This window comes from Phyllobates terribilis, unplaced genomic scaffold (genome assembly GCF_046119375.1).
Source record: "Phyllobates terribilis strain yellow unplaced genomic scaffold, ASM4611937v1 Scaffold_7__3_contigs__length_470593459, whole genome shotgun sequence".
NCBI classification, from domain to species: Eukaryota; Metazoa; Chordata; class Amphibia; order Anura; family Dendrobatidae; genus Phyllobates; species Phyllobates terribilis.
In genome coordinates, this window is record NW_027362767.1 from 298,726,205 (window position 1) to 298,798,293 (window position 72,089).

The 72,089-nt window shown below is 44.6% G+C and overlaps 1 pseudogene; it reads right to left on the minus strand.

Moving 5' to 3' along the window:
• Positions 1-18,082: 18,082 nt before the first annotated feature.
• On the minus strand, positions 18,083-58,490 carry LOC141155506 (homeobox protein CHOX-CAD-like; annotated as a pseudogene).
• Between the last annotated feature and the right edge of the window lie 13,599 nt (positions 58,491-72,089).

A 72,089-nucleotide genomic window follows, 5' to 3' on the forward strand; every position in this document is an offset into this window, starting at 1 on the left:
TCCTTGCCTCTGACATGCCAGGTCCCGTTCTGTTTCTCCTGCCTGTTCGCCTTCCTGGAGGCTGTATTCCCAGGCCTGTCTGAACACGCTCCTAGCCTGTTCGTCCTGCCTTCTGGGGCTGCATACCCAGACCTGTTATCTGTGTCTTCTAGCCTGTTTGTCCGACATTCTGGGGGCTGCATTCCCAGACTCACTCCTGTATCTCACTGCAGTGTCAGTTCCTGTCTTAACACTCAGTTCCTGTCTGAACACTCTCCTAGCCTGTTACCTGTTTTCTTTATGTCTGTACTTTCCCTTTTTCTGCGGAGTCTGAACCTGCACCCAACTCCTACTCGTTGTCGCTGTACTTCCGTTTGTAAGTTTGGAGTCCACTCGCTACTTCTTTGCAAGTACCTCGTGTGTATCTGGTTCTGCCTTTCCCTTCCAGTCTGTTCTGTGTGAACAGAGTCCTGTCCCCTCTGCTCTGTCTTTGCTCACCGCTTTGGCGGTTTCCCCCTTGCTCTGCCTTGCTTACTGCCCTGTCACCGCACCTGTGGTTTCGCTCTGCTCAGCCCTGTCCACCACACCTGCGGTTTCGCTCTGCTCAGCCCTGTCCATCGCACCTGCGGTTTCGCTCTGCTCAGCCTTGTCCACCGCTCCTGCGGTTTCGCTCTGCTCAGCCTTGTCCACCGCACCTGCGGTTTCGCTCTGCTCAGCCTTGTCCACCGCACCTGCGGTTTCGCTTTAATCTGCTTGATTACCGCATCTGCGGCTCTGAACCCGTCTCCCAGTCTGTACTGGACCCTACCCAGCCTGTGCTCTAACCTGCCTGTTCCTGTATTCCCCGGTGTGGGTCAACAGCCGTGTCCGGGGTCTGGCCTGGAGTGGCACCTGGTCCCTCTGCTCGGTTCCTCCCTGGTGCCCGGCGTCGTAGCCGTCGTGCGACCTGGGTCGGATCGGGTTGATACTTAGTTACTCCCCTCCAGGCACTCTCTGGTTCATGGCACAGTGGGATCACTAATCACGCACACGCCAGTCAGTCCGGGCGTGTGCATAACAACCTGCACTCAACACTACACTACTCCAGGCCGGCTGGAAGGGCATTATGCACTTCTTTTGCTGCCCCGTCCCTGGCTGGAGTGGGGGGAACCAAAAGTGAGGGGGAACCAAGTAGTGGGTGTGGGTGGAGGACGCAGACAGGGGAGCACTTGAATATATATATATATATATATATATGTATATATATATATAGGGAAGACTCAGCTAGAAGACCGGAGGCTTCTGCACTTTCAAGGTGCAGTTGCCACATCCGCACCTAAGCCGCCGAAAAGGGCACCAAGTAAGGTCCGGGAACTCCAAGTTGCCCAGAGGGATCTCAAGGTACCTGATCGGGACTTTGTGTGGCGGAGCGCAGGGCAGGAGGGAGACACCCAGCGCGGGAAGACGGCTAAGAAAGGAACATACAGAGAGGGGTCCCGTTAAGTGCTCTTGAGAAACTTGAGGGAGTGCTGAACCCCTGCCTGGTAAACGCAGCTCGACGTGGGAGGCTATCACCTGTACTGTGCAACCTGAGGAACCTAAACAACTGTGAGTGAACTCGGTTGACTGCACCCCACCGCTTCTGTCAGTTATTTCTACCACGCTATCGCGCCTGCACTGCAACGCCCAGCATCACTACCTACACTGCCCTGGAGCTGTGCTCTGCCTGTGGAGAGCCGCACCAACTCAGTTGCCCTATCATCTGCCCCAGAGGTCTGCAGCAGCGCCGGTACCCATTACCGGGAACCACAGGTGGCGTCACGAGACAAAACTGTTATTCGTCCCTTCAAGTAACAAACCCCTTTTAAGAGTGACCCCAGGGCACGGGCCCGGGAGCTGACCGCTGTGATATCCCAAGAAGGTAAAGGCCCGGGTACCGAGTTTCCCTCATATCCCCCCTGGTCGAGTTATCTCTTCCTGGCGTCACAAACAGGATTCGAACAAACCCCTTATCACCGGGTATTGTGCGCCTAGAGACTGTTTTTCTTCACTGAATGTGGCACCTGCCCCAGAAGAACGGGCGCCATTATGTGCGTACTCAAAGACAACAAGGAAACACCTCCCATCGTGGGCCGAGTCCCAGAATGGCACCAAAAGCGAGGCCCGCCCCAAACAACAGTGACCATGTATGTAGATGTGTCTATCAAAGTAGGGGGGCCGCCCCTAGGAGTGACCGACAACAGTCTGCCATGGAACCGCCCCCGAAAGGGGAGAGGAGGAGGAGAGAAGCAGTGGAGAGAGGTTGTGGTCTTAACCAGTCTAGACAGACCGCACCCGGCAGCCAGCATGGACGGAAGCCAGGACCAAGCCTCCGCCTCTGGCCTGCAGCAACAAGCGACCCCCCTCACCCTGGGGGGAGCGATATCCAAATTGCCCCCGGAGGATGCCGAGTTCCTCCAAACTGAAGTACAGGAGCTGAGCCAGCAAGTGGAGAAGACCCAGCAAGCAGCAGTCGCAAAGTGGAAAGTGGAGCTGCTGGGGAAGATCGCAGCCCGGCGGCAGCCAGCGCTCCATATCACCAACGGCATCCCAGCCCCGGCGGAGCCTGATGAATGCCAGGAGGCCTCGTGCAGCACAGGAGCAGGTAGGAGAAGTTCCCCTATCCCGGGCACTGACAGCGCTGAGCTGCTCCTAGGCCTCCTGCAGAACCCTCCGTCCCCGGGCGCGTACGCCCTAGAGCAGCTTCTGAGCCCGGAACCTCTAACTCCAGGCGCCGACTCCGCGGACCTTCTGCTCGGCTCCCTCCCAGAACCGCCAGCCCCGACACCCGAGTGTGCGTACGGAGCCCCCTCCTTCGACTGCTCCACCAAATACGAGGACCAGCAAGAACCCCCTCTAACCGCTGCACCAGCACACCCGGCTGCCCGCCAAGTAGGAGAAGGATTTAGGTGGGACAACCGGGGGGGGGGGACCTGATGGGGTTCCCGTAGGAGACTCAGGCCTAAGCTCTTCAGAGGGAGGAATTCTGAAAACAAGAACTCTTGCAGCTGGTGAAGGAATGGCGCACCCGGCGGGTGCACTGGGAGCAAATGGAGGCCCGGAACAGGGCCGCCAAAGCTAAAGTCCGCCAGGCTAAAGTCCGCCAGACAGAATCCGTCCGGCCTAGTCCCCATGCGGAGGGACTAATAGCGAAATTTGACCTGGAAGCCGGATGGGGCTTTATCCGGGATCCACAATTTGATCGGGATATTTTCGTTAATTGGCGGGATATCGAGCCCCACCTTGAACAGGGCCATCCCGATAGGAACCTTTACCCCAGTGACCGTGTCACCTACACCAGGCACCACGGGGAGCGCGAGTGGTATGCCCTCCAAGTACATCGTGTGGTCGAGGAGGAAGAGGACATGCCCCTGCAGCCAGAGGCAGCTGACCCGGCTGGGTCAGCCTGCAAAAACCAAGGATACCCCCGGCGGGGACCCCACTACTAAGCAAAAGTAGGTGGAACTGAACTGTGTAAGTAGTTACCCGTAAGGGTACAAAAGAAAATTTGTTTGTGTGAACTGGAAAATAATGTGTGCCTTAGTTACCCGTAAGGGTATAGAGACTTGCAGGCTGAGGACTGTGAGCAGCCGAGAACTGTCCGTTGTAAATAGTTGCACTTAGTAAAGTGCCCACTATTGGTTTTATATTAAGAGACCACTGAATAAAAACCCGTTTGGCGTGGCCGAAGACGTGGTCCAACACCTGGATCACTTATGCCCTGTAGCCCCGCCCAGGGCCTACGTTGAGGGTTTTCAGACTGGTCCCTCATGTTACTCATGTTGCACCTACACCAGTGAGATGGACACCTGGTTATGGGACTCACTGTAACTTTAAGAAGAATGTCTTATCTGAAAAACTGTTTTATATACTTGAAGAAAGTTTTATAATGTTTTTGATAAAAGTAACCAGCAACGTTTAAGAAAAAGTGCCTCCCATAAAGGGAAGAAAGCGTTTGTTTATAATCTTATATGTGATGCATCTAAAAACCGCATGTCTGTAATATACCGTGGTTTGCTCTGTTCCAGCCCGCGGACGTGCTGTGTTTTACTGGGGGGGAATGTGGCGCCCCTGAGGGTTCTGTCGCCACAGAGGTACTGCACCGAACCCAGAGGTGTGGCATCTCCTTCTCTCAGGTAAGGATGGAGTACTGCCCGGGACCCCAACACCTGCACTCAACACTACACTACTCCAGGCCGGCTGGAAGGGCATTATGCACTCCTTTTGCTGCCCCGTCCCTGGCTGGAGTGGGGGGAACCAAAAGTGAGGGGGAACCAAGTAGTGGGTGTGGGTGGAGGACGCAAAACAGGGGAGCACTTGAATATATATATATATATATATATATATATATATATATATATATAGGGAAGCCATCTTAGAGCAGAAGTGAGTAAGAAAGGAGGCAAAGTGGAGGGAACAGAGGCTCTTCAGGAGCTCTGCTCGGGAGGCAGGCTCGGCCTGTCATGCCCAAGGCTGAGAGAGAAGTGGGAGCAAGGGAGGAAGGCTCCAGTAACAAGGGATCCCAGGGGGTATGGTGAGTGCAGGACGGCACCCGTATGCCCGAATCTGGCAGGTGTCAGAGGGATCAGGCCGCAAGAAGGGAACCGGTCCCTGGACTAGCCGAGTTACTTTACGTCTCAGTTAGAAAACCGGAGGCTTCTGCACTTTCAAGGTGCAGTTGCCACATCCGCACCTAAGCCGCCGAAAAGGGCACAAAGTAAGGTCCGGGAACTCCAAGTTGCCCAGAGGGATCTCAAGGTACCTGATCGGGACTTTGTGTGGCGGGGCGCAGGGCAGGAGGGAGAGACCCAGCGCGGGAAGACGGCTAAGAAAGGAACATACAGAGAGGGGTCCCGTTAAGTGCTCTTGAGAAACTTGAGGGAGTGCTGAACCCCTGCCTGGTAAACGCAGCGCGACGTGGGAGGTTGTCACCTGTACTGTGCAACCTGAGGAACCTAAACAACTGTGAGTAAACTCGGATGACTGCACCCTACCGCTTCTGTCAGTTATTTCTACCACGCTATCGCGCCTGCACTGCAACGCCCAGCATCACCACCTACACCTACACTGCCTTGGAGCTGTGCTCTGCCTGTGGATAGCCCACCAACTCAGCTGCCCTAACATCTGCCCCAGAGGTCTGCAGCAGCGCCGGTACCCATTACCAGGAACCACAGGTGGCGTCACAAGACAAAACTGTTATTCGTCCCTTCAAGTAACAAACCCCTTTTTAAGAGTGACCCCAGGGCACGGGCCCGGGAGCTGACCGCCGTGACGTCCCAAGAAGGTAAAGGCCCGGGTACTGAGTTTCCCCCATATCCCCCACCTGGGCGAGACAGATAGGTTCAGTAAAATGGCTCACTTCACCGCATTACCTGCACTTCCCAATGCCAAGACACTTGCTCAGGTGTTCATAAATGAGATTGTGAAACTTCACGGGGTTCCCTCCGATGTGGTGTCCGATAGGGGGATACAGTTTGTTTCCAAGTTCTGGAAGGCATTCTGTTCTCGATTGGGGGTGCAGCTGTCCTTTTCCTCTGCCTTACACCCTCAGTCGAATGTTCAGACTGAGTGTGTCATTCAGAACTTGGAGACATACCTCAGATGTTTCGTCTCCCAAAATCAGGAGGATTGGGCATTCTACTTACCGCTGGCAGAATTTGCCATTAATAATCATCGGCAAGAATCCACTGGCAGGTCACCGTTCTTTGGTGCATACGATTATCATCCACAGTTTAGTACCTTCAGTGTGGGTGGAGCTTCAGGAGTTCCTTAGGAGGAATGGTTTGCTTCGTCGCTCTCCTCAGTATGGCAGGGTGTTCTGTGTAATTTAAAGACCATGGGAGACAGGTATAAACGCATGGCTGACAGAAAACGCTTGCCAGGTCTGGACCTGAATGTGGTTGTCTACCAGGAATATAAGATTGAAAGTTCCTTCTTGGAAGCTGGGTCCTAGGTTTATTGGTCCCTATAAAATAACTGCCATCAATAACCCAGCAGCGTTTCGTGTTGAACTTCCTCAGGCCCTTAAGGTCCACAATGTGTTCCACAGGTCCTTACTCAAAAGGTATGTGGAACCTCTTGAGCCCTCACCTCTACCACTGCCCCCAGTAATGGTTGATGGTAATCTGGAGATCCAGATTTCAAGGATTGTAGATTCTCTTCTCCAACGTCGTTCTCTACAATACTTGGTGCACTGGAAAGGCAATGGTCCAGAGGAGGGGATGTGGGTTTCAGCATCAGAGGTGAACGCTCCCAGATTGGTTCGCTCATTCCACACCTCTTTTCCTGAGAAACAAAGTCCGGAGGCCACTCGTAGACAGGGGTATACTGTTACGAGTGTGTTGGAGGTGACGGACAGTCGCCCTGCAGTGGGTTGCAGGAGATCTCTACGTTTGGCATTGCAGACAGCTTCTTAGATAGATGCTGTTTTTAGGACCGAGCGGCTACCTCTCTCTTGCTAATTAGCTCTCTGGCCTGGGTGTACATATACCTGGTGTGTCTGAAAGGGAGTCGCCGGTTATACTCATCTCTACTTGTGAAGCTTAGCAGGAGCAGTACTTCGTCCTCTCTGGAACTTGAGGCCGTGTGCTTATTTGGAGTTCATCTAAGGCTAAGCCGTTTTTCTCCTGTTTTGTCTACCCTTGTTGTCTATAGAGTTTAGTGGAGGTTGACTAGTGCTCACCTCCTCCCATCACTAGCCGTAGCCATACGTCAGGGAGAGTAGGGCGAGGCACTTGTGCGGCGATTGCTGAAGAGGCAATATAGGGACGATAGTTAAGACAGGGTGACGCTAGACCAGACTAGGGGGTCTCCACTTCCCCCTTTCCCTAGTGTCTGGGCTCCCTTTCCCCTTTTCCCTCTGTGTTGCACTAGTCTTTCCTACACCTGGCGTGAAGTTTGCAATGTGACAAACAATAGTTCAATATTCAAACCACCTACAAATAGGAGCAGAAACCTTTGTTTCTTGTCCTTATTTTAAGGATTTGAATAATGTTAGGATTTTAAAAAAACAAACAAAAAAAACATTTATTTGAATAATAGATTTAGGAAACTAAAATGGAATAAATGTAATTATTTACTTCCTTATCTTGATTAACAAGTAGCCTGAATTGTCTCATGCTTCTATGGAATTATGTATGTAGATATAGTCATATGTGGCTAAATAAGACAGGTTCAGTTTGTTGAAAGAAACTTCTCCATTGAGGATATTTATTGAGCAGGCATCGTCATTCAGTCCAATATGTAATAGCTCCATATTAGATAAAGATCATTAAATCATAGATCTCACTATATGCTCTGCAGTTTAAAAGTACCTGCACACAGAACAGAAACCATGTGCATTTTCAGCTGCATTTTCACTGTGTTTCTGCTTCAAAATGTACAACAATTTATGCACAAAAAATTGAGAGAACGTGCAGATGAGCTTGCAGAGTCCTCACAGTATGGCTTTATTTGGCTCTGTATGCCAATTCAAGCGATCCAGCAATTTGCATGCACTATAGTTTCAGCCGTGTCTTGCGATGTTCTATTGAGAGACACAAATGAATGTTAGGAGAAAATGGGGCACTCACCACTGTGCATTAAAATAAGCTTTATTTACAGTTCCAAGCAGAGATTGCGGAGACAATGTGGCCGACAGCCGTTTTGCATGTAAGTCACGCTACCTCTGAGCCCTATAGCATTAGGAAGGTGCCCGGCCACTGTACTGAAAGTGCAAAACCTGTTAGAAAAAGAACTTTATTTCTCCCGGGAGCCGCCAGCTTTCAGGCATACAGGCGTGCCCGGAGCAATCACAGTCATCACTCACAACACTGAGAGCAGCGGCTGTAAGCACACCCCGACACTGACTAACAGCTGGCTCAGAAGTGTATTAGCACAGAACAAGGTGTCAGTCAGTGCCTGAGAGTTGACAGCTTGATGCTCTCAGTGCTGTGCACGGGTAACTGTAGCCATACTGGCACGCCTGCATGACTGATAACCGGCGGCTCCCGGTAGAGATAAATTTCATTTCCTCCCTGGTGCTGCATCTTCAGCCTTGCTGCCGAGCACCTTCATAACACTGTAAACCTGCAGATTAACCCTATATTTGCAAGTTAATTGCATTATCGGACATGACAGGTTCCCTTTACATTAACTTTTTTTCAGGAGTATTTTTAAAATTGTCAAGGACAGAAGCTCATCTATCTTTCTAAAAATAATATTACTGTTTTTCTAACGTTTAAGTTTTAATAAAAATATTATTTTTGTTAGACTAAATTTACAGCAATTATATTTTACAAGTTGTTTAGCTTTTACATTTTTTCTATATTAGCACCCCCTGCTGGCCAATACTGGTAAATATGAAAAATTATTAAAGGGGTTGTCCAGTACTTTATATTGATGGCATATTCTTAGGTTAGGTAATCAATATCAGATTGGTGGGGGTGCGACACCTGGCATACCCACCAATCAGCTGTTCCTGGTACCAGTGGCGGCTGGATGTGCAGATTCATGCCTATTCATGTGAAAAGTGATGTATCAGCTGTACCCCATTGTGGCCACTATACAGTTGACGAAGCTGTGTAGTTCCGCATCGCAACAGATCCCTTCCGGCTGCCAACAGCACCAAGTACAGCTCATCGGCGGGGTACCAGTGTTACACCTTCACCGATCTGAGATTGATGACCAGTGCTAAGGATAGGCCTGTAACCCCTTCACCCCGAAGCCTGTTTTTCACCTTCCTGACCAGGCCAATTTTTTTAATTCTGACCAGTGTCACTTTATGATGTAATAACTCTGAAACGCTTCAACAAATCCCAGTGATTCTGAGAATGTTTTTTGTGACATATAGTACTTCATGATAGTGGTAAAATTTCTTTGATATGACTTGCGTTTATTTATTTATTTAAATCGGAAATTTGGCAAAAATTGTGAAAGTTTTGCAATGTTCAAACTTTTAATCTTTATGCCCTTAAATCAGAGAGATATGTCACACAAAATAGTTCTTAAATAACTTTTCCCACATGTCTACTTTACATCAGCACAATTTTGGAAACATAATTTTTTTTTGTTAGGAAGTTATAAGGGTTGAAAGTTGACCAGCGATTTCAAATTTTTACAGCAAAATTTACAAAACCATTTTTTCATTAGGAACCACATCACATTTGAAGTGACTTTAAGGGGTCTATATGACAGAAAATACCCCAAAGTGGCACCATTCTAAAAATTGCTAACCTCAAGTTGCTCAAAACCACATTCAAGAAGTTTATTAACCCTTCAGGTGCTTCACAGGAATTAATGGAATGTGGAAGGAAAAATAAACATTTGACTTTTTTTCACAAGCATTTTACTTTAGACCCAATTTATTTTACTTTCACAAGGGTAACCGGAGAAAATGGATCCCAAAATTTGTCGTGCAACTTCTCCTGAGCACACCGATACCGAATATGTGAGGAAAAACCACTGTTTGGGCGCACGGCAGGTCTTGGAAGGGAATGAGCGCTATTTGACTTTTTGAATGTAAGATTTGCTGGAATAATTAGTGGACGCTATGTCGCGTTTGAAGAGCCCCTGATGTGCCTAAACAGTGCAAACTCCCCACAAGTGACACCATTTTGGAAACTAGACCCCTCAAGGAACTTATCTAGATGTGTAGTGAACACCTTGAACCCCCAGGTGCTTCACAGAAGTTTATAACGTTGAGCCGTGAAAATAAAGAAATACCATTTTTCCACAAAAATGTTTTTTTTAAGCCCCAAATTTGGCATTTTTTACTAGGATAACAGGAAAGATTGCACCATACAATTTGTTGTGCAATTTCTCCTGAGTACGCAGATACACAATATGTGGGGGAAAACTACTGTTTAGGTGCACGACAGTGCTTGCAAGTGAAAGCGCGCCATTTGACTTTTTGAATGCAAAATTTGCTGGAATAATTAGCAGATGCAATGTCGCGTTTGGAGTGCCTCTGACGTGCCTAAAAAGTGAAAAAAAACACCATTTTGGAAACCAGACCCCTCAGGAAACTTATCTAGATGTGTGGTGAGCACTTTGAACCCCGAGGTGCTTCTCAGAAGTTTATAACATTGAGCTGTGAAAATTAAAAAAATAAAAAAAATTCCCGCAAGAATGTTTTTAGCACAAAATTTTGCATTTTCACAAGGGTAACAGGAGAAGATGGACTCTAAAAAATGTTGTGCAATTTCTCCTGAGTACGCAGATATCCCTATATGTGGTTAAAAACTACTTTTGAGGCATAGTGCAAAGCTCAGAAGGGAAGAAGCACCATATTGGAGTTCAGATTTTGCTGGAATGGTTTGAGGGTGCCATGTCAGATTGTCAGAGCCCCTGAGGTACCAGATCAGCTGAACCCCCATAAGTACAGAAAAAACTGACCGGCACTTCCAAAACAAGAAATAGGTGTGAACAGGTGCTTATTAGGAGTAGCCATCTCCATATACAACTAACAAACAAAATAGCACTCTGTAACGCTAAGTATGCGAACATGAAATATATGAAATATGACTAGCATTACTGCTGTGGAAAATAGAAATAAATGAGAAATCTTAGCGCTTAAATTGGCCAATCCATGTGTACCTGGTAGCCGCGATAAGGCGTTTCTCAAAATACCAGGACCCTATCAATGTGAATACCTCTCCAAGAGACATCCGTCTGCTTATGTGTGGGATAATAAGATCCTGTTGTAATTAAAATCGCCTGTGGCATAGAGGCGGAGTGCTCAGTCAAAGCTGGCTGGTAGGCAGGCAGACAGTGCTGGTAGGCGGACAGGCACGACTGGCCGGCAGACAGGCAGGCACGGCTGGTAGACAGGCTGGCGGGCATGGCTGATAGACAGACTGGTGGGCACGGCTGATAGACAGGCTGGCGGACACGGCTGATAGGCTGGTGGGCACTAGTGATAGACAGGCTGGCGGGCACGGCTGATAGACAGGCTGACGGGCACTGCTGATAGACGGACTGGCGGGCACGGCTGATAGACAGACTGGCATGCACGGCTCATAGACAGGCTGGCGGGCAGCACTGGGACCTGAAAGCTGGAGAGAGTGTTAGCACACTAACTAATACATTGCACAGGCACCTCCATTTTGGGGGAGGTACCTTAAATAGCAGATGTCCTCCGGCCATTGACCGGGGACATTTTAGGATGGCGCACGCGGCCCCTTTAAGAAGCAGGGAGTGCGTGCAGCACAGTGCCCAGGGATCTGCAGGCAGGCACAGAGTGGGAGTGGGGAGGAGAAGCGGTGGACGCTAGACCAGGGCTGCAGCGATAAGGGGATCGGCGTCGCTGCCGGCGGCGCCAGCGTTACAATTGCGCTTACCTCTGCACATGAACTTTACTTTGTCATTGACATTGTCAATAAAATTAATTTATATATTATTTGCCACTTTACCTATTCACAGGTACAATCTCTTTCATGTATCTACTTTCTATGTATTTATATTTACTGTGGTCTTCCAATCGTTACTTATTTTTCATTAAATACCGTCCACGTGCTCTTTCTTTGGTTCTTTTTGATGGCTTCTTATTCACTGTGGCTGTTTTAATGACCATTTTGTTATCATATTATGATTAATAGAGGTTTATATTTTAAATATTGGAGGTTATGAACGCAAGTCATTTACTGGTATAACGCTTACACTGCACATGTACATATAGTGCAAGTTGAGAGAAGCTGTATGGATGGAGGTGAAATGGCCATAGGATAAATGTTGATTGCTTTTACTTAACCCCTTCACGACCTTGGACATATCCATACATCCAGGTTCGTAAGTACTTACAGACCTTGGCCGTATGGATACGTCCTGGCGATTTTGGCGCGCAGGGGCTGTGTGTACGCAATCGCCACCGGGTGTTCAGCTGATATGACAGCTGAAACCCGGCACTTCCTGCCAGAAGTGGTGACCGAACCGCTGCCTGCAGTTTAACCCGCTGAATGCTACGATCAACATTGATCGCAGCATTTAGAAGGCAGGCAGAGAGAGGGGACCCCCTCTGCCCTCCGATCAGCGCCCCCGTGACGCCATCGCGGGGACTGATCATTGCCATGGTGACCCGATGTCGTCATGACAACATCTGGGTCACCAGAGCTAGCAAGCTTGTTACACCATGCTCAGAGCATGGTGTATCAAGCGTGTATGTCAGTGCAGCACTGAAACTTTATAAAGCATTGTAATGCTTTATAAGCAATCAAAGTGGAAAAATGTGGAAGTGCCATAAAGGGACTAAGTAAAAAAGTAAAAACAGTTGTAAAAATATTTTTGTTTTTTAAAAATCACTAAATAGTAAAGAAATAAATAAAAATATATTGTACCCATAAATAAATATTTTTATAAAAAAAAAAAAAAAGTACACACATTTAGTATTGCCGCACTCAGAATGACCCGACTGTCCCACTGGTTAACCCCTTCAGTGAACGCCGTGAAAAAAAACACAAAAAAACAAGGAAAACAAGGCAAAAAACGATGCCTTATCATCATACCGTCGACCATAAAGTGGAATAAAAAGAGGTCAAAAAGACGAATGTAAATAAAAATGATCTCTATAAATGTCATTTTGTCCCACAAAAAAAACAAGCCTCCATACAGCTCCATCAGCAAAAAAATAAAAAAGTTATAGCTCTCAAAATAAAGCAATACAAAAATAATTATTTTTTCTATAAAATGTTTTTTATTGTGTAAAAGTGGCAAAACATGAAAAAAATATATAAATGTAGTATCTCTGTAATCGTATTGACCCGAACAATAAAGCTACCTTATCAATTTTACCATACACAGAACGGCATAAAAAAAAAAAAAACTGAATTGCAGGTTTTTGTTCATTCTGCCTCCCAAAAATCAGAATAGAAAGCGACCAAAAAATGTTATATGTCCAAAAATGGCAACAATAAAAACGTCAACTCGTCCCGCAAAAAACAAGCTCTCACATGACTCTATGGGCCGAAATATGGAAAAATTATAGCTATCAAAATAGACTGATACAAAAACTTGTTTTTGCAATAAAAAGCATCTTTTAGTGGGTGCCAGCAAACATAAAAAACAATATAAATCCGGTATTGCTGTAATTGCACCGAATAAAGCTATCTAATAGCTTATACCGCACAAGGAACGGTGTAAAAAATAAATGAAATCAATTCTTTACCTGCTGTTGATTTGCGTCCCAAAAATCGCAGTTTGGCTCTACTCACATTTATCCTGCGCTCTGCGCTGAGCGCTTACACCTGGGTTTCCATGTAAATCTCTCAAATACGTGATTCAGGCGGAACTCCCGGCAGAAGTTTCCCTATAATGAGGCAGATGGAAGCACTGTGGACGCCGTCTGACCTATGATACGGTGTCCGTTTAGGCGTGCATAAAAGCGTGGTCTGCCACAGTTTTGTGCACTTATGAAAAGAAGGACAATGCTGAACAGAGGCCAGATGGAGTTCAGAGTAATCCTGCTGCCTCATTATAGGGAATGGATCCCTCGGGGGTTTCAGCTGAATTACGTCACTTGGAGATTTAGATGGACACCCCAAAGTAAGCGCTCAGCATAGTGCGGAGCATAAATGTGATCCCAAATGTTATGTAAAATGTTCCCAATAAAAGCTTCAACTCAGTCCACAAAAAAAGCCAATCCCCTCTCTGGTCCATCATCTGTTAACGGAAATATAGGGGGCTTCCACGTTACTGGTAGTACAAAGTCTCTGGGAAAGTGAAAATGCTCCTTGCCCTCCAAAAGAATGTCAGCAAATTCTGTGCTCCCAAATCCAAATGCCCTCCTCCCTTCTGAGCTCCAGTGTGCCTAACCCGCAGTTAGCGTCCACATGTTTGGCATTTTTATAGCGATGAGAGCCCGCCTAATTTACGGGTGCGTGTCTCCAGAAGCATGAGCTGGGTACTAGCACGTACTGGGCACTGCAACAAACTGGTGACTACAACATACTGGGCACTACGACGTACTGGTCACTACAACATACTGGCCATTACAATTGCAGTTTGCAATTTTCGCTCAGCAACATCCACTGCTGCTTGTTTCTAGAAAACACCCATGGAGTCAAAATCATCACTAAACCTGAAGATAAATTCCCAAAGTGTTATAATTTCTAATATGGGGTCACTTGAGGGGGGATTCTGCTGTTCTAGCACTTAGGGGCTCTGACTATGGAGTCCGCAAACTATTCTAGGAAAATCTGCACTCCAGGAGGCAAATAACGCTCCGTCCCTCCCGAATCTCGCCATATGACTAAGCAGTGCTGTACAGCCACATATGGGGTATTTATACATTCAGCAGAAATTGTGGGACAAATTTTAATGCCATTATTACCCATTTCCCAGTGTAAAAATGTAAAATCTGGGGCTAAAACAAAATTTAGGTGGTAAAAATTTAATTATTTTTTCTTCATTGACTCATGGTATAACATACTGTGACCCTGTGGTGTCAATATGATCATGGTACCCCTAGATGAATTCATTGAGAGGTGTAGTTTGTAAATGTGGTTACTTATGGTGGGTTCCGCTGTTCTGGTACCTCAGTGGGTCTGTCAATTTGACATGGCACCCTCAAACCAGTCCAGCAATATCTGAACTTCAATATGGTGCTTCTTCCCTTCTGAGCTTTGCAGTGTGCCTCAAAAGTAGTTTTTCGACCACATATGGGGAATCGGCGTACTCAGGAGAAATTGCACAATAAATTTTGGGGTCCATTTTCTCCTGCTATTTTTGTGAAAATTAAAAAAATTGGAGCTAAAACAATGTTTTTGTAGGAATTTTTTTTTTTTTCATTTTCACAGATGAGCGTTGTAAAATTTTGTAAAGCACATATGGGTTTAAAATGATCACCATGCATCTAGATAGATTCCTTGAGGGGTCTAGTTTCCAAAATGGGGTCACTTGTGGGGGGTTTCCACTGTTTAGACAAATCGGGGGCTCTCCAAACACAACATGACAGCCGTAGACCATTCCATCAAAGTCTGCGTTCCAAAACATCACTCCTTCCTTTCTGAGCCCTGCCGTGTGCCCAAACGGTAGTTTTCCCCACATATGGGGTATCTGCACTCAGGAGAAATTGCATAACAAATATTGGGTTCCATTTTCTTCTGTTACCCTTGTCATAATAAAAAATTTGGGGCTAAAATAATGTTTTTGTGGGAAAAATATGATTTTTTATTTTCACGGCTCAACGTTATAAATTTTTGTGAAGCACCTTGGGGTTCAAGGTGCTCACCACACATCTAGATAAGTTCCTTGAGGGGTCTAGTTTCCACAGTGGGGTCACTTATGGGGGGTTTCCACTGTTTAGTCACATCAGGGGCTCTCCAAACACGACATGGCGTCCACTAATGATTTCTACAAATTTTGCATTCAAAAAGTCAAATGTCACTCTTTCCCTTCCGAGCATTGCCGTGCGCCCAAACAGTAGTTTTCCTTCACATATTGGGTATTAGTGTACTCAGGGGAAATTGCACAACAAATTGCATGGTGCATTTTCTCCTGTTACCCTTGTGAAAATAAAAAAAATTGGGGCTAAAAGAACATTTTTGTGGAAAAAAAGTTTTTTTTTTTATATTTACGGCTCAACGTTATAAACTTCTGTGAAGCACCTGGGGGTTCAAGGTCCTCACCACACATCTAGATAAGTTCCTTGAGGGGTCTAGTTTTCAAAATGGGGTTACATGTTGGGGGGTCAACTCTTTTTAGGCACATCAGGGGCTCCCCAATTGTGACATGGTGTCCGCTAATTATTCCAGCAAATTTTGCATTCAAAAAGTCAAATGGTGCTCCTTCCCTTCCGAGCCCTGCTGTGCGCCCAAACAGTTTTCCCCCACATATTGGGTATCGGTGAACTCAGGACAAATTGCACAACAAATTGTATGATGCAATTTCTCATGTTACCCTTATGAAAATGTAAAATTTGGGGCTTAAACAATGTATAGGGTATCGGCGTGCTCAGGAGAAATTGCACAACAAATTTTTTGGGTCCATTTTCTCCTGTTATCCTTGTGAAAATAGAAAAATTTGTAAAGTAAAATTTTTGTGAAAAAAGTAAATGTTCATCGTTTCCTTCTGCATTGCTTCAGCTCCTGTGAAGCGCCTGAAGGGTTAATAAACTTATTGAATGTGGTTTTGAGCACCATGAGGGGTGCAGTTTTTTTGAATGGTGTCACTTTTGGGTATTTTCTGTTATATAGGCCTCTCAAAGTCACTTCAAATATGATGTGGTCCCTAAAGAAAAAATGTTTTTGTAAATTTTGTTGTAAAAATGAGAAATCGCTGGTCAACTTTTAACCCTTCTAACTCCCTAACAAAAAAATTATGCTTTAAAAATTGTGCTGATGTAAAGTAGACATGTAGAAAATGTTATGTATTAACTATTTTGTGTGACATATCTCTCTAGTTTAAGGGCATAAGGATTCAAAGTTTGAAAATTGCAAAATTTTCTACATTTTCGCCAAATTTCTGTTTTTTTTTCACAAATAATCACAAGTCATATCGAAAAAAAATTTACCACCATCTTGAAGTACAATATGTCACGAAAAAACAGTCTCATCACTCGAATCCGTTGAAGTGTTCCAGAGTTATTACCTCATAAAGTGGCACTAGTCAGAATTGTAAAATTTGGCCTGGTCATGAAGGTAAAAACTGGCTTGGGGGTGAAGGGGTTAATACACCGCATATGCAACAATAAAGAAAATTTGTTTTACCTGGGGAGTGCAGCAGTTTCAATCTTCTTACTCAAACAGATTATATATAATTTTGTGCTTAAAGATGCAGTATAATTTGTATTTTATTTATTTGTTCATAACTCCCTGCTCATTCTGGGTGGAGGAGTCCAGTATCCAGTAGGATGTCAATAACTTTATTTTGCCATACAGTATGCATACAAAGATAGCTGTCAATTACTGCTTAGAACCGCCTACTTGACTGCTAAACTCAGAATTTACTGGGTTTCAAATAAATAGAATACAAATTATATTAAATCTTTTCCTGAAAACTTTTTTTCTTATAAGGATTGGACAATCTAGAACATAGCTGCTGGGATATCAAACAGCATAATTAACACAAGTGCCCTTTAAACCAACAATGCACTTGAGAGGACTATCAGCCAAACAAGGAAAATAAGCTGTTACCAGACACCTCTGTCACTTCCAAGCACTTTCTCCCAGGACAATAAAAGATTTAAGCATGCTGAAATTCAACAGTCCTAATTCTTCATTCTTTTACTATATGGCTGACACAATAGATATTAGTTTATTGCACCCCATACACATTACATACCACCAAAAGCATCAGGTTTGGGCGAGGGCACATTCAAAGGTTTGTGCTTAGTTCACATCTGATAGGGGTAGATCTAGTTGAGGAGAAGAAGTGTTTCCATACGTATATAAAGGGAGTAAACAACATGGAATAATTTGATATTGACTTATAATGGGTTCTCCAATATGATTGGAGAAACCTTAAATGCAGATGTGAATAAAGTCTAGAATTGAATTCTATGGATACCATTGGGGCAACTTCATAAATCAGCTTAGGAAATGAATCAGGAGAAGAAAAATAAGAGTTACAGGCCTTACCATCCAAGATTGCTGATGGATTCACTGTTGACTCATTCTGAAGCCAGCTATGTGCTGTGATACATAGAAGCTTTAGAAGCCAAATAGTCTAAAATGTTTAATTAAACGATATTCCAAAAATGACACCCAAAAATATGTACATTTAAGTCAAAAAATGCTCCAAAAGTGTCTATAACTTATAATTAAACAGCCTCAATATGTAGAATATATACGTGAAAGTGAAAATACAAACACATTTAATCTGTATCCTAACTGAAGTCTTACCTGTGACAGTGCTCTTGCATGATGACCATACTTGCTCAACAATGAAGGGAAGCTATTATCAGAAAATGACCTATTGTTTAAATCAGGTTTTTGTGTTAAATGTATTTTGTTTATTTTTGCAATGTTTTATTTTCTATATCACTATTTGTATTAAAAAAATAAAAATTAGAAATCTTGCAATTTTCACACTGGCTATTACGGCTTTTTTTAGAATCTTTCTTCCAAACTTGAATGTAGTTTATTAATAAAAAATATTTCCATTAACCCTTTGATCACCGGATCATCTTTTCAAATGGAGGAGCGCGGATATCTATACACCTTTCTTCTGCCATATCCACCTGTTGATGTTCCTGAAACTTTAGGAAACAAAACATGTACATTAGCAGCAATGAACAGACTCTGATCCTATATTTTGTATTGAAGTGTCTAATGCGCGTGTATGCAAAGGTTACCGTGAAGGTAAGAAGCGGGGTCAGCTATGACATCCCCTATTGTGATTGGTGGATCCTTTATTATCAGATGTGTATAGAAGTGTTACCTGTCATTGTAACCCGGCCTCTGCTGATATGGAGCCTGCTGAAAACGCTTCCTGATGGGACAGGAAGTAAGAGTCTCAAAAAGCCCCAGTGGCCAGTGTGAAAATTGCAAGATTATTTATTTTTTTTAAATAAAGATATATGGAAAAAAAAATCCTTTACAAAAAAAATATTGAAAATATACATGAAGCACAAAAACTTGTATTAAACTATAGGTCATTTTCTGATTAAATATTCCCTTTAATAGCTACTCAGGAAGCTATTTGACCTAATTTTCCTTTCAACATGGACCCCTACATATGTAATTTTACATACTTTCACATGAAATTAGGCTTTAATAATTATGAGAATTTAAGTAAACTAACAAACCTATTAGAGAAATATTTAAAACTATTCTTTGTCCATGTGCAAAGTCTTTCATTCCAGTTGCTGGGATAAGTAGAAAAAAATATGCAGGGGACTGGATCATTTAGGTGTTTGGAACACAATATTTCTGTAGTAAACTGGCTTAAAACATTTTGAAAAGACGCAAAATTTTTTGCCCAGTGCAAAGTTGCACATAAAGTTTTTGGTCTTTTGCCATTTTCATGCCAGTTTTGGGCTGCTCTGGCAAATGGGCAGAGCTAGGGATGAGCCAGGAGGGATGAGGCATATCTACACCCGCCCAAATGCTTCAAAATTGACTATGAGGTGCACGCCACTGATAAGATGCGCCAAATTTATTAAGTGGCAAGCACCTTTTGCTGAATTTGGTGGATCTTTTTCCTGCACGCCCCGCCTTAAAGGGACACTTACACTGCAATATAGTCATGAATGAGTGGTCGCCCGAAGAACGAGCAAAACACTTGTTGATCGGGTGAAATGATATTTTGTGTAGCAAAACAGTGCATCCTTCTGTGTAAAAAGGATTCACACTACGAGAACTATGGCAGCCTATGCACACTGAGCGATCATCTTTTAATTTGGTCTACCTGTGTAAACAGGCATTTAAATGACCACCGATCAGTAAAAGTTTACAGATCAGTGGTCATATTGCGTGACTGCTTGGTCCATGTAAACAGAAAAAAAATTCAAAAATTAGAATAAGTTAAATCATCAGCTCACCATATTAGGAGGAATGCCAGATAGGGCGCGGTGCACTGATAGCACCAGGTCATTTCCTGGGTTAAATAAACAGGAGAAAGACTTGTTCATCCAGCAGCCGCTATGTCAAGAGGAAAAATTTTAAACTTCATATTTAATTAGTCCTGCAATAAAAACTGATAAAAGGTAAAATTTTGACAGTACATGTCCAGACATTGGGTCTACGCTTTTCGAGCGTCTGCTGGAAACGCATAGGCCTGATGCCTGGACATGTACTGTCATGAGTTCACTTTTCTCTCAGTTTTTAATGCAAGACTAAATAACTACAAAGTTATACAATTTTCCTCTTTCTCGTCTTTTTAATACATGTAAATGGACCTTTAGTCTGGCGTACGAAATTCCAGTCTTAATGAATCAGGACCCAAGAATTTTACATTATCTATTAAAACACGTGTGCCGTATAGTTGTGACATCCAGTGTCATGTTTGCAGCAGTTAGAATGTCCAAAGTTACATGTACAAGGTCTTCAAATTGAGGAACATTTCACTGGCAAAGAAGGCATGGCTTGTACATTGTCTGGTCTTTTCTGTAGTAGCATGTGGATGTGAAACCTGAGCGATAAAGAAACAAGACAGAAGAAGAATCAACAGCTTTGAAATGTGGTGCTGGAGGAGGATGCTATCAATACCATGGATCGCAAGAAGATCAAACAAATCAATTTTGAAACAAATCAAACCAGACATGTCAGTCGAAGCAAGGATCACCAAGTTACATCTTGCCTACTTTGGACACATCATGCGAAGAGAGTCATCACTGGAGATGAACATCATGGTCAGAAGAATACAAGGAACAAGGCAAAGAGGAAGACCAGCAACCCGATGGCTTCATACTATCAAGATAACGGTGGAGAAGACCCAGGTGGACCTATCTAGGCTTGCACAAGATCGATCTTCCTACATCAAGTAGCCATGTACATACATCGAGTAGCCATGGCTCGATATTGAGCTGAAGGCCATTAATAATGATGATAATTAATACATATATGAAGATGTAGTAGTCATTGTACCAGTGGATCTTTTTCTTGTTCATTGAATTAGTTTATTTACAAACCAGTTCAGGAGCAAGAAAATATATATAAAGTCATTGGAGGTGGTAGTGCTGTGGGGTAAAGGGAAACACATTTTTCACAGTCAATGATTTACTATTTGGTTAGTACGTCAGGGAAGTCACTAAGTAAGAAGAGCGGATAAGTAGTCGATGATACATAAAGACAATACTCAATGGAACCACTAATGTCTTTATCAATCCTCAGTGGTTGTGAATGGCTGTGTATTTCCGACCCCTTTATACAGTGACTTGCTGGATTATGCCGTTAGGCTGTAGACCATTGTTCAAGTTGTGTGCAATTTGTGGTGGTTGGTACAAAGAGCTTGACATTTCTGCATGTGACAGAGAATCACAAAGTGTGTTAGGACTGGCTGAACTGGAATCACTTTGCAAAGAGCTTGTTCCATCAAATTGATTCATTTTCTTCTTGATGATTTTCCTTTCCTTGGCTCTGCGGTTCTGGAACCAAATTTTTATCTGCAAGAATTAAAAGAAAAATAATGTTGATTAAGCAATGAATGTTCTAAAGAATCATGTATCATTGATTTATCATTGATCACAACCATTTGTTCATACATAAATTATATACTGTGGCATGTAAGAATTTGGGCACCCCTGGTCAAAATTACTGTTATTGTGAACAGTTCAGCAAGTAAAAGATGAAATGATCCCTAAAAAGACCTAAAGTTAAAGATGACACATTTCTTTTGTATTCCTTTATATATATTTTAATCTTTTGCATTTTAAAAATTACTAAAAGGAAAATTGGCTGATGCAAAAGTTTGAGCACCCCACATGGTTAGTACCTAGTAGCATCCCCTTTTGAAAGTATCACAGCTTATAAACACCTTTTGTAACCAGACAAGAGTCTTTCAATTCTTGTTTGAGGGATTTTCATCCAGTCTTGCTTGGAAAATTCTTCCGGTTCTGTGAGATTCCTGGGTCATCTTGCACGCACTGCTATTTTGAGGTCTAGCCACAGATTTTCAATGATGTTCAGATCAGGGACTGTGAGGGCCATTGTAAAACCTACAGCTTTTGCCTTTTGAGGTAGTCTATTGCGGGTTGTGACGTGTGTTTAGGATCATTATTCATTTGTAGAAGCTATCCTCTTTTCAACTTCAGCTTTTTTACAGATGGCATTATGTTTCCATCAAGAATTTGCTTAAATTTCCTTGAATCCATTCTTCCCTCTACTCGTGAAATATTCCCCATGCCATTGGCTGCAACACAACCCCAAAGCATGATTGATCCAACCACATGCTTAATGGTTGGTGAGATGTTCTTTTCCTGAAATTCTGTGCCCTTTTTTCTCCACACATACCTTTGATCATTGTGGCCAAAGAGTTCTATTTTTACCTCATCTGTCCACAGGACTTGTTTCCAAAATGCATCAGGCTTGTTTAGATGTTCATTTGCATACTTATAATGCTGAATTTTATTGTGAGGACACAGGAGAGGTTTTCTTCTGATGACTCTTCCATGAAGGTCACATTTGTGCAGGTGTCTCTGAACAGTAGAACAATGTACAACAACTCCAGAGTCTGCTAAATCTTTCTGATGGTCTTTTGCAGTTAAGCAGGGGTTCTGATTTGCTTGACTAGCAATCCTATGAGCAGCTCTCACTGAAATTTTGGTTGGTCTTCCAGAGCTTATCTTGACCTCCACTGTTCCAGTTAACTATCATTTTTTAATTACATTTCGAACTGAGGAAAGGGCAACTTGAAAACGCTTTGCTATCTTCTTATAACTTTCTCCTGCTTTGTGTACCTCCACCATTTTCAGAGTGCTAGGCAGCTGCTTAGAAGAACCCATGGCTGCTGTTTTTTTAGCACAAGGTTAGAGGAGGTTGGGTTTTTATGAAGCTGGGAAATTTGCATCACCTGGCCTTTCCTAATGATGATAGTGAACAAGCCATAACCCTAACAGGCTAATTAAGGTCTGAAACCTTGGTCAAAAGTTATCTAAGCACACAAACCTCCAAGGGTGCCCAAACTTTAGCATGGGCCCATTTTCCTTTTTGTAAGCTTTAAAATGTACAAGATGAAAATATATATATTTTTGCTTAAAATACAAAGGAAATGTGTCGTCTTTAACTTTAGGCCGTTTTGAGATAATTTCTACTTCAACTTGCTTAACTGTTCACAATAACAGTAATTTTGATCAGGGGTGCCCAAACATTTACATGCCACTGTTGTAATGGCAGTGCTATTGTAGCTTGCAAATAGTTTTCCTCTGCCGTATAATTGCTTAGTCCTTAGTACTGTATTTAATGCTCTTGGTGCTTTTAGTGTAGTTAAATATGTACAGGGCATGATGAATAACGCACAGTTTGTTTTATTAAACAAACTGCAGTCAGAGAACGGAGGATCTCCTAGAGCAGGAAAAGCCCTTTAAGGTGGCCATAAACATTAGAGAGATGTTGGCTGAATGCTTGTTCTGCTGACAGGTATCTCTCCCAACCTTCCCTATTTGCAGACAGAACATAAGGTAAGATCCTTGTCTCCTAGAAGTTATTTGTTAAGGGAAAAAGTTGGGTGGACCCCATAGATATTACATAGTTACATAGTGATTTAGGTTGAAAAAAAGACTCAGGTCCACCAAGTTCAACGTTTCTCCACCAGTTATACATTCTCTATCACTAAATTATTTATAACCCACTATGCCGTTTCTTGTGAGAAAAGCATCCAGCTCTTTTTTAAATGCTGTTATAATATTTGCCATTACTACCTCTTGCGGTCGGGAATCCCACAGTCTCACTGCTCTAACTGTAAAGAACCCTTTCCTATTTAGCTGCCGGAATCGCTCCACCCATAATGAAGGTCTTTTTAAGGAATAAGTCATGTGCCAGTCCTTTGCATTGACCACACATGTATTTATACATATAAATAATCTATCAGATGGTTGGCATTTCCAGCCGAAATAGTCAGGTTCGGCTTACCTAATTTTAATGTGTATAGGGGTGTTAATATGCAAAGACAGTATAAAAAGCGTCTTTCCAGGCTTCGATACACGTTAGAGAAAAAATATCCAAATCCGCTGATTTTAATGTGACTTGCTGACTCCCCCGCCGCTCCTGACATATGATATTCAGGGAAAAGAATGATCCAACATGTTGAATTTCAACTCCCAATCCTTTTGTTAAGCCATTATTAGACATGTCTGGCAAAGGCTCACTCCCCTCTTTACCATTTACATGCAAACCAAGTGTGCATGGGGAGCAAGGATCCAGAGAAATGGCTGTCGAATGAACAAGCGTTTGGCCAACAGTAATGCAAATGGACACCTTCCCTCTGCAGGACTCAACGAGTCCAAGCATAAGGCTGTGTGCCCACAATGCGTTTTTGGTGCGGATTTGCAGCGTGTAAACGCTCCAGAAACGCATTGCATACGTTATCCCATGACTTCCTATGACATTCTGTAAGTTCTGTGCACATGGTCAGGATTTTTTCTGTGCTGATTTTACTTGCAGAAAAAATCCGGACATGACCAATTCTTGTGCGTTTCTGCATGCGGATTTGCCTATACAATGCATTGGAAAAACGCATCGCAAATCCGCATGCAAAAACGCATGAAAAAAGCGTCAAAAACGCATGTAAAAACCGCATGCGTTTTTCTACCAAAGAGATGCAGAAACGCTCAGGAAAATTTCTGCTTCATTTCTGCATCGTGGGCACATAGCCTTAGACCAACAGACTCCAGTCAAAGTGTTCATGCAAACACTTGCTGCCAGGTTTCCTACCAGGTTACAGGTGATCACTGAGCCAATAGCTGATCGCTAAGGTGTATACAAATCTGTAAATCTATTTAAGGCCACATTCACATGTTCAGTATCCGATCAGTATTTCATAAGTATTTATAAGCCAAAATCAGGAGAGGAACAATCAGAGGAAAAGTATAAGGCTGAGTTCACACGATGCGTTTTTCATGCGTTTCCGCGGCGTTTTTGCAGTTGCGTAAACGCCGCGGAAACGCATGAAAAACGCATGGTAGAAGGGCAGCAATGTTCCCCAATGGAAATCCGCATGTGCTGTGCCCATGATGCGGATTTTTCCGCAGCGTAAACGCTGCGGTCAAAAATCCGCAGCATGTCAATTAATTTTGCGGAAACGCTGCTCTTTTGCCGCCATTGACTTGCATTAGACCGCATGGAATCCGCATCACTGTATATGTTGATGCGCTTTTCATGCGGTCTAATGTGCGGATGGTACCCGGGTGTGGAGGAGAGGAAAGTCTCATCCAGACCCAGGTACCATTAAAAAAAAAAGAATAAAATAAAAAATATATATATATACTTACCTTCTGACGGCCCGCGCTGCGTCCTGCCGGCTTCCCGCGCACTTCGCGGTTGAATGAAGGACCTTCGCTGACGTCAGAGTCATGTGACGGGTCACGTGACGCTGACGTCGGAAGGTCCTACAGTCTTCACTGCCGGCAGCCGGGACCGATGAAGCAGGACACCGGGGGCCATCAGAGGGTAACGTATAGATTTATTTTTTATTTTTTGACATCACACACTATATAAATCCATGCCGGTTGCATGGATTTATATAGTGTGAAGTTGACAAGCACTTTCCAAGTGATGCTAAAATCGCTTGGGAAGCGCTTGTCAACCCGCATGCGGAAATGAAAGTGAAGACCGCTTCATTTCCGCATGTCCCTGGCAGGAAACCGCATGTACAATCCGCATGCGTTTTTTCCTGCCAGAGAGATGCAGAAACGCTCAGGAAAAAATCCTGAGCATTTCTGCATCGTGTGCACATACCCTAATAGAAACATATCACTACTTCTGCATTTTTCACCCCCTTCTGTTTTTCGCTTACAAATACTGATGTAAAACACTGACCAAATACTGAACGTCTGAACGTGGCCTAATGGGTATTTTTACCTGTCGCTCAGAAAGACTTAGGTTTGCAGCTAGTTCAGTTTTCCGTCTGATTGTGATGTATCTACTGTAATGAAACTCTTTCTCCAGTTCCAGTCTCTGATGATCAGTGTAAACAACACGATATTTTTCTTTGGTTCTTGTCTTTCCTACAAAAATAAAAAAAGAGTTGCAAAATAACCAAATCATATTCTGATTTTATTGTCAGGAATCTGAAAGCAACACATAAACTTTACAAAACTTCTGCCCAGCAAATTTGGGAATGTCTATACTGTATATATATTTTTGTGGTTGTTTCCTGAGGAAGATGCATGTCACTTCAAAACGCATTGAATAAAAAACGCTTGTTTAATAAATTCCTGAGATCTGATGTGTTCAATAAACCGCAGCTCGGAATGTATCTACAAATTCTCCATATCTTCATTATATAGATATATATATATATATATATATATATATATATATATAGACATCCCTGAATATATATATGCTGGGCATTCCAAGAATGAGCAGTAGCAAAACCAGATTATCAACCTAATGCAGCCTAGAGTATATGCATTATATGAATGGTGCCAGACTACATTGGTTTCCACTCTGAAGGACGCATTATGTCTTGGATGGAACTTGCCTCCAGGTGAGTTGTACATTACCGAGAGACAGGATGTGAACAAGTCAAGGGGGGAAAAGGCAAAGGAACAAAAGCAAAACACAACTGTGAAGATAACAAACAAATACAACACAACTTAAGTGTGCTACAGCCTTTGATCCTTCCTAATTTTCTTTGAAGTTAGCTTGGAATCATACAGAGGAACAAAGATGTTCTAAATTGGTTCTCTAAATGCTATTGAGGTGCTAATTCTAAACTGATAGCAGACAAAGAGCTACAAGGTGATCTTATCCTTTCTGACAAGCCAGAGCAGTAAACTGGTGGTCAGACTCCCTTTCATGTCAGAGAAAGTACAGTGAGATTAATACTTGTGAAGAAAAAGTGAACTAAAGATATTTTCCTCAAACCTGCCTGTGGTAATAGATTCAGCCATAATCAGATAAATCGTAACTATAATCTCTAAACCAAAGACATGCAAAGATTTTAGGCTGTGATTTCTTGATTCACACTAAACGATCGCGGCCATTAGATGATCACTGATCGGACAGGCTAACCCCATTTTTATGCGCACAGAATGATCATTAACATGATTGTTCTGTGCAAGTACAGTATCATCCTCGGCAGCACATATCCTGTTTATACAGGGCATTGCTCTTTATTGCATTGCATTGGATGATGATTGGCAGCCTGTTTAGAAAGGCCATATATCGGGAAACGAGTTTTCCTAGAAATGCCTGTTCCTGATAATCACCCAGCATAAATGCAGCCATAATCAGGTAATTTTCGCCCCTTCTCAAAAGACTACTTGAATTTGTATTATATGTGGATGCGAAAATATACTTTTAGATGATGCAAGTGAGGTTAGCACTGACAGGCCGCTATTTTATTTATGTTTTGCTGTACAACTCCTGCCTATTCTAATAAGAGCAATACAGCAGGGCCGCTATACTTAAAGATGTGGCCTGAAGCTAATGTGATGAGTTAGCAAAAGAGTGCACTGTCAGTGTGCATTGTAAGGAGAGATTGAGCAAGCAGAGGCCACCCCCGCCCCTGTAAGTGATGTCACTTGCTGGGGCAGCGCTGATCTCTGCTTTCTGTTTTTTTTCTTACAGTGCACAATGACTGTGCGCTCACTTGCCAGCTTGTCACTTCTCAACAGAACCGGCAAGGGAGCGCATTGTCACTGTGCACATTGCACTGTGACAAAAATCTTATGAGCGTATGTCAAAACTGACAACCGACGTATGCTCAGTAGAGCAAAGCTCCTGAAACGGATATCACTGATGACCCTTTGTTTCAGGGCAGGGGCAGAGGCTGCAGCAGTGACCTCACAGCCCCGGCCCCCTGATGATGACTCATTTGAGTATCCCAGCATGCATCAAACAGGAAGTAGTAAAAAAATAAATAAAGCAGTTAGATAGCATAGTGAGGGAACGTAGGGACTTTTTAATTAAAGTGTATTAGAAAAGAGATTAGTACATTAAATGGATGGGGATTTAGGTTTAAGATAAATAGTTTTTGACCACCCCTGTAATATGGGGACACCTTATGCTTTTGGCCCAATGCTCATCTGGCGGGCAGCTCTTACCCCTGTCTCCACTTTATACATGGCTGCTTGGCTGAGCTGATGTGTTTCCAGTGGTAATAGATCTCTAGTGCCACATAAAGGAAGTAGCAATCCTAAAAGTCAATATCGACTCTCTAACGAGCCTTGTCATATGACTTAGGATAAAAGCCAAAACCAGAATCTCAATTTGCAGACGCTGTGTTTCAGGCTACTGCCAGTCATCAGTGCAAAGTGTGAGAACTGGTGACATAGAGTTCTAGTTCTCTTCCTCTCTGAGGAGACAATTTTCATATTTCCTATAGGAGAATTGCAGCTTAAATGTCTCCTCATCTTGGCATGTCAGGCTTGACATGTCACTCTCCGCAAGGAGAAACGTTACCCCTTGGATCCCAGTAGAGATAGAGGAGTCATCAGCTGCCATACTACACTGGCAGTGGCTTATTTTTTCAGAGCCCCATCTTGAATGATGTGGAAGTGCACATGTTCGACCTGCTCTCCAGTCATTGTCTATGGGACTGCTGGAAATAGTCAAGCACTGTACTTGGCTTACTTTGGCAGTGTTATAGACAATGAATGGAGAGGAGATCGAAAATGCTCACTGCTCCTCCATTCAAGATTTCTACAGAGCCCCATTTTCAGATCCCTTGGTGTCGGTCTCAGTCGAATCCCTAATGATTAGTAAATTATAATCTATTTTAGGGATAATAGATTTCTTTCACTTCTGAGAATATCGATAAGATTCTTTGTTAGTGTTACATAATTGTGTATTTTTGCAGTAGTCTGTCTGTTGAATTTAAAAGGGTTGTCTGGATTGGACAAGCCATGTAATGATCAGCTGGTACCAGCTGGTACCAAAAGGAAGACTGCTTACTGATTGTACATGCCACAACATTCATTGTCTCCATTGGATAACCATGATTCTGCAGAGAGGCTCTGTTCTAATGGAGGATGGTCCAAACTTATAAACTATCTCCCATGGCTTCAACATGTCTCAACAACAGATATAAAAAGTGGTTGTCAATACTAGAGAATCTCTTTATTGTAAAAATATGGATCCATAAGAATAAAGAATATCGTTTTTTTATGTTAAAAAAATAAGAAATTAAATTCAAACCGACAGCATGAATTAAATGTATTACGCAATTAGCATTTTTAGTTTATAGTCTAATACACATACACACATGTATATATATATATTGAAAAATCATAAATGCTAATTATTATATATTTAACTATATATTATGTATTACCCAATTAGCATCTTTAGTTTATAGTCTAATACACACACATGTAAATATATATATTGAAAAATCATTATATATTTTACTATATATTATTATGTATTACCCAACTAGCATTTTTAGTTTATAGTCTAATACACACACACATATATATATATATATATATATATATATATTATATATATATATATATATATTTATTTATTTATTACAAAATCATAAATGCAAATTTCTTAGGAATTTGCAAGAAAAGTATAGGTACATATCCTTTGTTTATTTTTCTAAATTGCCTCTTTCCTGTGCACACTATTTTTACAGAACGCCCAATTTACTCTGTTGTTTATTTATTGCACCTTCACAAAAATTCCTTTTGTATCATACACAAAAAGAAGGGACTTTTGGTGCACTCTTTGTATAGTAGTGTTCATTGTAGAGTAAAAGCCAATGTATTTATGTCCAGTTCTTCCCATGCTCAACCCCCAACTTTATGACTTTGCCAGCTGTATTTATCTATAGGTAACATCTGATGCTCACAATGTACCCAGAGTATTCTTCAAAAATAATTCAACAGAAAGAATGAGAAGATGTAGCAAAATCATATCTATCTATCTAGCTATTAATATTATAGTATAATATTTTGCCATAAAGTGTCTACATGGGTAAAAAAAGCCAGTGGTCTTTTATTTGCTGTGAAAATCATCACTCTTTCCGGCTGTATAACCTCAGGAGAAAGGGGGATATGGGAAGACAAAATTGCATATCAAAGCTAAAAGGGGAAGAAGTGTGAAAAGGGTCTTGCTACCTCAATATGACCGATAGTCCTTAAACCATGGACAAAGTGACCAAAACCCAGGGACCTCACAATGAGTTTACAAAACACCATCATTAGCATGTAAAGAAGAGGCAGCCTTAAGTCTGCTCTCTGGTCCAGCATATGCAGAAGTCTTCATACCCCTAGAATCACTTCTATAATATGGTAATTTGCTCATTGAGTTATCATTGTATTTATCACACATTGTTAAACAATACCTGTCATTACATATTTTACATCTTTTCTATGGGCTGTCTCTTAAGAAAGAGGGCTTGAATTTCCATTAAAATCCAATTTACATGGGGCATTTACATGGGGCAATTATAGCTACTATACAGAGTGGTCGTAAGGATAATTAATTGTCTTCATAGCAAATAAAATCCCCTGCATCTGAATGCAGAGACACCACCAGTTTTCTGTTAGTGTTGTCTTATCTGAAATGACCTTAGGTTGATCAATTGCCAGCAATAGATTAATAAGTTATATTATGGTTTCATTCAGACACGGTAGATTTGCTGCAGCTTTTTGTATATTCTTCACTGCAAATCTGTAACAAAGTACAATAGAAGTGAATTTAATTTCACAGAGAATAAAAGGAATATGTATTAATATCCACAGCCTGTCCTGTGTTCATCTCTTTCAGAGTTTTGGTATGGGTTTTGCCCTTTTAAGTATATGCAGAAAGAACAACCTTACATCCTGAAATAGCCGATGTGATTCATGATATAATTCTAAAGGTGGGTAACTAAAGACATTAGATACTTTCTGATTTTCTGTTGTCAGATTCTGACAATGTTTGAAGGATCCGTCTATAGGGAGACATATGACATACGCATAAATAGCGATTTAAGTGAAAAGTAATAAGATTACTAATGACTATTGTTATGACTTTCTAAACAATCTGTACCACTATTTCTTTTTGCATTGATTGTATCAGATCGAAGGGTTAATTTAGATTTATACTCTGTATGCACTTCTAACAACCTACGTCCTAATACTAAAAAGTATTGAAAAGTCCATTATTTATTTTGTTTAATATTCAAATTATAAAATTACATAACAACGAAAAATTGAACAATAGTCAAACTCACCCCTTTCATGTTTCACTCAACTCTCTCCCCTCCCATGTCTATAAAGGCACCTTAGGTAATGTATAGGTAGGTAACTTAATAGATTATCTTGACACATATTTTCCATTCTCTTTACATTTTCTAGCTTTATTTCAACTTTTTTTTTCAATGAGGGGGGTGATATTTTTTTTTCAATTGGGACAATGATATTACAAGTGATGTACCCAATAAAAGAAAAAATAGAGGTGAACAAGTATATAGCTATTAAATAGATAAAGTTTATTAATAAATATATACAATAAATAAATGTGCAGTAATAGGGAGTGATCAAACTAAATGATAAAGATCAGAAAGTATAGATGATAATAATGATCCGATTCAGAATCACTGAATGGAAAAAAAAAACATCCACCGCCCTTTGTAATAATCAAATAAATATGAATCACATACGAAACATACAGATAAACCAAATATGGAAAAGCAGTGTCAAAAATAAGTCTAAAAATACTTTATAACCAGTAGTAAATCAATATAAATGCATAAAGACCTCTAATACTAACACCAAAGACAACATCTGCAAGCCGTTTGTATGTTCTCCCTGTCTTTGTGTGGGTTTCCTCCGGGTTCTCCGGTTTCCTCCCACACTCCAAAGACATACTGATAGGGAATATAGATTGTGAGACCAATGGGAACAGTGATAATAATGCACTTGAAGTGCTGCTGAATTAATGGCGCTATATAAGCAATAAATAATTATAATCAACCCAAAAGAATCAATATGATAAGAGCAAATCCCAAAGCAGTATAGACCTAACAGAGGACCTCTATACTGTCTGATCTTTAAATTTTAGTCTGATCTCTCCCTATAACTGTACATTTATTTTTTGTATATATTCATTAATAACATTTATCTATTTAATTGCTATATACTTGTTTGCCGCTTTTATTGTGTGTATCACTCGTATTATCATCATTGTGCCAATTGGAAAATTCTTTTGGTTTTATATATATAACTTTAGGGGACTAATATAGTTTGGAAGTTCTATTTAGGTTGGTATGTACAATCATAAAGTGTAGTCTTCTTTGCCGCCAAAACTATCATTTTGGGGATTTTGCTTTTTGTATAATGTAGTTAAATCTATATGTGGCCTTAAGTAAATTTTATACCTTTTCCAAAAAGTCCTTAAGCCTAACATACCATAAACAATTGAAGCGGCCCGTATCTTGTAGACAACATTTTGAGCATTTATTAGAAGAATTCTCCTCATTTATTCCTATAGAGGAATAAAATGAATAATGTAGTATTTTTAATAACATTTTTTGGATGATACACTTTTTCTAGTAATTCCTCTACTGGAGAGTCTATCTCCAGATTTTCTCTCCATTTAACGAATGAAGTTCCCCAAGTTTTGTTTGAATGTTACAGCGCTATATCTTTTTCAGATGTCATGGGGTTTTATGTTACTTAGTTATTACATTTAGGTTTGAATATTCTGTTATCTTTATTATTTCACTTGTCATTTACTTGTTTACTGATTGACGGATTCTTGCCCAGATATATATATATAATATATATATATATATATATATACATATATATATATATATATATATATATATATATATATACACTGCCATCAAATATCTAATGTCTAGTGTCTAAAGGTTATAGTTCTGGTAGTTCTGCAACAGTTTGATGGAATCTGCCTTCATTGCTAAATGTTTGAAGTAAAATATATGATTACGTGGTGTAAAATACATGTACAACTACATTTTTTTTTTCTTGCATGCATATGTTAAATAAACCCCTCTCTACTCTCAAGTAGTTGCTAAGTCATATTAGTTTGACAGTTCTTATAGATTTATTATGGCCGGCACACCCTCCAATAAACACAACATTTTACTACCACTTCCCTGACTTGTGTTAATGAGTTTTTCTACAATATTTACTTGTGTAATGTCAGTTACCCGCTGCTAAGGTGTGAATTATGGAGCTTTAAACCGTATATTGTAATGTTTGTTTCTCGTGTGCTAATATTAGTTTTACTATTCAATAATCATGGCATTCTATAGTGTCAGGAAAATCACATTCATCCAGATTCTGAAAACTAAATCTAAAACATCAGAACTGTAAATATTGAAAAGTACAATATTCGACTTCTATTCTTAATTCTTGCATTAATTCTAAAGATGCAATAAATTGAAATTTACTTTGGTAAAAAAAATGTAATAATAAAAAATAATACATATTTATGCACTTTAAAAAAAAAAAATAAAATAAAATAAATATATATATATATAGCAGACATATTTCTCACCTGTTGACGTAGATTGTACTGTTTTTCTCATCCAGTCATAAGAATTTTGGCTTTGGCTGCCTGGAGAAATTGTGACTGTATGATTTCCCTCTGCTGAATGTAAAATCCCATGTCCTGAAGGATGCGGAGAATTGTAACCAGGAGAATTGTAAGGAAATTGGTTTGGTGATAAGTCAGATGGCTGTATGGAACTGGTGTTGGATGGTGATGCAGAATATGTATTCCAGTCTTCCCGAGGTGATCCATATTGAGATCCCCATACTCCACAAGATTGTGCTTGGTTATCCATTGCCGGCCCGTGGTGATATGCAACGTAATTGAAATATGGTTGGTTGGCTCCATAATTTTGTCCTGTGTGGTTGTTAATACTATTTGCTGATCTTACAGAAAGTGGATACATGCTACCGTCTTTACACCCAAGATGATGACCATAAGTGATATTCAGAAGTGGACCAGTCCTAGCATTGTCATCATTAGCTGGAGTACTCCTGGAATGACCCCTACTTCTCTCACTCTCTCCTTTGCTCTATCTATAAATGACCCCTGCAAGCCCTGGAGTCCCTTTCCTACACATGACTAACAATGGTGTGACCAGGTGCTGGCAGTAACACGTTACTAAGACCCTGTCTGATGTCAGAGATAACTGCCTGCCCCCCAAAAACATTTGCATTCAAATGAAAGGCTGGATGTCCCAGTCTCGTCACCTTGTTGCTACTTTCAGTGCTTCCTTTTTATCCAGAGCCTTAATATAAACTTTCCCATGTGTCCTGACCCCTGTCCATTCACTTTACAATATTTCTTCACTCCATAATGGTCTAAGCAGTTTTGCATTGTCTTTACTAATGTCTGATCTTCCATCCTGGCACATAATCTCTTGGACTAAATGTTAGATATCACTCATTACTTCATATTACCTAAGTTCCCAAAAAAGAGTATTGGAATTGTCATATTAGTAAAAAAAAATTGCACCCAATTTCAGTCTCCTAAGTACCACATGACATGTCACAGATACATAGGTAGAGAAAATACCATTCTCATGATTTCCCATTTTTTTCAGGGGTAAGCAAACATGAAGATTCTGCAATTTCAGATTTGGAAAGTATAAGATGATTGCCCGACTGATCAAGACCAGCGATCTTCACACCAGTCTTGATGAGGGGGCTGGGTGGAATGTGAAGCTCCTGATTCATGAAGATGCATAATCCTCTAAATGAACCAGGAGCATCTGATGAGTGGTGTACACCTCTGTGTGTGCCTAGCCACAAACCTTACTCCTGCCCTTGCAGGAGTAAGATCTGTGGTGTAGCGAACGCCGCCACTCGTCATGAATTTGATGAGCGGCAGATGACTTGACCCTCTCCCGCCCCAACTATGCCCACTTTGTAGGAGCATGACAAAAATAAAGTGAGGACTCCAAAAGAGTAAGACCAAAATTTGGTGACTTTTCAAAACGTTTCATGACGGAATCCTGGCATAAAAGCTTTCATGAATCGGACCCGAAGTTTTTGTGTTAATAGTTACTCATTGTAAAATTATGATCATAAAGTATCTCTTTATTATTCAATAATATATGACTTGGAAACCCCATTAGCATGGAAAGGGCGCTATGAACCATGTAGAATGGTTTTATAATTTGTAAGATGCATTCTCCGCTTCCACATGGGAACATGGTTCCAACAAACTTTATGGTGCCATTTTGCGGAGCATGTGTGGTTGCAATGTTTAGACATATCTCACTGTAGCAAACCTGCGTAGACAAGACGTTCCCAAAACTTTCCTGTTTCCTATGCAAATACAAACATGACTTCATAAGAGTCTCTGGGGGATCGTCAAGAAGCTGTAACACTTACAAAAACATCTTTTTATATCAGTACCCATTTGTGGTCATGTTGTTCAGGCTTGATGACAGGTCACATGACTACAGCCAAAAAAATACATACAACAAAGGAAATAATTATTTGATCCCTTGATGTTTATTTAAGTTTGCTCACTGACAAAGACATGAACAGTCTATAATTTTAAGGTTAGGTTAAATCACATTGTATAAATTAGATTCATTTATTTGCATTTTGCAGTGAGAAATAAGTATTTGATCCCCTACAAACCATTATGAGTTCTGGCTTCTACAGATCAGTTAGACGCTCTTAATCAACTCGTTACCTGCATTAAAGACAGTTGTCTTACATAGTCACCTGTATAAAAGACATCTGTCCACAGACTCAATTAATCAGTCAGACTCTATCCTCTACAACATGGGCAAGACCAAAGAGCTTTCTAAGGATGTCAGGGACAAGATCATAGACCTGCACAAAGCTGGAATGGCATACAAAACCTTAAGAAAGACGCTGGGTGAGAAGGAGACAACTGTTGGTGCAATAGTAAGAAAATGGAGGAAATACAAAATCACTGTCAATCCACATCGATCTGGGGCACCATGCAAAATCTCACCTCGTGGGGTATCCTTGATCATGAGGAAGGTGAGAGATCAGCCTAAAACTACACGGGGGGAATGTGTTAATGATCTCAAGGCAGCTGGGACCACAGTCACCAAGAAAACCATTGGTAACACATTACGCCTTAAAGGTTTAAAATCCTGCAGTGCCCGCAAGGTCCCCTGCTCAAGAAGGCACATGTGCAGGCCGGTCTGAAGTTTGCCAATGAACACCTGGATGATTCTGTGAGTTATTGGGAGAAGGTGCTGTGGTCAGAGGAGACAAAAATTGAGCTCTTTGGCATGAACTCAACTCGCCGTGTTTGGAGGAAGAGAAATGCTGCCTATGACCCAAAGAACACCGTCCCCACTGTCAAGCATTTAGGTGGAAACATTATGTTTTGGGGGTGTTTCTCTGCTCAGGACTAGTGTTGAGCCACCCCCGTAGTGTTCGAGTTCGGTTCGGTTCGTCGAACACCCGTGTGTTCGCCGAACTGTTCGTCGAACTGTTCGTCGAACACCTTCGAACACCGTTAAAACCAATGGCAGGCAAACAAAAACACATAGAAACACATAGAAAACACCTTCAAAAGCTGACAAACTGCTCAGAAGACATAACTAACACATGGAAAAGTGACAAGTACATATAGTCATGCGAAAATAAAAGAGGTGGAGGAGTAAAAGGAGGGGGAGACACAGATATAGGCATGTCATGCCCTTCTAAAATCCAAAAAGTGAGAAGCCGACACGGCCAGTCCGCTCCTGCCCGTGCCACCTCCGTGTCGCCGGGTTTGTGCCAGAGCCGCGGTGAACCCTGACGGCCAGCCCCCCTCTCCCAATACTGGTGCCTGTCCGCTGGTGGGTCGAGCGAGCCCCCCTGTGGTGGAGGCAGCTCTAAGCTTTTTAATTTAAATTGTCTCTCTAATTTGAATGAATACACTTTAAATCCATTTACAAGGATCTATTGGAGGGCAAGTCTCATGCCAGCAGCCGCGGTAATTCCAGCTCCAGTAGCGTCCACTAAAGCTGCTGCAGTTAAAAAGCTTTTATAAGGATCGAGCTCGGCTGTCCACCGCAAGGCATCCTACTGCCAGTCCCAGCCCCTATGCCTTGGGGTGCCTCCTGATGCTCTTCACTAAGTATCCCATGGTCCCGAAGCATTTCCTTTGAAAAAATTAAGTGTCTAAACTACAGGTGGTGCAGCTTGCTTAACAGCCGGGATAATCCGCTCACTAGCAGACACTGCTACTAGGCACAAAGTATTTCCTGGGCTAGATGCAGTTAAAAATTTGTAATTAGATACTCTCGTTGGATGCTGAGAAAGCATTCCATAGAGTCTCCTGGCACGCCATGTATGATTCTCTTAAAAAGCTTGGGGTAGGGGTCTAGGGGACCCTTTTATAGCCAAAATCACGGCCCTGTATCGCAATACGTCACCTAGGCTGAAGATAAATGGAACTGTAGCACCCTGAGGGCTCGGTTGCTACAGACGTATTGCACCTCACCCAGAGGTGTGATATCTCACTCTCAGGTAAGGATGGAGTGTGGATCAGGACCCGACACCTGCATGCATTACACCACATTGCCGTGGGGCAGGGCGACCAATATGCCCCTGAGATGGGCACGACAGTCCCTGTCCCTGGCTGGAGTGGGGGGAGGGAACACTGAGGAAGGGGAACCCTGTAGTGCAGGAGCAGGGAGGAAGCAGTTCCTGGGTGCATTGAGAAGGGAGTATAAAAGGTGGGCACCATCTTAGTTCAGTGCAGAGAAGTCTGAGCAGAAGTGGCAGGGAGCAGGGGCTCTGCATGAGCTCTGCTCCGGAGGCGGGCCTAGTAACAGAGGCCCAGGCCTGGAAGAGGGAGAAGGAAGGAAGAGGAGCAGAGAAGGCTCCAGGAACGAGGAATGAAGGGATCCCAGGGGTGCGGACGGGCGAGTCGCCACCGCACGCCCGAATCCACCTGCGTGGAGGGGTCAGGCCAAAGGGGGAGACCGGTCCCCGAACTAGTGGAGGCAGGAAACGACCCTCAGCTAGAAACCGGAGGCTCTGACATTTTATGTGGCGCAGCCCCTCGCTACACCCGCTAAGAAGGCACCACATAGGGTCAGGGAAACTGGCGCCAAGTTTACCAAGAGGAGGTCCGAGGCAGCCGGACAGAAGGGTTGGTAAGAAAGGCCAGACAAAGGACACACAAAGGGGGTCCTGTGAAGTGCTCCAAAGTTATCTGGGAGTTGTCTGAGCCCCTCACCTGGTGAGCACAGTACGACGTGGGCAGCCGTTACCTGCAGACGTGGTCTGGATAATAAGAACTGTGAGTAAAGGCCCTGAACTGCATCACTGACTCCGTGTCGTTACTGCTGCTGCCCTGCACCATCACCCCCATCCTCCGCATACACTGCCCTGAGGCTATACTCCTCCCGTGGGGAGTTATGCTACGCTCTGCTGCACCCACAACACCAGCCTCAGTGGTCTGCCCTGTAGCGGCGGTTCACTCTGACCGCAATCCATGGGTGGCGTAGTCGGACATTTAAACATGAAAACCACATAAATAGTTCCGCCACTGGTTTGACCGCCCTGAGCCACGGAACTGGGTCGCCGCCACGAAGACTACAACCACCAGCATCCACCAAAAAGGGTCCGGCTCCGGGTGTCCCAAGGCCCAGGGGGTGCGTCAGAGCATTTTCATCACCTTTCACAATCACCAATGGGACAAGGCAGTGATGTCCTCTGTCCCCTCTCTTATACATCCTAGTGACGGAGCACCTGCTCTCATCAATTCGCCATAACCCCAATATTAGGTGGATTGAGGTGGGAGGCACCGAGTACAAGTGCTCTCTATTTGCTGATGATGTCCTAGTATATATCACTCAATCACATATATCCATCCATGCTGTTATGGCTGAAATAGATCACTTTGTTACATGGTAAAATTTTAAAATCAATGCAGCGAAGTCTGAGGCCCTCGATGTCTCCCTCCCCAAATCCATATAGGATTCCATCCAGTCCAACTTTCCCTTTGCCTGGCCCTCACAGGGTATCAAATACTTAGGAATTCCTATTCATAGAGACCTCTCCCATCTATGTTATCTTAATTTTGGGCCCTTTATTGAACAACTCCATACAGACCACGGTTGGCAAGTTAGAACTGTAAGATTCACTACGTGAACCACTGGTGTTTTGTGGAAAAGCACATGTACACTGCGTTCCAAATTATTATACAAAAAGTGTTTAGGAGTGATAAGGGAAGAATTTGTTTGTTTGTCAGTTAAACTCATTGATGGTGATGTGTGTCAGGGCTCTTTATATCACTGTAAGCAATTGCAGACACCTGTGCTAATTAGTTTGGCAGGTGTGTCCAATGAAAGGCAAGACTACTTAAGAAGGATGTCTCACATTATTAAGCAGCCTACATTTTCTGCCAAAATGGGAAAGAAAAAGGATGTGTCGGCTGCTGAGAAGCAACAAATTGTGGAGTGTTTAGGTCAAGGCATGACTACAATCAACATTGTGCGATGATCAGGATGAAGTGTCTTGGCAATCAAGAAGTATGTAGCTGATTCACAGTACACACGTGTGCGTGCTGATAAGGGCAAATTGAGGACTCTTTCCTACAGGCAATTACGTCAGGTTGAAAGAGCAGCGGCAAAAAAGCCTTGTCATAGCAGCAGACAAGTTTTTGAAGCTGCTTGTGCCTCCAACGTCCCCCGAACAACAAGATGCAGGGTCCTTCAGAGGTTTGCAGCTGTGCATGCGCCATCCTGTCGACCTCCTCTATCCACTTCACACAAGCAGAAACGGCTCCAGTGGGCCAAACATTACATGAAGACTGATTTCAAAACTGTTTTGTTCACGGATGAGTGCCGTGCAGCGCTCGATGGTCCAGATGGATGGAGTGGAGGATGGCTGGTTGATGGACACCCCACGCAAACACGGCTACAGCGCCAACAAGGAGGAGGTGGAGTAATGTTTTGGGCTGGAATCATGGGGAGAGAGATTGTCGGCCCCTTTAGGATCCCTGAAGGCGCTAAAGATGAACTCCATAATGTATGTGGATTTTCTCAAACAGCACTTCCTGCCATGGTTCAAGAAGAAGAACCGTGTATTTCACAGCAAGATCATTTTTCTGCATGATAATGCACCATCTCATGCTGCACATAAAACATCTGCATCTCTGGCTGATATGGGCATAAAAGGGGACAAACTTATGGTGTGACCCCCATGCTCCCCTGACCTCTACCCCATTCAGAACCTTTGGAGCATCATTAAAAGGAGTGTCTATGATGGCGGGAGGCAGTTCACATCTAAGCAACAGCTCTGGGAGGGTATTCTGTCCTCATGCAAAACAATTGAAGCAGAAACCATCCAAAACCTGACAAATTCAATGGACGAGAGAGTTCAGAAGCTCCTTTCGAACAAGGGGTCCTATGTGAAAATGTAACATCACCTAGAATAAAGTTTTGAGTTGAAAACTGTTTGATTTCAGTTTCTAACAACCTGCTAATGCTTATAATTTCAAAAATGACCATTTTTTTGGTCTTTATTAAAATGAAAAGGTTGATCGAAAAGTTTGGGGGATCTAAGAGTGTGGCAACCCAGTAGTCATGATTACTTCGAATTCTGACAATATGAGGGTCATGCTGCAGGTAGTGCAGCAAGAAGGCACTTATGTGCCTTGCGCATCTCGGAGCCCCAAAATTATTTTCCGGGCTAGATGCAGCTAAAAATTATTTTTAATTTTAAATCTGGTGAAGCTTTAGTATAGATGGCCTAATAGGATCAGTGCTGCACACTGCTACAAAGCCCAAATTATTTTCCAGTCAAGATACAGATAAACATGATTAGTAATTTGAAAGCTTAAAACGGTTGGTAGGGTGATTTTAACCAATCATCAAGCTTTTACTCTCCCCAGGATGACACAGGGGTAGAAAAGTCGTTTCGGATCCATGATTTGTTCATCTTTATGAACGTGAGTCTGTCTACATTATCAGTGGAGAGCCGCGTGCGCTTATCTGTCAGCACACCACCAGCAGCGCTGAACACACGTTCAGACAGAACGCTGGCTGCGGGGCATGACAAGATCTCCAAGGCGTAAGTGGCTAGCTCCGGCCATTTATCCAGATTGGAAGCCCAAAAAGAGCAAGGGTCCAGTGACACAGTCGTGGCTTCAATGTTTACTTGGAGATACTCCTGTACCATCGTCTCTAGGCGTTGACTATGTGTCAGACTTCTTGTCTCCTGTGGCCTTGCAAAGGATGGGCTAAAAAAGTGGTGAAATGATTCCGCAAAATTGATGTTACCAGCAGATACTGTGGTTCTGTTACGGTTTGAGTGCTGAACACTTGACGGTCCCACGGTTGGCAAGTTGGAACTGTGAGATTCACTACGTGCACCACTGGTATTTTGTGGAAAAGCACATGTAAGATTCTGCAACAGTCTCTGCTGATACTCCTGCATGCGTGCATCCCTTTCTATGGCAGGAATAATTTCTGCAAATTTACTTTTGTACCGGGGATCTAACAGTGTGGCAACCCAGTAGTCAGGATTATTTCTAATTCTCACAATTCGAGGGTCATGTTGCAGGTAGTGCAGCAAGAAGGCACTCATGTGTGTTGCGCATCCAGGAGCACCAAGTCCCTGTTGTGTTGGTGGCGAGGTAACAATCATGCTTCCTTCCTCTGTCCTCTCCCCCCAACCTCGCACAACAGAAATGTGATCAAGGTCTCCCTCATCTGATGAGTCTTCCATCAGTTCGTCCTCCACTTCTTCCTGGGCTCCTGCACCTTCCTCACTAGTTTGGCTGCTACCATGCGCCCTGGTAAAACCATCTCCCCCACCCTCACATGCCTGCCGCCTTGGTGCTGCCGACCGTCTGGACCTTGCAGATGTTAGCCCTTCCGCATACAACTCCTCCTCCTCTACTTCCTCCACCTCCTCTTGTGCCACCACCTGACTCCGAATTCTGTTTAACATGTGCTCCAGCATGTAAATCACCGGAATAGTCATGCTGATAATGGCATCGTCAGCACTAAACATCTTCGTCGCCATTTCAAAACTGTGCAGAAGGGTGCATAGGTCCCTGATCTGAGACCACTCCTCCAGCGTGATTTGCCCCACCTCTGAATCTCGTTGGCCCAGGCTATACGTCAGAACGTATTGCACCAGGGCTTGTCGGTGCTGCCACAGTCGCTGCAACATGTGCAGAGTTGAATTCCACCGGGTAGGCACATCGCATTTTAGCCGGTGAAGTGGCAGGCCCAACGACTTCTGTAGAGATGTAAGTCGCTGAGCTGCGGGATGCGAACGGCGGAAGTGAGCACACAGCGACCGTGCCCTCTGCAGAAGGCCATCTAGTCTGGGATAGTGGGCTAAAAATTGCTGGACAACCAGGTTCAACACGTGAGCCATACAAGGCACGTGTGTGACATTGCCCCGGCGAAGGGCCGCACCCAGGTTTGCAGCATTGTCGCACACGGCCTTCCCTGGTTTCAGGTCCAGTGGAGACAACCATTCATGAAATTGGTTCTCCAGAGCTGACCACAACTCCTCAGCTGTGTGACTCACATTTCCCAGACATTTCAATGTAAAAACCGCCTGATGACGTTGAGCCCTACTGCCAGCATAGTAAGGAGGTGTGCAGGATCCCTTCTGCGCAGTTAGAAAGCTTGTGGCATGACCAGACAGGCTTTGGGTGCAGGTGGAAGACCGAGAGGAGGTTGAGGAGGCAGAAGCAGTGGAGGAACTTTGACATAAAGAGGATTGACGCACAACTCGTGGGGACGGCAAGACTTGGACAGCAGCCCCTTGTCCTGCTGTCACCATAGTTACCCAGTGCCCAGTCAGCGACATGTAACGCCCCTGTCCATGCCTACTCGTCCAAGTGTCTGTGGTGAAATGCACCCTGTCACACACAGAGTTTCTCAAAGAAGCGGTGATGTTGTGTGCGACATGCTGGTGGAGCGCAGGCACACCTTTCTTTGAGAAGTAGTGCCGACTGGGCATCTGGTACTGGGGCATTGCGACGGACATAAGGTCTCGAAAATCCTCTGTGTCCACCAGGCGGAAAGGCAGCATTTCTGTAGCCAAGAGCTTGCAGATGGTGAAATTCAACCTCTTAGCTTTCTCATGGCTAGGAGGAAATGGTCTTTTACTTGTCCACATCTGAGGGACCGAGGGCTGGCTATTGTGCTTAGACAGGGTTGATAAGGGTGTCCCCGGCAAACTGCCGGTCTGTGAGGAAGATGCAGGCGGACATGTTAGGTTGCCTTGATCCAAAGGTGGTGCTATCGATGTCGGACAGCGCTCAACACCAGCTGGTGTTACCACCTCCAAAGAAAATGATGACCTGCCAATCACGCTGGCTGTTGCGGGTAAAGAGGTGGCAGGTCTGCGCCCCAAAACAGGTGTGACTGCTGTCCCCCCAGTCACAGAGGATGAAGAGGCCGCGGATGCACAAGATATGGCAGACGGTGATTGGCCCGGCCGGCTAGGCCGCATTGTAGCACACTGAGCTTCCCACTGCAACTTATGCTTCATGTCCATGTGCCGGTTCATGCATGAAGTACTCAAACTATGTATTTTTTGGCCTCTACTTAGCTTTTGCTGACAAATGTTACAGATAACACGAGTTGGGTCATCTTTATCGATCTGAAAAAATGCCCAGGCTATGCAAGGCTTAGCACCCATGCGACCTGAAGAGCCACCACGACTTGTGGTGAGAGGCAGAGTTGTGTTTGAGGATGCAGTTGTTGACGTGCTTCCAGTACTACGTCTCTGTCCAGGAAGGCGCAACCTGACCTCGTCGTCACTAGCATCTTCCTCCACCTCCTCTGCTGACCTCATCTCTTGGCTGACTGTGGGTTGACAGTAAGTGGGATCTCCGACCTCATCATCATCACCCTGTGCGTTATCACACCCGTCGTCCTCAGAGCCAACCTGTTCCTGCCCTGACAAAAAACTAAAGTTGTCGCTCCAATCAGGTATTTGAGTCTTATCATCGTCTTCCTCATTGTCTCCACCAACAGGAGTTACAGTTTGGGAATGAGGGTCTACATTATGGTCAGAACCTTCTGCGTCTGGTCCTGGATCCGACTCATAAAGATTCTGGGCATCAGTGCAGATCATTTCCTCGTCTGGATTCACAGAAGCGCTGGAGTCGACCTCTGATTCCCAGGCTATAGTATGAGTAAACAGCTCTGCAGACTCAACCATCTGTTCTACCTCATACTCAGACGGGCAGCTGGAGATTTGGGAGCTGTGAGGAAGCAAGTGCGATTTGGGTGACACCTTTGAGGACTGGAGTATTTGTGATGTTGAAGTTGATGTGGAGGAGAGCCCACTTAAAGGAGCACTTGATATCCGTTGAAGCACCTGCTGTTTTTGTGCCTCATCTGGAATTTGTAGCGATTGGCGTGGCCGTAAGAAAGGGATCTTATCACATTGTCCGCTAAAAGAAGTAGACATTTTAGTTTGGCTGGAAGATGGTCTTTCTTCTGCAGATGTTACTGTTGCTTTAACACCTACCCCACGGACACAACCTTTTTTCCCCTTCCCAACACGCCTATTCCCCTTTCTACCAGCAGCAGGCCTTTTTCCACTCATTTTGGTGGTTAACTAATTCACAACTCTGGAGTTGTTTGCACAAAAAAACAATGGATGGTAACCGAGCAGAGCTGAGTGGCCAAACTGTGGTATTAGGCCAAAACTATTGGCTGGGTTAGATGCAGAAAAAAATTATTTTGAATTTGCAACCTGATGGAGGTCAGTATAGATGGACTAATACAAATAGTCCCACACACTGCTAGAAGCCCAAATATTTTTTCAGAGGTACTGTAGATGCAGATAAAAATTATTTTTAATTTGCAACCTGATGGAGGTCAGTATAGATGGACTAATAGACCAAGTCCCACACACTGCTAGAAGCCCAAATATTTTTTCAGAGCTAGATGCAGAAAAAAATTATTTTTAATTTGCAACCTGATGGAGGTCAGTATAGATGGACTAATAGACCAAGTCCCACACACCGCTAGAAGCCCAACTATTTTTTCAGAGCTAGATGCAGAAAAAAATTATATTCAATTTGCAACCTGCTGGAGGTCAGTATAGAAGGACTAATAGAACAAGTCCCACACACTGCTAGAAGCCCAAATATTTTTTCAGAGCTAAATGAAGAAAAAATTATTTTTAATTTGCAACCTGATGGAGGTCAGTATAGATGGACTAATAGACCAAGTCCCACACACTGCTAGAAGCCCAAATATTTTTTCAGAGCTAGATGCAGAAAAAAATTATTTTTAATTTGCAACCTGATGGAGGTCAGTATAGATGGACTAATAGACCAAGTTCCACACACCGCTAGAAGCCCAACTATTTTTTCAGAGCTAGATGCAGAAAAAAATTATATTCAATTTGCAACCTGCTGGAGGTCAGTATAGAAGGACTAATAGAACAAGTCCCACACACTGCTAGAAGCCCAAATATTTTTTCAGAGCTAAATGAAGAAAAAAATTATTTTTAATTTGCAACCTGATGGAGGTCAGTATAGATGGACTAATAGACCAAGTCCCACACACTGCTAGAAGCCCAAATATTTTTTCAGAGCTAGATGCAGAAAAAAATTATTTTTAATTTGCAACCTGATGGAGGTCAGTATAGATGGACTAATAGACCAAGTCCCACACACTGCTAGAAGCCCAAATATTTTTTCAGAGCTAGATGCAGAAAAAAATTATTTTTAATTTGCAACCTGATGGAGGTCAGTATAGATGGACTAATAGACCAAGTCCCACACACCGCTAGAAGCCCAACTATTTTTTCAGAGCTAGATGCAGAAAAAAATTATATTCAATTTGCAACCTGCTGGAGGTCAGTATAGAAGGACTAATAGAACAAGTCCCACACACTGCTAGAAGCCCAAATATTTTTTCAGAGCTAAATGAAGAAAAAAATTATTTTTAATTTGCAACCTGATGGAGGTCAGTATAGATGGACTAATAGACCAAGTCCCACACACTGCTAGAAGCCCAAATAGTTTTTCAGAGCTAGATGCAGAAAAAAATTATATTCAGTTTGCAACCTGATGGAGGTCAGTATAGATGGACTAATAGAATGATGCTATGCCCAAAAGATTTTACTTCACTAGGTGCAGTAAAAAAATTGGTATTCTATACACAGGTGTGATATCTTGCAACACAGATAGGCTACTCCACTGACTAACACACTCTGCAATAGGCCAAAAAGGATTAGCTTTGCTAGATTCAGCCAAATGCTGTGAAAAAAACTTGCACAGCACTGGCACAGACCTGCCTGGCAAAAACTGATAGGAACTGATGTAACCTAGTCCTGAAAAGGACTCCAATTACAATTAGTCTTTACTCCCACAACCTATCTATTTAAGAGCACAGACCTCCCTGATAAAAGTCGTAGGAAATGCTGTAACCTAGTCCTTAAAAGGACTGCAATCACAACTATTCCCTACTCCCAAGCTATCTGTATATTTGTGCGAAAATTGGCTTGAAATTAACAAGGTATAGCGCACACAGCAACAGCGGTGCCGTCTAACACGCAGCTGCAGCAGTGAGAAAATGGTGGCGACGGGGAAAATGGCTTGGTCTTATAGGGCAAGGACATGTGACATACACTGCCAATGACACATGCCCTTGCTTGTGTGAAAAAAAGCACTTCGCTCCGTGTGTGCGCTGCTGATAGGCTGACAGATTGCACCTCCCCACTGCAAATGCGGGAAAGAGAAAAAAAAATGGAGATCTTCATTGTTCCTGCAGAGATCCATCCCCTGCCCCTCCCCCCACCCCGCTGTACACTCAAACTGCGTATTAACATTAATTTTCATCATTACTGAGAAAAAATCCAGTTATGATTTTGGTGCACGAACAGTTATCGAACATAACCTCGAACAGCTGAATTTTTCTCAAATTGTTCGTGTTCGCCGAACGGCTCGAACACCGCCCAAAACAGCTCGAATTTGAGATTGGCGAACAGTTCGAGTAGAACAACGCTCATCTCTACTCAGGACTACTTCACCGCATCAATGGGAGAATGGATGGAGCCATGTACCGTAAAATCCTGAGTGACAACCTCCTTCCCTCCGCCAGGACATTAAAAATGGGTCGTGGCTGGGTCTTCCCAAAACATACAGCCAAGGCAACAAAGGAGTGGCTCAAAAAGGAGCACAGTAAGGTCATGGAGTGGCCTAGCCAGTCTCCAGACCTTAATCCCATAGAAAACTTATGGAGGGAGTTGAAGCTCCGAGTTGCCAAGTGACTGCACTAAAATCTGAATTATTTAGAGATGATCTGCAAAGAGGAGTGGACCAAAATTCCTCCTGACATGTGCGCAACCCTCATCATCAACTACAAAAACGTCTGACTGCTGTGTTTGCCAACAAGGGTTTTGCCACCAAGTATTAAGTGTTGTTTGCCAGAGGAATCAAATACTTATTTCTCACTGCAAAATGCAAATAAATGTATCTAATTTATACAATGTGATTTTCTTGATTTTTTTTTTGGATATTCTATCGCTCAATGTTAAAATTAACCTACCCTTAAAATTATAGACTGTTCATGTCTTTGTCAGTGGGCAAACTTACAAAAACAGCAAGGGATCAAATACTTATTTCCTTCATTGTACACAGGAGCAAAATGATGTATTGTCTAAGCTGATGACAATTATTAACTAAAGTCACTGATTGTCACCCACAGCTGGGATGTCGGCAAAGGCTTCACACCACTACTTTTCTTCTGCCACTGGTCCCAGACACTGATGCGGGAGCGGTCTAGAATTATGATGTTGAGTATAACATTAGTTTTTACTTTATTACTTAGAAAATCAGAGTCTAAAATATTAATTCTTCATGAACTCTTTATTCATTAATTTATTTATTTTAACTATTATTTTACTCAAGACATGTTGATAATATGGTATCATTACAGTGACTTTCTTGGCTTGATAATAGTAAAAACATTAGGGGGAATTTTGACTAATGCTGTAAAATATATTAATCATGCGGGTGCAAAAATGGTGCAAAGTGTAGAAAATTTATTACAATGCTGCCCAGAGAATTCTTCTTGTTTTTGACACCTCATGGTTGGTGTACTTTACACCAACATTTTAAGTCCAAACGGGCACATGCCAATTGGAAATACATTGACCCTTACTATTCCTGATAGCCATGGCTTTTTTCTAGTCACTTTAACCCCTTAAGCCCCGCGGGTGGTTTGCACGTTAATGACCGGGCCAATTTTTACAATTCTGACCACTGTCACTTTATGAGGTAATTACTCTGGAACGCTTCAACGGATCCCCCTGATTCTGAGATTGTTTTTTCGTGACATATTGTACTTCATGATTGTGGAAAAATTTCTTCGATATCACTTGCGTTTATTTGTGAAAAAAAACGGAAATTTGGTGAAAATTTTGAAAATTTTGCAATTTTCAAAATTTGAATTTTTAAGCCCTGAAATCAGAGCGATATGTCACACAAAAGAGTTAATAAATAACATTTCCCACATGTCTACTTTACATCAGCACAATTTTGGAACCAAAATTTTCTTTTGTTAGGGAGCTATAAGGGTTAAAAGTTGACCAGCGATTTCTCATGTTTCCAACAAAATTTACAAAACCATTGTTTAGGGACCACATCACATTTGAAGTCACTTTGAGAGGTCTTTATGACAGAAAATACCCAAAAGTGACACCATTCTAAAAACTGCACCCCTCAAGGTGCTCAAAACCACATTCAAGAACTTTACTAACCCTTCAGGTGCTTCACAGGAATTTTTTGAAAGTGGAAGAAAAAAATGAACATTTAACTTTTTTCACAAAAATTTTACTTTAGACCCAATTTTTTTTATTTTCACAGGGGTAACAAGAAAAAATGGACCCCAAAATTTGTTGTGCAATTTCCCCTGGGCACGCAGATACCCAATATTTGGGGAAAAAACACTGTTTGGGCGCACGGCATGGCTCGGAAGAGAAGGAGCGCCATTTGACTTTTTGATTGTAAAATTTGCTTGAATAATTAGCGGACGCCATGTTGTGTTTGGAGAGCCCATGTGTGCCCAAACTTTGGAGCTCCCCCACAAGTGACCCCATTTTGGAAACTAGACCCCCCAAGGCACCTTTCTAGATGCATAGTGAGCACTTGGAACCCCCAGGTGCTTCACAAATTGATTCGTAACAATGAAAAAAAATACACTTTTTCATTTTTATGAATCAATTTGTGAAGCACCTGAGGGTTCCAAGTGCTCACAATGCATCTAGATAGGTGCCTTGGGGGGTCTAGTTTCCAAAATGGGGTCACTTGTGGGGGAGCTCCAATGTTTGGGCACACAGCGGCTCTCCAAACGCAACATGGTGTCGCTAACAATTTGAGCCGATTTTCCGTTAAATTTGTTAGAGGACACCATGTTGCATTTAGAGAGTCCCTGTGTGCCCAAACATTGGAGCTCCCCCACAAGTGACCCTATTTTGGAAACTAGACCCCCCAAGGCACCTATCTAGATGCATAGTGAGCACTTGGAACCCCCAGGTGCTTCACAAATTGATCCATAAAAATGAAAAAGTGTTTTTTTTTCACTTATTCAATTTTACGAATCAATTTGTGAAGCACCTGGGGGTTCCAAGTGCTCATTATGCATCTAGATAGGTGCCTTGGGGGGTCTAGTTTCCAAAATGGGGTCACTTGTGGGGGAGCTCCAATGTTTGGGCACACAGGGACTCTTCAAATGCAACATGGTATCCGCTAACAATTTGAGCCGACAATTTGTTAGCGGATACCATGTTGCATTTGAAGAGTCCCTGTGTGCCCATACATTGGAGCTCCCCCACAAGTGACCCCATTTTGGAAACTAGACCCCCCAAGGCACCTATCTAGATGCATAATGAGCACTTGGAACCCCCAGGTGCTTCACAAATTGATTCGTAAAATTGAATAAGTGAAAAAAAACCACTTTTTCATTTTTATGGATCAATTTGTGAAGCACCTGGGGATTCCAAGTGCTCACTATGCATCTAGATAGGTGCCTTGGGGGGTCTAGTTTCCAAAATGGGGTCACTTGTGGGGGAGCTCCAATGTTTAGACACACAGGATCTCTCCAAACGCGACATGGTTCCAATTTGTTAGCGGACACCATGTTGCGTTTCGAGAGCCCCTGTGTGTCTAAACATTGGAGCTCCCCCACAAGTGACCCCATTTTGGAAACTAGACCCCCCAGGGAACTTATATAGATGTGTGGTGAGCCCATTGAACCCCCAGGTGCCTCTCAGAAAATCATAATGTTGACTTGTGAAAATAAAAAAAAAACATTTTTTCCACAAAAATGCAAAAAAAAATATTTTCACAAGGGTACTAGGAGAAATTGCACCCCATAAGTTGTTGTGCAATTTCTCCTGAGTACTCATATACCCCATGTGTTGGAAAAAAACTACTGTTTGGGCGCATGTAAGGGCTCGGAAGGGAAGGAGTGACGCTTTTGATCGCAGACTTTGATGGAATGGTCTGCGGGCGTCATGTCATGTTCTCAGAGCCCTTGATGTGCCTAAACAGTGAAATGCCTAACAAGTGCCCCCTTTTTGGTAGTGTTAGTTGATTTTTGAATTTTGTAATGTAGTGTTATACATCAGTTGTGTAGGACAATCTGACGAACTCTACACAACTGATGTATGACAACCTGACGAATACTACGTCATCTGTGCAGTGTTCGTCAGGTTGTTATACTTCAGAAATTAATTCAATAGTCCATCGAAGTATGGTACCTTTTGAAGCAGTCTTTCATACACAGGCCAGGTTTGTCAGGGCAGGTGTCACATTGATAAATGGTGTCCTTGCGTATTCCACTTTTATAACACACTCGGCACCTCTTTTGTGACTTTCCTTTTTTTCCGCTGTGAGGGATCTGCCCTGGGAAATGCTGGCCTGGTACAATTCTTGGTCCTTCAATTCCAGAAGTACTGGGGCCCTCTCTGTCACCGCTGCCAAATATCAGGGCCTTGATAACTGTTTCCTGAAACTGAAGGTACGACGCAGAAGTCTGGCCTGCACATTGTGACAGAAGGAAAGCATTGTGCATTGCCATCTGTACAATGTGCACGGCCAGCTTCTTGTACCACCCTCTGGACTTTCTCAAAGCACTGTATGGCTGGAGGACTTGATCAGAGAGATCAACTCCTCCCATGTACTTGTTGTACCCCACTACACAGTCTGGTTTGACGACCTGTGTAGTGGAACCTCGTACAGTGCTGAGTGTGCTGCCATCACCATGTATGGTGGTCAAGAAAAGGACATCCCTTTTGTCCTTGTACTTGACCATCAACAGGTGGTCGCTACATTGGGCTCTGCTCTCACCCCTTTTGAGCAGCTGCCCAATTAGCGTCTTTGGGAGGCCTTTCTGAATTTTGCGGACAGTACCGCAGGCTGCGGTACGTCGCGCAGAGATTGACTGGAAGAGCGGGATACTTGTATAAAAGTTATCCACATAGAGGTGATAACCTTTATCAAGCAGTGGGTGCACCAAGTCCCACACAATTTTCCCACTCACTCCCAGAACAGGGGGGCATTCAGGGGGTTCAATCCGGGAGTCCTTCCCTTCATAAACTCTAAACTTGTGAGTGTATCCTGAGGTACTCTCACAAAGTTTATACAGCTTGATCCCATACCTTGCCCTCTTACTGGGCAGGTACTGCCGGAATCCAAGCCGCCCCTTAAAAGAAATTAAGGACTCATCCACACAAATGTCCCTTTGGGGCACGTACACTTCACCAAACTTGTTGTTGAAGTGTTCGATGACCGGCCGAACTTTGAAAAGACGATCAAAGTTCGGGTCATCGCGTGCAGGACACCTTGCATTATCTTGGTAATGCCAGAACTTGTAGATGGCCTGAAAACGTGTCCGGGGCATGACCATTCGGAACACTGGAGTGTTATACAAAACGTCAACACTCCAGTATTGCCGAAGCTCGGGCTTCTTCAAGATCCCCATAAGAAGGACCAGGCCCCAAAACTTCATCATTTCTACTGCGTCTACAGGAGACCAGTTAGAAAATGATGAAGAGGGGTTTTGTTCTAAAAATTGATGAGCGTATAAATTAGTTTGGCCCACCATGAGGTTTATAAAATCCTCAGAGAAAAAGACTTTGAAAAAGTCTATTTCTGTGAGGCCGGTGGTGTCAAACTTGATTCCTGATTCCGCTACGAAATCAGGAATCAGCGGCTCATAATTTTCGGGGGGCGAAGTCCATATAGGCTCAGTAGTGGGGGGCGCTGGAACATCTCTCCTGCGACGACGGCGGGGCGGGCCAGCAGAACCTGAGGAAGAAGAGAAGGAGGAAGACGACGAGGAGTCGGAAAAACAAAGAAATGTGGGATCCTCACCCTCACTGTCAGTGTCGGAGGCAAGAATAGCGTATGCCTCCTCCGCTGAATAATGAGTTTGGGATGAGCAGGACATTGTTTGTTATGTATGTGGTGCGTGTGTGTCAATTCTTTGAGAGTGTGTGTGTGTCAGTACTTTATTTAGAGTGTGTGGAAAAAGGAAATACTGTATGTGGTGCAAACAGCGAGCACGAGTGTGGATTGGTGAACTATGCCACCGATCAATACTCGGCGGCTGCTGGATGTGCGCACAAATGTGTGGGGAGTGGGAAGAGGGGAATTGGGTTGGATGAGGGGAGATCAGATTACTTACCAAAGTCCTCTCTGTTCTTTCAGGACCGGGAGCCCGTAACAGGAGCCCGGCGCTGGTGACCGGGAGCCCGGAGCAGGAGACCGGGGGCCCGGAGCAGGAGACAGGGGGTCCGGAGCAGGAGACTGGGAGCCCGGAGCAGGAAGACGGGAGCCCGGAGCAGGAGACCGGGAGCCCGGAGCAGGAAGACGGGAGCCCGGAGCAGGAGACCGGGAGCCCGGAGCAGGAGACCGGGAGCCCGGAGCAGGAGACCGGGAGCCCGGAGCAGGAAGACGGGAGCCCGGAGCAGGAGACCAGGAGCACGGAGCAGGAGACTGGTACTGGAGCTGGAGATCAGAAGCAAAAGAATTAACAGGGACACTGGGGTGAGGCGGATTGGGATGGGAAGGGGGGTAAAAAGACAGGAGAGTGGGAAGAGGGGGATTGGGGTGGATGAGGGGAGATCAGAGATGGACTTACCAAAGGGTCAGCAGGACTGGAACAGAAGACCCAGAGCAGGAGCCCGGGAGCCCGGAGCAGGAGACCAGGAACCCGGAGCAGGAGACCAGGAGCCCGGTGCAGGAGACCGGGAGCCCGGTGCAGGAGACCAGGAGCCCGGTGCAGGAGACCAGGAGCCCGGTGCAGGAGACCGGTACTGGAGCTGGAGATCAGAAGCAAAAGAATTAACAGGGACACTGGGGTGGGAAGGGGGGTTAAAAGACAGGGGAGTGGGAAGAGGGGTAAAAAGACAGGGGAGTGGGAAGAGGGGGAAGAGGGGGATTGGGGTGGATGAGGGGAGATCAGAGATAGACTTACCAAAGGGTCAGCAGGACTGGAACAGAAGACCCAGAGCAGGAGACCAGGAACCCGGAGCAGGAGACCAGGAACCCGGAGCAGGAGACCAGGAGCCCGGAGCAGGAGACCAGGAGCCCGGAGCAGGAGACCAGGAGCCCGGTGCAGGAGACCAGGAGCCCGGTGCAGGAGACCAGGAACCCGGAGCAGGAGACCAGGAGCCCGGAGCAGGAGACCAGGAGCCCGGAGCAGGAGACCAGGAGCCCGGTGCAGGAGACCAGGAGCCCGGTGCAGGAGACCAGGAGCCCGGTGCAGGAGACCGGTACTGGAGCTGGAGATCAGAAGCAAAAGAATTAACAGGGACACTGGGGTGGGAAGGGGGGTTAAAAGACAGGGGAGTGGGAAGAGGGGTAAAAAGACAGGGGAGTGGGAAGAGGGGGATTGGGGTGAATGAGGGGAGATCAGAGATGGACTTACCAAAGGGTCAGCAGGACTGGAACAGAAGACCCAGAGCAGGAGACCGGGAGCCCGGCGCTGGTGACCAGGAGCCCGGCGCTGGTGACCGGGAGTGGAGCTGGAGACTCGGACCAGAGCTGGAGACCGCTGCAGGACGCAGAAAAAAAAGGTAAGGGGGGGTAAAAAGAGGGGGGAGGGGGGATTGGGGTGGATGAGGGGAGAACAGACTTACCAAAGTCTTCTCTGCAGGATCAGCAGCAGGCTCTGGAGCAGGAACCACAGCAGGTCAGGAGCAGAAGATCCAGGAGCTGGAGCAGAAGATCCAGGACGCTGGAACAGAAGATCCAGGAGCAGCGGCAGCAGCAGCGACTGGAACAGTGAGAAGATGGTCTTGTGGTGTCACAGAATATTCTGTGGCACTACAAGGCCCAGCACAGACACATCAGATGTGATCGCTCTGTAGAAATCCTCACCAAATGTGAGGGTCTGCAGGGCGGTCACAGGGTGATGATGGGGTGGTGACAGGTGGAGGTAATCTGATTGGAGCAATCATTGATGACATCGATCGCTCCAATCAGAGTACCTGAATACAGGTGACCAGGCGGTCACAGGGAGGTGTCACCCCTCTGTGACCCCCTGTGGTGCATGTTGTGCCCCAGCCATCTGATTGGTGACACTGATTGCACCGATCAGACATGGCTGGAGCACAGCACGCACCACAGGGGGTCACAGAGGGGTGACACCTCCCTGTGACCGCCTGGTCACCTGTATTCAGGTACTCTGATTGGAGCGATCGATGTCATCATCGATCGCTCCAATCACAGCAGTCTGGGGGCTTGAGTCACATTACAGGGGGTCATGGGGCGGTGACAGGCAGGTCACAAGCCGGTCACCGCCCCATGACCGCCCTGTCACCGCGCGGTCGCGCTACGATCGGTGCGATCGATGTGATCGGCGATCGCACCGATCATAGCAGTCCGGGGCCAGGGCTGGGGTGTCCTAGCAACAGTCTAGGATCGGTGCTCATAGGAGCACCGATCCTAGGCTGCAGATCACTGTTTCCGGCAATCACATTGCCGGAAACAGTGAGAAATGCTGTGATTGGCTGTTCAGATTTGAACAGCCAATCACAGCGATCGCTGGTGCGGGGGGGCGGCGACAGCCCCCGGGATGATGACGCCATCTACCAGGAGGTAAGATGGCACCGTAACTTTAATGCTGTCACCGCGACTTAAGTCGCGGTGCCGCATTAAAGATATGACGTACTAATACGGGTCTGGCTCTTAAGTCCCAGGGCACAGACGCGTATTAGTACGTCAGATGTTATTAAGGGGTTAAACACCTTTGAGTACAATGTGAAACGTGTCCCTAATGCTAAATGTACACACTGTTTCTGGTCTTATCCTACAGGATACATTATGTCAGGAGCTTTTCCTAACATATACTTTAACGTTACTAGAGGCCCTATTACCAAGACAGTGGCTTAAATTGTGCTCCCCAAAGCCTGGAAGAGGTCATTATATAAAGTGATAAAAGACAATTTCTCCACAACAAGGCATCTGATATGAGACATACAAGTAGGACTTTTTTCAGCCGTCTATAACTTGTATGCCCATATTAATAGTTTAGATAGGTTCACACAACGAACAAGCATTTTAATTAGGTGATTAACAGCCCGTTTACACTGTATGATTATCAGGAATGAGTGTTCCTAGTAAGGGAGGAAGCAAAAGACAATACAGACATGACAGCCGGGGATCGCAGAGGATACATTTTGTGAGGTAAAACATTTCACTGCCTGTTTTTAAACAATATTTTACCTCACAAAATGAATCCTCTGCGATCCCCTGCTGTAATATCTGTATCGTCTTTTGCTTCCTCACCTGCCCAGGAGATGTGGTTACACGGTCAGACACAGACAATTTTTAAAATTAACTTTTGTTCATGGGAAAACCCCTTTAAGGGGCATTTACACTGCAAGATAATAGTTGAAGGGGCGCTGTTAAAAAACATTTGTTTCACGATTATCTTGCAATGTAAACAGAGTGCGAATCACTCGATGAATGAGCAAAACGTTCGTTCATTGGGTGAAATGTTCTTTTTGTGCAGCATCATCGTTCTCTGCGGTGCATTGTCCTGTGTGAACAGCACTCACACAGCTGAGCACTACGGCATTCTATGCGCGCTGAGCGATCTAGAAGGGGTCGCTCAGTCCACATCGTTGCTGAGCGATCTAGAATGGGTCGCTCCGTCCACATCGTTTACTTAGGTCTGCCTGTGTAAACAGACATATAAAGTGAATCTGATAGATGATGTATTGGGCAGCATGATCTCAGCTAGGCATGTTTGACTTTGAAACGCTGTGGTATTTCAGAGAAAAATATACTTTAAAAGCCGCCAGTAACTGAGTCTCCCTGGAGGCTAGACGAACAGGCGAGTCCCCATCGGCGTCTCACCGGACGCTGCCGTAGATTAACATATCTCTACCTATGTGCGCGTATAGGCAAAGACCTGTGAATCCAGGTAAGCGGGCAGGGAGAAGCCCTTTATCAGCCATCAGGTTCACGTTAAACGATCAGTAAAAGTTTACCAATCGGTGGTCGTATTGTGCCGCCGGTCTGACTGTGTAAACAGACTATTAGTCTGCGCTGCGGAGATAGACTTTGCACAAGTAGGATGTTTACCACTTACCATTTTCCCTAGTGACATTAAACATTTAATTGCTTTAAGTATTTTTCTTTTCAATGATAGCAATATCTTTCAGGAAATAGATGCAATTACATGTGCACAAATCTCTTTTCGGTAGGTGAACATGCATCCTAATTTTATAAACAAAGCAGATATACAGTGCCATATGGGCTGTAAAGATAACTTATACACTGCGGGTATCATGTAATTACTGAGGTTGATCAGTTCACTCTCAGAAATATCTTATCTAAAGGCAGTTTTCACTTAAGTTCATAGAGTGTTAGCACGCCGTCACATCCCTCTGAATTGAAGATATCTTCATAATATAATGATCTTCCTCTGGTAGCTAAGTGTCTGCATATTAGCAGGAACATAGGGCTAGATCATAGTCCATGTAAATAACCTCACTTCCGATAACTTTGACCCCAATAATGAACTGCTTCATATGTCAACGAGTTAATCTTGAAGTAAATCATCCACGTTACAGGCACTCAGTGATAATAGCAGGGATGACGCAGGACACTTGTCCGCATAGGTGACCCATTACCACTTAGTGCTCGGGGCCAGATTGTACTTTTTTTAAAGTGTCCTGCTAATATGTCAGGATAAAATACAGTAATTTAGTGCAATTTTCCCAAATTTCTCTATCATGTCTGAAAATGTCCTAAACTTTGTTGTACAAATTGCCTCTTCAGAGAAAGAGGACTTGAACTCTATAGCGCCACCTATTGGAAGCAGCAATCCTACAAGTCACAATCAACCCTTTAACGAGTCTGAAGTTTGTTGAAAATTCTAATTATGGCAAGAATGAATGGCAATCTTATGTGTATGGAGACATATTTGGATATTTGAGGAAAGATGGCTTTTAACATGGCAAATCCTTTTCCCCTCCAAAGGAGAGTATCCTACAGCAGGTTGTCTTTCTCTCACCACTGAAATAAACATATTTGCTCTACTGATCTCAACATGTGTGTTTCTGAGTTAAAAGGAACCTGTCACCTGATTAATTCTGCCCAAACCACATGCAGCATGAATCACAGCCTGGTTGCCCAATTGTAACCAGGTATATTTTCCTTTTAAACACTTTGACATTTTAGCGGCAATTTACATTGAAGATTCGGCCAGGTGCCATAGCCGGAGATAAGACTAGCCGGGCTCTGACACCCTGATGGTTTCTACCTGCACTGCTGCAGGTGATTGACAGGGCTCACCCATAGTGAGACATCTGTCAGTCACCTGGGGTGACTCTAGGAGAAGTCGGCCGGCGACAGCACTGGATCAATCTCATCTCCTGCCATGGTCTTCAGCTGGATCTTCTAACCATAATTTCTCTGAAATGCTGAAGCATTTTAGAGGAAAACATACATTGCTACAATTGTGCTGCGAGACTGTGATTCATGCTGCATGTGGTTTAGGCAACATGAATTGAGTGACAGGTTTCCATAAGAAAGATAGCTCTAATTCAGTGTTTCAGGGAAAATATAGTTACAACATATGGCCAAAGACTAAGGGGCAGAGATAAGACTAGTCTGGTGCAGCCCCTGGCCAGTTTCTCCTAGAGCCGCTCCAAATAATTGACAGGTCTCCTGCTTTGGGAGAGACCTATCAATCACTTTTCCCCAACAATTTAAAGATCCAGCTGGGGACCATAGCCTGAGAGGATATTAGTTTGGCGTTGCCCCAGCCAAGCTTCTCCCCTCACTGCTGCAGGTGATTGACAGGTCTCTTCCGTAGCGGTAGACCTATCAATCACCTGTAGCGGCTCAAGGAGAAACTGGCCGAGAGCGACACCAGACTAGTCTAGTCTCTGTCTCCTGATCTCTGGCCGGATCTTCTAACTATATTTTCTCTGAAACCCTCTGTAAAGGAAACCTGACACTTGATCCATGCTGCCCAAACCATGGGCAGCATGGTTCAGAGTCTGGTTGCATGTTTGTAGTATATTTTTCTCTGAAATGCTCCAACATTAGAAGATCTCTCTGAAGACCATAACCAAAGATGTGACTACTCTTGCGCTGCTACTGGCCTCTCCAGGTGATTGACAGGTCTCACCCTGTGGCATAGAACTTTCGATCACCTGCAGTGGTGCAGGTAGAAGCAAGCTGGGGACAGATCCTGAATGGTCTAGCCTCCGGCTATGGTCTCCAGTTGAATCTTTGAAGTATACTGTCTCTGAAACTCTATAAAATTATACCTGACTGCAATTGTGTAGTCAGGCTTTGACTCATGCTGCTCGCAGTTTGAGCAGCAAGAATCAAGTGTCCATTTTCCTTTAAAGAAGATAACTCTGATTATCTAACACAGTGGTCCCCAACCTTTCTGACCTTGAGAGCCACATTCAGTTCTGAGAGTGGGTCGTGAGCCACGTTCAGCTCCAAGAAAGGGTTGGAAGCCACATCCAGCTCCCACTCATTCATGGGACTGCGAGCCACATGTGGCTCCCGAGCTACAGCATCTATTGCTTGCCAATGCTACTGCACATGTGCGGGCACTATTTTGCTATAGGAAAACTGCTTGCACAGTAGCATTTCTCAGTTGCCGAGAGATGCTACTGCACATGTGCGGCGCCATATTGCTGCAGGCAATTTTTTTTCCCAAAAGCAAATTGCCACCGCTCATGCGCAGTAGCATCTCTCAGCAACCGAAAGATGCCACTGCGCGGGCGCCGGCGGCCACTTTCGGACATGTAAATTTCACATTGGCAAAGAAATTACAAAGGCAGTATATAAAATAGTAGGCAAGTGACTGAAAGCACAGCGACCTGTCAGAGGCCAGAGATGGGCATACATAATGAGAGCACCAGCTATAGCCACTCCCTAAAGTCCCGCCCCGGAGCACGAACATATCATTATGGCATAACTGAAAATAAAGATTATAAAAGAACCACTGGACAGATTTCATCAACAAAGGTATCATTTTACTCAGTGTAATGTCGCCTACCTGACAGTGTATCTGGTTTACTAAGCACAATCCTGCTGACAGGTGCTCTTTAAACCATATAAAAAGGGGAAAAGTTGACTCAATCTTTGCATTGTGTGTTTGTGTGTGCCATACTAAGCATGGAGAACTAAGTGACTACCTGGTATTCACTAGAGCCTCTGATGGTGAGGATAGTCTTGGCCGCAGGTAGTCATCAGGTACCATTCCGGGGAAGTCTCCGGGTCTGCAACAGCTGTCTGGAGGGTCTGAAACAGAGATACGTGGTACAGGAGGATGAAGGAAAAGATGTGGTCAGACAATCCGAGGTCAGGGCAGGCAGCACAGGTTCAATTAACATAGCAGAGGTCAGAAGAGGAGAGATCAGAATAAACTGTAAATGAGCCGGGTCAATATCAGGTGAGACAGAACGAACATGCACAAACAGGAACTAGAGACAAGCTACTAGCATAGCTCCCAACTATCCCAGATTCAGTGGGACTGTCCCGATTTGAGGGCTCAGTCCCGCCACGTCAGGGCTTTTGTCCCAGCTTCTGATACTCCCCTCTCTTCATCACTCCATAGCTCCTCACCCCTCTCCTGTGATCGGTCTCCTTGGGATCAAACTCACATCTCCATTTTAGCAGGCTGCAACTGTATCTATGAACCACAACCCACAATGATGTAGATCGGAGAATTTTGAATACTTGATCGGTATTGCAGGCTCTGATTCCACAGGCAGATTGTATTGATACATTGTACACAGCAGTATATTTGTAAGTATTTGTATTCTAGAGAGAGAATAAAAGATTTTTTAAATCCTATAAAATTACTAAAAAATAATGATAAACACTTGATAATGAAAAAAATCATGTAATTTTTAATGCGTTTTTTAAAAAAAAAATAATAAACATCATAAATCAGCAAATAACATGGACATATTTAGTGTCCCTGTAATCGTAACGACCCGCACAACACAGCGATCAGATTATTTACAGGGATCGGTAAATGGCGTGATTGAAATTTTTTGTCAATTAAACCCATAAAAAATGTAATAAAAATGTAATGCTCAGGCCGTGTTCACATGTAGCATAACTGCTGCGTTCTTTCTACTGCTTTTTTTCTGCAGGTGTCCTCACCACACAACGCAATAATAATTGCGTGTTTGCTGCATTTATTTTATGTGTTTTCCCCTTATTTGATGCAATTTTGGTGCAGATATTAAGCAGAGTTTTTCACGCTTTTTAATAGTACAGAAAAGCTTTGATTCTACAGTTAGATATGCAATGGCATTTTTTTTTCATGCGTTTTTCAGACGAAGCCTATTGAGAAAAAATGCACCAAAACCACATAGTTCAGCAGCGCACCAAGGGCAGAGATTTCATGGATTCACATCCTCTTTGCTTGGACATTTAGACCATGTTCACATGTAGCGTAAATGCTGTGTATTTTCTGCTGCTTTTTTGCACAGAAATTCTGCTGTGTTTTACTGTCCAAGCAAAGTGGATGTGATTTCATGAAAACTGTGCCCTCTGTGCATCTAAAGACGCGGTTAATCTGTGTGTTTTTGGTGCTTTTTTTCTCTAGATACTTCTTTGTTGAGCCTAAAAAAAAACATGTAAAAAAACGCAGCTACTTTATTAAGTGCAGAATCAAAGCTTTTCTGTACTATAAAAAACACATTAAAAACGCAGCTTGACATCTGCACTAAAAACTCATCAAATAAGGGGGAACGGCATAAAAAATGCAGCAATAATCAGGGAAGATTGTTATTGTGTAGTTTGGTGTGAATCCTGCAAAAAACAAAAAACACAGTATTTCTACAACGTGTGAACACCATTTTCCAGATGTAATGCAGGTGCCGGAATGCAACGCACAGAGACACAAGGCGAGAACAGTCAGAAATGTTTGTAAACAGTTTTATACAACAGGTATACTGAAACAAGGGATTAGCAACAAGGGTAATGAACAGTGGTTTGAAATATCAGAAAAATACGAAATTTCTCAAAATAAGGCGCAGTCTCTTAAAATAAGGCGCAGTCTCTTAAAGTAAGGCGCAGTCTCTTAAAATAAGGCGCAGTCTCTTAAAATAAGGTGATGCCCTCAAGCATGAGAAGCACCACACAAGTTCTTTAACCGTGAATTTGGCCCTAGCGGGGGTCACTGGTTATTCCCGCTAGGCCGTGAGTCTCTTTCCGGATGAATTCAATTAAATCACGTTGTGCTACTTTAGCCCCAACCGTCCCCCTCCCAACCTGAGTACTTAATCCCAATTGTCCCCGATACCGTGGGTGAGCAGTGGAAGTGACGGCCCTGCTCACGTATGCAGCTCCTCTCTGCTTGGCTGTTGGGGGCAGTCTCTCGAGCCTTGGATAGGGGGGTCCAGGCCTCGTCTGTCGGCGGCCGACGTCGGGTTCCGCGAACTCACTCAGCACAGCGATCAGGTTCCTAGTATCCTCAGCAGGCACAGCACTCGAGTCACAACTGTGAGGGATCCGGAGCTCTTTTACCGGTGCCCGGCTGGAGCACCTCTCAGGCCTCTGGATTTGGCCTGTCACGCGGGGTTTCTCAGGACGCAGGGAGCACGTCTGCTCCTCTCTGCTGCTTGGCGCCAAAGACCCCTCAGGTTTGGCGCGCTGGCCTCTTATCTCTCTGAACTCCTTCCTGGAAGTCACCTGATCGGGTCCAGCCTCTGAATCTCTCCTGCCTGCAACTTCCTTTATGTATTTTGGTTCCGCTTGACTGTCTCTGGCCAGTAGATGGCAGTCTCGCTCCATCCTTGAAACGTCATGTTGAAGTTCTGTTACAAGCTTTTTAGCTCGTTCTACATTCCTCCCTCCTTTTTGCTCGCCAGTCCTCGGGCGAGTGGACTCCTCGCAGAATTGATGTCTCCTTCCAGGCAGTGCAAGCTCAGACAGGAGTTGGGCACACTCCTGCGTTTTCTGTTGGATTCGAGACCAGATAAACTCTTCCTGAGCATACCGGTTAGGAGGAATTCCTCAGTTCTGCGGGGCTCTTCTTGCGGAGGAGACTCCGGGAGATCCGAGGAATCAACTACTGGGGATTGCAAATCATTTCCTGACTCATTCTGACTTCCACTCGGGAGTGGCACCAACGGTTCTGACGGGCCCAACTGCATTGTGGCCCACCCTTCTTCATCCCCCAAGGTTCCTGTATGTGGCACTTCAGCCAACACGTCTGAGGGCCCAGCCCTGTTACAGACTTCTGCTTCAGAGGAGCAAGGTCGCAACATATTACGGTGCAACACCCTGGATGTCGCGGTGTCATCCCCTTCGGGCCTAACCTCGTAGACGGGGTTGTCTGGGTGAACCTTCTTCACCTTCTTCACCACCCGATATGGTAGTACCTCCCAACGATGGTCCAGCTTACTCCCAAATTGTTTAGCCCTCACCAGCACTCGGTCTCCTGGCTGAAGCGATCCACCTGTGGTCGGGGGCCGAACTGCATGCTCTACTTCCTGAAACTTCTGAGCAACCAGTCTTCTCACGGTATGGAGTCGACGCTGGTGTTCTCGAATCCAGGTACTTGGGCTACTGCCCGGACCGGGGTCTTCTGAGTCTAGCTCCAGTTCGGTGATTTCTCGGCCACTTCTTCCAAACAGCAACATGTAGGGGGTGTAGCCGGTGGTTGCATGAACTCGATTATTATACACCCACACCAGCTCGGACACGAATTCGGGCCACTTCATCTTTTTGTCCGCTTCCAGTGTTCGCAACATTTGCAACAGGGTTCGGTTAAAGCGCTCGCAAGCCCCGTTCCCTTGCGGGTGGTAGGGCGTTGTCCGGGAACGGTCGATCCCATAGATGCGGTATAGCTCATCCATCACTCGTCCTTGGAAGCAGGCCCCCTGGTCAGAATGTATTCGCTTCGGGCACCCATAAATCCGGATGAAATCTTGACAGATGGCCTTGGCTGCGGCTTCTGCCATCTGATCTTTAGTGGGCGTCACTACTGCAAACTTGGTGAAGTGATCAGTCATGACTAAACAGTGTCCATAACCGTTGTATGAAGTTCCTACCATCAAGTAGTCAATCATCAAGACTTCCAAGGGGGCAGAAGTTCGGATGGTCTGAATGGGAGCTCTTTGCTCCGGGGGCTTGTTCAACTCACACTGGCGACATGTTCGGCAGACCCCCTCGACTTCTTGTCGCAGTTGAGGCCAATACACCAGCCGTTGCAACCACCGGAAGGTCTTTTCTACTCCGAAGTGAGCACCTCTTCTATGAGCTTCTTGGGCTAGCTGTGTTACTAGTGCTCCTGGAACTACCACTTGCCAGGTAACATCAAACTCTCGAGGCAGCTGGATTCTTCGGCATAGCAAGCCATCCTTCAGGAGGAGCCTCTCCCACTGGCCTAGGATTTGTAGGGTAGTTGGAAGTGAAGCGGCTCTGGTTTCCTGGTCGGGTCTCTGATTAAGGGCGACCCATTCTCTCAACTTTGCTAGCTCCGGGTCGGATTGCTGCAGATGTATCCATTCGTCTCTTGAACGTCCCAGAATCTGAGTGGGCCTCGGCTCCCCTCTGGTCTCTTGGGCGTCGACCACAGCAGCGGCGAACTGGCTGAAATCCGGGATCTCGTCGCCTTCGAGCTCCTCATCTCTGTCCTTCTTCGGCCCCGCCTGAGTGACCCGGGACAGGGCATCTGCATGTGTGTTCAGGGCCTTGGACCGATAGGCGATTTTATACTGGAATTTGGACATCCTTGCGACCCACCGCTGTTCTAACGCGCCCAGTTTGGCGTTCTCCAAGTGGGCCAAAGGGTTGTTATCTGTCCGCACTTGCACTTCTGACCCTGACAGGTACTCAGCAAACTTCTCGGTCATGGCCCACACCAGTGCCAGTAGCTCCAGCTTAAACGAACTGTAGTTGTCCGGATTCTTCTCCGTATCTCGGAGTGACCTGCTGGCATACGCGATCACTCGCTCTTTCCCTCCTTGTACTTGAGCCACCACTGCTCCCAGCCCATGCAAGCTTCCATCAGTGTACAACATGAACGGCTGCGAAAAGTCAGCGTAGGCCAGAATTGGGGCATCTGTTAGCGCCATTTTCAATGCCCGGAATGCCTCTTCTTGTCGTGGGCCCCACTGAATGGGCTGCCGCTTGGCTCCCCCGGCTGTTCCTCTCAGCAATTCATTGAGCGGGTTCGCAATCTTAGCGAAGTCTTTAATGAATCTGCGGTAGTATCCAGCGAGCCCCAGGAATGCCCTTAGTTCCCTTAGATTGGCGGGCGTGGGCCACTTCTGCACGGCAGCTACTTTCTCCGCAGTGGGGTGCACCCCTGCACTGGACACAGTGTGCCCCAGGTATTCAATTTCTCGTTTGAAGAGACGACACTTACGAGGCTTAATTTTCAGGCCGTGCCTTTGTAGCCGTTCTAACACTTGTTCCAATCGGCGGAGATGATCCTCAAACGTTGCGGAATAGATAATTATATCGTCCAGATATATTAAAGTGGCTTCAAAGTTGAGGTCCCCCAAGCATCTCTCCATCAGCCGTTGGAAGGTTCCTGGCGCATTTGTTAGTCCGAACGGCATTCGATTAAACTCAAACAGGCCCATAGGGAGAACAAAAGCTGTCTTCGGACGATCCTTCTCAGCTACTGGGACCTGCCAATAGCCACTGGCCAGGTCGAGGGAGGAGAAGAATTTGGCGCTCCCTAGTGCAGATAGAGACTCTTCGATTCGGGGGAGTGGATAGGAGTCCCGTACTGTACAGGCATTCAGCTTCCGATAGTCTACGCAGAATCTCAGGGTACCGTCCTTCTTTCGGACCAGCACGATCGGAGCCGCCCAGGGGCTCTGGCTTTCACGGATCACACCGTTCCGCAACATGTGGGCCAATAGCTCTTTCACCTCCTGGTACATTTGAGGCGGGATCTGCCGATATCTCTCTCGGATGGGAGCAGTATTTCCGGTGGGTATTTCGTGCTGAATGTCCCGAGTGCACCCGAAATCATCTTCATGCTGTGCAAACACTCCCTGATATCGCTGTAGAAGTTGTTCGATCTGCCTCACTTGTCCAGCAGAAAACTCAGTCAGGTTAGCTTCCATTTCTTCCAGGAGGTGGCGTCCAGCCAACGGTTCTCTTCCATGTTCCTGGCTATCGAGGGACACCTCTAGGGTCCATGGCTTTCCTTCCACAGGTGCCAGCCCTATAGCGTCAGCTCTAGTAAGGGCCTCCGGCATTACGCACACTCGCGCCACCTCTTGTCGGGGCAACAACTGTAAACTGGTGCCACTTAAATTGATGCAGCGCACGGGTACTCGACCGTGCCGCACGGTGGCCAGAGTTCGAGCAATCAGGAGTCCAGAGGGCGCTTCTTCTCCCTCCATTGGTTCAACTTGAATGTCCACGCCCTCTAAGGACACATGTGCCAGCACCGGCAAAGTGAGTACAGTCTGTCCCACCGGCAGTGTTATTGTGGCTTCGGGCGGTATCGATACCTTACCAAGGTACTGGGAGGTAGTGGGCAACTTTTGAATCTGACTGACCCGCACGAGGTGCTGGAACACTCTCTTGTTAGCTGGGTCTCGAGTGGCGCGGGTCCAGTTGTTTTTGCTACAGCCCTCAGCCAGGAACTGTCCGACTTCTTTCAGCACATTCATGCCCAGGGTTACAATGGGCCCATCGCCTCCGGGCCCGGTGGTCAGTACAATCCCTTTTCGACCGAGGTCCTTTCCACATGCCCGCACAGACATCCATACTACTCCCGCTACTGGGGATAGGTAGTTGATTAGCCGCCACCAGTTTGACAGTGGGTTCCCGGCAGGAACGAGCGACTTCAGGAAAGTGACTTTGGAAGTACGTCTCAGGCATAGTGGTCACTTGAGACCCGGTGTCCATCAAACAACGGATCCGCTGCCCATTGAATTCAGCCCAGATAATGGGCCTCTCGGAGAGAATGTCTTCAGAGCTCCCTCTTCTACTCTCTGAAGCTCGAGACCCCACGGTATGCTCCACAACCGTGGGGCATTTTAGTTTAACGGCTGTCCCCTCCTCCTCCTTTCTCGGTTGGGACAGTCTTTGGAGATATGCCCCCTACCTCCGCAGGTCCAGCACTCCGGTCCTCGTTCTGCCGATAGGTCGGGTACATGTCGTGCTGGGGCCAGATAGGAACGTCTTTCTCGTTCTGGTCTCCGTCCGCGTTGAGCAGTACGGTCCGTCGGCAAGGGGGCAGTAGGAGTCTTCCTAATAGAATTCAGCTCACCCCGAATGTCTCGAATTTCCTGACGTATTTCCCGTACCCAATCAGGCTCTTGGTTGGTGAATCCAGGAGCAATTGCCTCATGACTTCTAACTGTGGCTTTGAGAACAGGAACTTCTCTCTCCAGGACTCTAGCTTCAGCCCCTACCTCCAGGAAGCCCATATCAGGGCTCAATCGCAGCCGCTCCTTCAGGATCTGCCTCAGGGAAGGGTCTTTCAAGCCAGCAATCAGTTGGTCACGCAACACCTCATCCAATGGTCCCAGTCCTCGGTTCCCATCTCGAGTTTTCTTAGTGATATGGGCCGTCACTTCCTGTAATGCATTAACATACTGATTTACTGTCTCATTTTCCCCTTGGACCCGCTGAAACAACCGTAAGCGCAAGTGTCCCAAATCTGTAGTGTCACCGTGCATGTCCTCTAGAATTTTTATCACTTTATCCACGGTGTCACGGTCCCCAGGTGGGCGGTACATCACAGTCTGTCGGGCCTCTCCATCAAGGGTTAGGAGGGCCAACTCCGCCTGGGCTAGAGGGTCAAGGGGATACATACGTAGCATACTTCTCAGTCTTTCTGCCCAGTCCCAAAGTGACATGCCATCCCCTGTAAACTTGGGAAGATGGCTGAGCATAGCCCCCAGGGGTATATGGCTCCGGCCGGACCCAGCCATAGACTGATCCGCCATCTCTGCGTCTGAATGTTGCATCCTGCCGACTACGCCAAATGTAATGCAGGTGCCGGAATGCAACGCACAGAGACACAAGGCGAGAACAGTCAGAAATGTTTGTAAACAGTTTTATACAACAGGTATACTGAAACAAGGGATTAGCAACAAGGGTAATGAACAGTGGTTTGAAATATCAGAAAAATACGAAATTTCTCAAAATAAGGCGCAGTCTCTTAAAATAAGGCGCAGTCTCTTAAAGTAAGGCGCAGTCTCTTAAAATAAGGCGCAGTCTCTTAAAATAAGGTGATGCCCTCAAGCATGAGAAGCACCACACAAGTTCTTTAACCGTGAATTTGGCCCTAGCGGGGGTCACCGGTTATTCCCGCTAGGCCGTGAGTCTCTTTCCGGATGAATTCAATTAAATCACGTTGTGCTACTTTAGCCCCAACCGTCCCCCTCCCAACCTGAGTACTTAATCCCAATTGTCCCCGGTACCGTGGGTGAGCAGTGGAAGTGACGGCCCTGCTCACGTATGCAGCTCCTCTCTGCTTGGCTGTTGGGGGCAGTCTCTCGAGCCTTGGATAGGGGGGTCCAGGCCTCGTCTGTCGGCGGCCGACGTCGGGTTCCGCGAACTCACTCAGCACAGCGATCAGGTTCCTAGTATCCTCAGCAGGCACAGCACTCGAGTCACAACTGTGAGGGATCCGGAGCTCTTTTACCGGTGCCCGGCTGGAGCACCTCTCAGGCCTCTGGATTTGGCCTGTCACGCGGGGTTTCTCAGGACGCAGGGAGCACGTCTGCTCCTCTCTGCTGCTTGGCGCCAAAGACCCCTCAGGTTTGGCGCGCTGGCCTCTTATCTCTCTGAACTCCTTCCTGGAAGTCACCTGATCGGGTCCAGCCTCTGAATCTCTCCTGCCTGCAACTTCCTTTATGTATTTTGGTTCCGCTTGACTGTCTCTGGCCAGTAGATGGCAGTCTCGCTCCATCCTTGAAACGTCATGTTGAAGTTCTGTTACAAGCTTTTTAGCTCTTTCTACACAGACACCAAAAAGTCAGATGTCATATGGTGAAGCTACATAAAGATGAGAACGTTCTGGCTTCTATGACTGTGAATGAATGAACAAAATATAAATCCATAGGTCCCAACTAGAGATGAGCAGGATGCACAGATGACGTCACACCGTCCCTCGGTAATCAAGAGCTGCGCCAGAGATGCCGGAAGGTTAGAGATTCTCAGCCTCCAGTCGAGCCACCAAATACCACTGACCTGAATGCTGGACCAGAGTCCCGTGAATCTTGGGTCTAAGCCCTGCAGTCTCGGGCATCTGCTGAATTTCCCTCACTGCCAGCGCTTCTCTGACATCTCCTCCTGCCAGTGGAGAAAGACATGGTAAATCGGTGTGGATTGGGGTGTGGCCAGAGGCGTGGCCAAAATTTGCCACTCCGCATAGTTTGTCCCTCTTTCTGTTCTTCAAAAGTTGGGAGGTATGCTACTAGGAACCTACATTCAAGCAAGAAGTGATGGGACTGCACTCACCAAAGTCTCTAATGATCTACTAACAGCTAAATCTAATAAGTGCTACTCCCTGCTGGTTTTCCTAGATCTCTCTGCAGCATTCGACACTGTGGATCACCAGCTCCTCCTCACTATGCTCCGCTCTATAGGCCTCAAGGACACCGTTGTCTCCTGGTTCTCCTCTTACCTCTCTGACCACTCCTTCACTATGTCTTTTGCTAGCTCCTCTTCCTCTCCCCTTCCCCTTATTGTCGGAGTTCCTCAAGGATCAGTCCTAGGCCCCCTTATTTTCTCCTTATACACTGCTCCTATTTGACAAACTATCAGCAGATTTGGCTTCCAGTACCATCTCTATGCTGATGACACCCGCTGTCTCTACGACTATGTCCTCCCTCTCTCTAAAATTGAATCTGTCAAAAACTGAACTACTCGTATTTCCTCCCTCCACTCACCTACCTATGCCCGATATTGCCATCTCCGTTTGTGGCTCCACCATTATTCCCCAGCAACATGTCCGCTGTCTTGGGGTCATACTTGATTCAGATCTTTCCTTCACTCCTCAGATCAAATCACTCTCTTGCTCGTGTCACCTACACCTCAAAAACACCTCTAGAATCAGAACTTTTCTTACCTTTGACTCGGCAAAAACTCTTACTGTAGCTCTTATTCATTCTCGTCTGGACTATTTCAACTCTCTACTAATCAGTCTCCCTCTTTCTAAACTTTCCCCTCTCTAATTCATCCTGAACGCAGCAGCCAGAATCATATTCCTCGCCAACCGATACACCGATGCTTCTTCCCTGTGCCAGTCATTGCACTGGTTGCCCATCTGACACAGAGTTTATTATAAACTTATCACTCTCACCCACAAAGCTCTTCATGATTCAACACCACCCTACATCTCCTACCTCATCTTTGTCTATCACCCTATCCATGCTCTCCGTTCTGCTAATGACTTAAGACTAAAATCCTCCATAATCCGAACTTCTCACTCCAGTCTCCAAGATTTCTCACGTGCTGCGCCAATTCTTTGGAATGCACTATCCAGGACAATTCGATTAATTCCCAATACCCACAGTTTTAAGCGTGCCCTAAAAACCCATTTCTTTAGACCAGCCTATCACCTCAACGCTCTTATCTAACTGTCCCAGTTTGGCCCATATTAAAATTTTCTTCAAAATCATGTTCATACCATCCATGCACTGAATAGCCTCTGTCTGTACTGTACACATACTGGCTGGCGACCAGTTCATGTAGTGCTATGTACTTACTTACCCTATTTAGTATATTAAGGCTGTATTATAGAATATATGTACATTTTACCTTTTGTGTTCCCCTATTTCCTTATAGACTGCAAGCTTGCGAGCAGGGACCTCACTCCTATTAATATTTGAGTTATGTTTATTCTGTAACATCTGTTTAAGCCCCCCCCCTAAAATTGTAAAGTGCTGCGGAATATGTTGGCGCTATAAAAATAAAAATTATTATTATTATTATTATTATGGGAGGAGCGGCCTAATAAACCCCTTGCTGTCTAGGGATTGGCTAGGGAAACCAAATTCTGCTGGACTCAAGTGGTTAAGTTCCTGCAAAGTCTGGCTGCTCCTCCCTATAGCCAATGTTTTGTACTTCTGACTTTCAGGCTACATATTTCACCATCCACTACTGCTTCGAACATGAGCCTACCATCATCTTGGCTATCTCATACATAAATTTGACTTGCAACTATTTTGCATATGATTAGATATGCATATTATTGTCATGTCTCTGTTGGAGTCCCTCAAGGCTCTGTCCTAGGACCCCTACTCTTCTCCATCTATACCCTTGGCCTGGGACAGCTCATAAAGTCCCACGGTTTCCAGTACCACCTATACGCTGATGACACCCAGATTTACTTCTCTGGCCCAGACGTCACCTCTCTGCTGTCCAGAATCCCAGCGTGTCTATCAGCCATATCCTTCTTCTCCTCTTGCTTCCTCAAACTCTATGTGGACAAATCTGAGCTCATCATCTTTCCTCCATCTCGCGTATCTTCCCCATCTGATCTATCTATCACGATAAATTACATCACTCTTTCCCCTGTACCTGAAATCCACTGCCTCGGTGTAACCATCGACTCTGTTCTGTCCTTCAAACCACACATCCAAGCTCTCATCACCTCCTGTCGCCTCCAGCTCAAAAATATTTCCAAAATCCATCCTTTCCTCAACCCTCAATCTACTAAACTGCTTGTGCATGCCCTCATCATCTCCCTCCTCGACTACTGCAACATCCTCTGTGGCCTACCTGCTAGCACTCTTGCACCCCTCCAGTCCATCCTTAACTCTGCTGCACGACTGGTCCATCTCTCGCCTCGCTACTCCTCTGCTACCCCCCTTTTCAACTCTCTTCACTGGCTCCCGATTGCCCAGCGTATCCAGTCCAGACTACTAACACTGACCTACAAAGCCATCCATAACCTCTCTCCTCCATACATCTCTAAACTAATCTCTCCGATATATTCCCTCACATAATCTCCCGTCCTCCCAAGACCTCCTTCTCTTCTCCACACTTATTCGTTCCTCGCCCAATCGCCTCCAAGATTTCTCCCGAATATCCCCCATCCTCTGGAATTCTGTGCCTCAACACGTCCGATTATCCGCCACATTCGGATCCTTCAGACGGAGCCTGAAAACCCATCTCTTCAAACAAGCTTACAGCCTGCCATGACCCAGCTGCCTCCTCAACACCGGAGCAGCTGCAACCCCTCAACCTTCTGTCTCCCCCTCATTCCTGTAGAATGTAAGCCGGCAATGGCAGGGTCCTCCTCCCTCTGTACCAGTCTATCATTGTTAGTTCATTTACTGTAAGTGATATCTGTATTGTGTATGTAACCCCTTCTTATGTACAGCACCATGGAATCAATGGTGCTATATAAATAAATAATAATAATAATATCACTGTATTGTTTCTGTTTTGTAACAATAAACAAGGACATATGGAGCATGTGTACCCCAAAATTAATGGAGAAATAGTCAGGAAACCTATGAATCATAAAATATTGAAATTTTATTGAAATAATATTTTTTTTTTTATAAAAATAGTTTTAATGCAAAAATCTCAAATAGTAGACAATGAGGCTGATGAAGATACAGTTGTAAGGACAACACCACAGGTCATTAATGGATGTTAGTATAAGGGCTGTTCAATATCTATATATGTACTATGATGACATTCATCGTAATTGATAGTTATGAACATGCCTAGGGACGAAAAAAACAAGAAAAAGTAGAAAATAATTGAAAAAGCTTAGTAAAATGAAAAAATGTATATGCATAGATCAATGCAATGTAACCAAATATAGGGTGATCACTGCTGCAGCGTGTTTCATGAATAGCACACCTAGGTAATGGTGAAAATGTAACAAGGTGGCTAAATGTACACCATGGATGCGCTACATGTACCACCCAATATATTAAAGGGGTTTTCTCACAAATAAAAGTTGATTTTAATCAATACATCTTGGAATAATAATAAATTCCACAATTGGATGTGTTTAAATAAAATGTTCCTGTGCTGAGATAATCGTATAAATGTGCCCCTGCTGTGTACTGTGTAATGGCTGTGTCTGACCGTGCAGGAACATGGTCTGATCATACCACATCTCCTGGGCAGGAAGCAAAAGAGTATACAGATATTACAGAATGTGATCAC